General features: G+C 42.3%; 7 non-coding genes across 7 annotated transcripts; 3 read left to right on the forward strand and 4 right to left on the reverse strand.

The window, feature by feature from the left end:
* The first annotated feature begins 2,461 nt into the window (after positions 1-2,461).
* On the forward strand, positions 2,462-2,543 carry trnas-uga (transfer RNA serine (anticodon UGA)). Its single transcript has one exon. It is a non-coding gene; the product is annotated as a tRNA-Ser (tRNA).
* A 441-nt stretch (positions 2,544-2,984) lies between these two features.
* On the forward strand, positions 2,985-3,055 carry trnag-gcc (transfer RNA glycine (anticodon GCC)). Its single transcript has one exon. It is a non-coding gene; the product is annotated as a tRNA-Gly (tRNA).
* A 28,100-nt stretch (positions 3,056-31,155) lies between these two features.
* On the reverse strand, positions 31,156-31,237 carry trnas-aga (transfer RNA serine (anticodon AGA)). The gene has a single exon. It is a non-coding gene; the product is annotated as a tRNA-Ser (tRNA).
* Positions 31,238-33,321: 2,084 nt separating this feature from the next.
* Positions 33,322-33,392, reverse strand: trnag-gcc (transfer RNA glycine (anticodon GCC)). The gene has a single exon. It is a non-coding gene; the product is annotated as a tRNA-Gly (tRNA).
* A 441-nt stretch (positions 33,393-33,833) lies between these two features.
* Positions 33,834-33,915, reverse strand: trnas-uga (transfer RNA serine (anticodon UGA)). Its single transcript has one exon. It is a non-coding gene; the product is annotated as a tRNA-Ser (tRNA).
* A 15,680-nt stretch (positions 33,916-49,595) lies between these two features.
* Positions 49,596-49,677, reverse strand: trnaf-aaa (transfer RNA phenylalanine (anticodon AAA)). The gene has a single exon. It is a non-coding gene; the product is annotated as a tRNA-Phe (tRNA).
* Positions 49,678-56,966: 7,289 nt separating this feature from the next.
* trnat-ugu (transfer RNA threonine (anticodon UGU)) lies at positions 56,967-57,040 on the forward strand. Its single transcript has one exon. It is a non-coding gene; the product is annotated as a tRNA-Thr (tRNA).
* The last annotated feature ends 15,049 nt before the right edge of the window (positions 57,041-72,089 follow it).

Raw genomic sequence — 72,089 nt, forward strand, 5'->3', positions numbered from 1 at the left:
TCTAAGCCGGAACACATCATTATATCTCATTTTGTATTTCTTTTTAAAAAAAAATAAAAATCGTTTGCCCAGCCTAACAGTATTGTTGTTATTGTTTTTATCCTGTAAAGCGCTTTGAGGAGCCGCCTTAAAGGCGCCATATACAATAAAGTTCATTATTATTACTATTGTTAATTTGCTGGACAGAGAGGTGAACATTATTACGCAGAAGACAAAGATAGCGATTTACGTTGCATTGTGCATTGTGCTGCTGTAATACAGTTTTAAATAATTAAAAGTCTAAACGGTATCAGCTTTATTTATGGGTTGTAATTTAAAAAAAGTCAAAAACCGCACTCAAAATGCAATTTAGAGCTTTCTGGCAAGAGGAAACACCCAAATTAATAATGTAACATGCCACTGTTTGTTCATGAATAAGGTTATACTGCTATTTCCTTAGATATGCGATTCCATGGGTTTTTTTTTTAATCCCCGGCGGAACCGGGCATCCATAAGAATCAAGTAATAGGTTTAATAGGTTGTCCAAGGTCATTCATTATTAATACTATTAGTAATATCTTCGTTAAAGACTTTAATGGCGACAGCTCAAACATGAGAGGTTGAGCTTTATTATCTCCACCTTGCGGAAATTCCTGATACTATTATTTTACTTGCGGTACCACATGGTATTATGAGGTACTATACGAGATTTTACGGTAACTCGCGGTAGACTGCGTCAAGAGCACCACAAAATAATGCGGTATTGCCTGCTTGTTTTGAATGGCTGCATCTGTACTTGTTGATTTACTGATCGGAATAATTGAAAAGTTCGGGTTCATAGCTGATGCAGTGCGTGCTAATTAGAACGACAGCAACGCTGAGCTCTCAGCACCGTACTGAGCTCAGGTGTTTTTCTAAAGCTGTCAGGTGCAGTTTATTTACATGAAGGAAATCTCTTACTGGATACGATTACAATACAGTAAGTAGAACAGGCTACGTAGTGTGTAGCCTGATGCGTTTAAAAGCAACAGGAGCCAGGCAGGAGTCAAACCTATAACCTCCTAATCCATAGTCAAACACATTAACCATTGCGCCACTGGCTCTGGTGTTACACTGCTGGACTGTAACACAGTGAGCTCAGCACTGCTACTAGCACAATATTACCCCCGGTCCATTTTTTTCCAAAAGTGAGAAACACCTGTTTTCTACATTTTGTCTGTTTTAAAACCATATATCTTTAAACCAAACCAAGACTTTGTCCTTTGCACTGATATTCTGATTCATTTTGATTTCAAAGAAAAAAAAATTACCACCCTTTCAGTTAAGAACCCGATGTGCGGACCGATTAAGCTGCATGGACTCAATCGTTTAACTCTTCTCCATTTGCAAGGTTAAGGTTAATGAAAAAACATTGCTGACTTTGTTTGCCAGCCACGAGTGCTGATTAGCAAGATTTGTATTTCATCTTTTGCAAGTTGCATCTATTTTAAGAAAAACAAGTCGCTTAAGACAGGAAATGAATACTTGCATTTAATTAAGGCTAGCCGTAGGCGATTGTCCATAATGACCAGTTCTGCTCGAGAAGACAGAAAAAAACAGCCACTGGTGGGATTTGGACCCAGGAGCTCCTATTTACTAAACAGGCATTTTAACCAACTAAGCCACACTACCCCCTGTGCTTCCCCTTTTTATAGCCACTGCCTTGGGACATCCTTGTTGTGAAAGGCACTATATAGAAATACATTGAATTGAATTGAATTGACAGTGTAAAATGTCGTGTGTGTTGTTTGTTAAATAAGACTGTCTTTATTGATTATTATGCCTCAGATGAAGATCAGATCACATTTTAGGAGCCATTCATGTAGAAATCCAGATCATTCCAAAGGGTTCACAAACGTTTTCTCGCAAGTGTGCAACATTCACTCCACAAAGAAAACGGGTCATGAAAGCCGACAGATTTTTCAAAGATTTCAGTACTGATGTCACTCCATGTAACTTTAATAACAGTGCAATGATCGAGGAACAGAGTGGGATCGCGGTGGTTTATCAGACCGGTTGGGGCTAGTGGCACACGTCAGGATGGCTGAGTGGTCCAAGGTGCTGTGTTTAGATAGCAGTCTCCCCTGCAGATGTGGGTTCAAATCCCACTCCTGATAACGAGCTAGTTGGTCTTCCTTTTTCTGAGCTTTTTTGAAACAAATCAACACTAATCAAACACACAGGAATGTTTTCGAAAAGCATTGAGGAGTGGACAGGATGCCCCTTTGGAATAGGGCTCAGAAAATGACGAAGAAGGGAAATTACGTAAGATCCCACACTTTGGAATCTGATTGGACAAAAGGTACGTCGTCTCCCGCGTGAAAGGCGGGGATACTCACCACTATACTATTTTTAATGGAGAATGACTTTGAAAAAGGTTTCCGCCGGCGCCTCACGATCCATGTGAGATTGTAGCAAGAACGCAGCAACAGCAGCGCTTGCTGTAGTCGTGGCCGAGTGGTTAAGGCAATGGACTTGAAATCCATTGGGGTTTCCCCGCACAGGTTCGAATCCTGTTGACTACGGTGTCCTCCTCATGTTGTGATGTGCTGGCGCAAGCAAGGAAAAGTGCCTTTCTGCTTTTCCTGGTGGTTTTAAAACGCGAGATCGCTTGTACCCGCTGCCTTGGAAAGAAATGCTTCAGCGTCCGCAAATGGCATTTTGCAGCTGGAAGCAGATGGCGACTCTTTTTGCGGTCGCGTGTCTTGTGCCCCATTTCCGGCCTTTAACATTGAATCAATAAAGCTGTTAGAACCGACACCATAGGTGCTTTTCTTACAACTTTTGATCTGACTCAGTTTCGGAATGCAACTCCTGAACACTGCGAAAGACAACCTAGGCTGCCAAAAGTCTCCGAAACCAAATTTTGATAGCAGAAAATTCTCACTCGTCCAGAAGTTCCCTTGGGACCCAACATCCAGCACAGAGTGGTAAAAAAGCGTCTTTTTTGGAACCCTTTGCAGGGTGCATTGGTGGTTCAGTGGTAGAATTCTCGCCTGCCATGCGGGAGGCCCGGGTTCGATTCCCGGCCAATGCAGTGGCTTTTGCAGCGAGCGGCTCCATCACTTGCATCCCCTTTCAACTCGCAACTGAAAACCCACTGAAGCTTAGAAGCTGTGAGCCAGGTCAGTACCTGGATGAGGGTGACCTACAGGGAAAAGCAAAGCTTACAGCTGTAAATGGTGTTAATGGAGCCAGCGGTGGGGCGCTCCCCCTGAGGTCTGTGCGGGTCCCAATGCCCCAGTATAGTGACGGAGACGCTGTGTGGTAAAAAGGCGCCGTCTTTTGGATGAGATGTAAAACCGAGTCATAGCTCTCTGTGGTCATTAAAAGTGACCACCAAAACCTTTGACAAAAGCTCTTGGTAATTGATGGTCTTCAATAATGCTTCTCCTTTAGGTACATTTGAAATCAGCTGAAAAATGCTGTGAAATGGGGGGGCACTTCAGGCCAGTGTGGGTTACAAGAACCATTAAACAGCACGAGAAAGCCCGTACACTGAATCGCAGGGCTTTCTATTCAAAGAAGGACAAAAGAAACTTCCCTGAATTCCATTTTTTGCAGCACAGAGAGGACAGTGGGCACGAGGCCTGTTAGCTCAGTTAGTTAGAGCGTGGTGCTAATAACGCCAAGGTAGCGGGATCGCTCCCCGTTGGGGCCAGGCAGTCTCCTCCTCTCTTGCCAAAACCCGTCGCTTTCTTGCTGTGGTGAGATTGGTGGTAATGCAAAGACGCCACATACTGCCGACAGACGAGAGTGTTGCGGGAGAAGAGAGAAGTGATGGAAGATTGAAGAGTGTCCTAGGTGGAGCCAAGATGAAGTGTCACAATTGCATAGGGGAGGATTTCAAATGTTTAAGATGGTAAAAATAACCGGAAGTGATCCCCCAGTCCGGCGCAGTCTGACGTACTTCTGTCATATAAAGTGAAACCAGATGTCGAACTGGAGCCTCACCATTTGCATAAGTGAGGCTCCAGTTATACATCTAGTTTCACTTTAAATGACAAAACTGAAGAGACTTAAAAGAGCTGGAGAGGATTTCTTACAACTTTTGAGCCGGCACAGTTTTCGAAAACGTTTTCTTCACGCTGCACTATACAACACAGACAGCCAAGAGTCTCCAAAACAAAACGAATTGACAGATAGGAGAAAAGTCCCACTCGTTCTAAAGTTCCCAAAATCCAGCACTGAGCGTAAACAAAGTGTTCAAGTAGCGTGGGAATGCTACCCCTAATCCTAGCTGGAGTTTGAGCGTCTGGTTCAGAGTTTGCTCAAGAGTTTACCTTTCACAGATGCGCAAAGATGAATGTTGAGGGTGCACGCTTCAAGGCGCCTTACAGTGCAGGGAGTGATTAGAGACGATTCGTGACTTGTGCTCGTTCCCATATACCGTACGCCCCGGGTTGCAGTGCTAGGATGACGTCCAATACCGCTTCGGCACGTAACAGCATTATATTCAAGTGCAGGACGTGAGGGTTTTATTTTGTTCGTTTTGTTCTGCTCTGCTTTGCTTTGTTTTGCTTTCCATGGCGTTCGTAAGAGCGTCAATAAAAAGGCGATTCCTGCGTCTAACACGAATGTAAGAGCTATTTCAAGTGCGGCTTCTAAAATGCTTGTAGACATTTGTCTGTTGTTGATTGTTTTTTTGTGTCTAACAAAGTGCCATTTTCCTGTCCGAACGGGGAGACATAGCTTTCATAACTTTTAATGACCACAGAGAGCTATGACCTCGGTTTTACATCTCATCCAAAAGACGGTGCCTTTTTACCACACAGCGTCTCCGTCACTATACTGGGGCATTGAGACCCGCACAGACCTCAGGGTGAGCGCCCCACCGCTGGCTCCATTAACACCGCTTCCAGCTGTAAACTTTGCTTTTCCCTGTAGGGCACCCTCATCCGGGTACTGACCTGGCTCACAGCTTCTAAGATTCAGTGGGTTTTCAGTTGCGAGTTGAAAGGGGATGCAAGTGATGGAGCCGCTCGCTGCAAAAGCCACTGCATTGGCCGGGAATCGAACCCGGGCCTCCCGCGTGGCAGGTGAGAATTCTACCACTGAACCACCAATGCACACTGCAAAGGTTTCCAAAAAAGATGCTTTTTTACCACTCTGTGCTGGATGTTGGGTCCCAAGGGAACTTCTGGACGAGTGAGAATTTTCTGCTATCAAAATTTGGTTTCGGAGACTTTTGGCAGCCTAGGTTGTCTCTCGCAGTGTTCAGGAATTGCATTCCGAAACTGAGTCAGATCAAAAGTTGTAAGAAAAGCACCTATGGTGTCGGTTCTAACAGCTTTATTGATTCAATGTTAAAGGCCAGAAATGGGGCACAAGACACGCGACCGCAAAAAGCGTCGCCATCTGCTTCCAGTTGCAAAATGCCGTTTGCGGACGCTGAAGCATTTCTTTCCAAGGCAGCGGGTACAAGCGATCTCGCGTTTTAAAACCACCAGGAAAAGCAGAAAGGCACTTTTCCTTGCTTGCGCCGGCACACGACGACGTGAGGAGGACACCGTAGTCAACAGGATTCGAATCTGCGCAGGGAGACCCCAATGGATTTCTAGTCCATCGCCTTAACCACTCGGCCACGACTACAGCAAGTGCCACTGTTGCTGCCTTCTTGCTACAATCTCACATGGATCGCGAGGCGCCGGCGGAAACCTTTTTCAAAGTCGTTCTCCATTAAAAAAAAAAACCTTTCCAAAATACAAGCCTTGCAGACAGACACGCCTCAGAGGACTTAAGGGTGGCTTCATGTGGGAATGATAAAGTCTCCCCGTCCGGACAGGAAAATGGCACTTTGTTAGACACAAAGAAACAATCAACAACAGACAAATGTCCACAAGCATTTAAGAAGCCGCACCATATTCTTGCTACAATCTCACATGGATCGCGAGACGCCGGCGGAAATCTTTTTCAAAGTCATTCTCCGTTAAAAAAAAAAACCTTTCCAAAATACAAACCTTGCAGACAGACACGCCTCAGAGGACTTAAGGGTTGCTTCATGTGGGAATGAAAAAGTCTCCCCGTCCGGACAGGAAAATGGCACTTTGTTAGACACAAAAAAACAATCAACAACAGACAAATGTCTACAAGCATTTTAGAAGCCGCACTTGAAATAGCTCTTACATTCGTGTTAGACGCAGGAATCGCCTTTTTATTGACGCTCTTACGAACGCCATGGAAAGCAAAACAAAGCAAAGCAGAGCAGAACAAAACGAACAAAATAAAATCCTCACGTCCTGCACTTGAATATAATGCCGTTACGTGCCGAAGCGGTATTGGACGTCATCCTAGCACTGCAACCCGGGGCGTACGGTATATGGGAACGAGCACAAGTCACGAATCGTCTCTAATCACTCCCTGCACTGTAAGGCGCCTTGAAGCGTGCACCCTCAACATTCATCTTTGCGCATCTGTGAAAGGTAAACTCTTGAGCAAACTCTGAACCAGACGCTCAAACTCCAGCTAGGATTAGGGGTAGCATTCCCATGCTACTTGAACACTTTGTTTACGCTCAGTGCTGGATTTTGGGAACTTTAGGACGAGTGGGACTTTTCTCCTATCTGTCAATTCGTTTTGTTTTGGAGACTCTTGGCTGTCTGTGTTGTATAGTGCAGCGTGAAGAAAACGTTTTCGAAAACTGTGCCGGCTCAAAAGTTGTAAGAAATCCTCTCCAGCTCTTTTAAGTCTCTTCAGTTTTGTCATTTAAAGTGAAACTAGATGTATAACTGGAGCCTCACTTATGCAAATGGTGAGGCTCCAGTTCGACATCTAGTTTCACTTTATTTGACAGAAGTACGTCAGACTGCGCCGGACTGGGGGATCACTTCCGGTTATTTTTACCATCTTAAACATTTGAAATCCTCCCCTATGCAATTGTGACACTTCATCTTGGCTCCACCTAGGACACTCTTCAATCTTCCATCACTTCTCTCTTCTCCCGCAACACTCTCGTCTGTCGGCAGTATGTGGCGTCTTTGCATTACCACCAATCTCACCACAGCAAGAAAGCGACGGGTTTTGGCAAGAGAGGAGGAGACTGCCTGGCCCGAACCTGCGACCTTGGCGTTATTAGCACCACGCTCTAACCAACTGAGCTAACAAGCCTCGTGCCCCCTGTCCTCTCTGTGCTGCAAAAAAAGGAATTCAGGGAAGTTTCTTTTGCCCTTCTTTGAATAGAAAGCCCTGCGATTCAGTGTACGGGCTTTCTCGTGCTGTTTAATGGTTCTTGTAACCCAAATCCTACACTGGCCTGAAGTGCCCCCCCATTTCACAGCATTTTTCAGCTGATTTCAAATGTACCTAAAGGAGAAGCATTATTGAAGACCATCAATTACCAAGAGCTTTTGTCAAAAAGGCATACTGGGGCATTTTGACCAGCACAGACCTCAGGGTGAGCGCCCCACCACTGGCTCCATTAACACCGCTTCCAGCTGTAAGCTTTGCTTTTCCCTGTAGGTCACCCTCATCCAGGTACTGATCTGGTCACAGCTTCTAAGCTTCAGTGGGTTTTCAGTTGCAAGTTGAAAGGGGATGCAAGTGATGGAGCCGCTTGCTGCAAAAGCCACTGCATTGGCCGGGAATCGAACCCGTCTTAACATATCTTAAGCAGCTCCAACAATTACAGCTACACATCAAAGGACAGGACTTGAGACAGGACCAACCGGTCATCTCATGCTACATATCAAAGGATAGCTACACATCAAAGGACAGGACTTGAGACAGGACCAACCGGTCAACTAATGCTACATATCAAAGGGCAAGACGAATACACATGAAGCTGAAACAAAACAACTTCCTGAGATCATACTGTATATAAGAGCTGGGAAACCCTTGCAGTTTGTCTGTCCTGCGGGGCAGACCCAACGCGCGTTGATGTCCTTATTGAGCTCAATAAAACAACTGAATCCACAAAGACTGTGTCCTGCTCCTGTGATGAAGGATTTCCCACAACAATTTGGCATAGTCGGCAAGGATTCTCCAGGTCTCCGGTAATTCCCAGACGGCACACAGGGTGAGTATATTTTATACGTTACCACCCAATTAGGTTACCGTAAGGGAAGGGTTAGGGTTAGGGTAGGGGAACAAAGCTCTTTCTCCCAGATTTTCTCTAAGAAGGGACCATCTGGGACAAGGAGTGTTGCACTCTCCTTCCAACGACTGAAACCCTCCCAGTTTATTTTCTGATGTTCAGGCCATGTGGAAAGGTAGTATGAAGTCTTTTGATCCACTCCGTTTCCTTTTTCTTTCTTTCCATCTCTGTCCAGTTGGGGTTGCTCTCCAGTCCTGTGGCCTCCAGCGCTTCCAGCCCGTGCTGTAGGAAGTGTGCCACCAGGTGAGTCCTCCTTTCCCGCTGGTTCCGGATGTTGTACCTGTGTTGTGCCAGTTGGGTTCGGATGGAGTTACCTGTTTCCCCCACATAGGTCACCCCGCACGTTTTGCACTGGATGCCATAGACAGCGTTATTGGTGTTTTCTGAGAGCACCCTTTGCAACTGGAAGATTTCTTTGGTTTTGTTGTTTTGGATGGTTGTTTTTTGTTTGAAGTGTTTGGCTTTTGGTGTATTTGATCTGTTTTGTACCGGTTTTAGTTTGCTTTGGACTAAGTAATCCTGTAGGTTTTTGTTTTTTCTATATGCAGATATGATTTTGTGTTCCCTCAGTAGGTTTGTGTTTTCTAATATCATGGTGAATGTAGACTTTAGTTTTTGGTTGGTTATTACGCTGAGCTGGGAGTATGTTGTGATGAGGGGTATTATTTTGCTGTCATCAGATGTTTTTCTGTTTAGAAATGTTTGTGCCACATTTTTGAGGAAACTTCGTGTGTATCCTCTCTGGCGTTGAGCTTGGAAGAGTATGTGTTTGGCTTCCTCAAAGTCTTGTTGTTGTGTGCAGATTTTGTGGAAGCGTAGGAGTTGTGATTTTACCAGTCCTTTGAAAGTATGTTTTGGGTGGAAGCTGTCTTTGTGCAGTAAGCCGTGTGTGTCCTTGTCTTTGAAATATACCTTGATGTCCAGTTTGCCTGTGTTGTTGAAGGAGGAACCCTTGTATGTGGTGGTGTCTAGGAAGTCAATGTGGTTTTCATGCTTGGTGTATTTGAGTTTAATGGACCTGTGGTGTGTGTTGAGGGTGTTAATGAATTCTTGAAAGGCCTGTGGGCCGTGCGTCCAGGTTCCCCAGATGTCGTCAAGGTACCTGAAGTAGTGTGTAGGTTTGTGTGTACATTTTGGGAATACTGTGGCTTCCCAATGGGCCATATAGATGTCAGCATAGGCTGGAGCAAAGCGTTTCCCCATAGCGGTTCCTTTTATTTGTAAGTAGTATTGCTCTTCAAATTCAAAATCATTTTTGTTGAGGCTAATTTCCAATAGCTTCAGAATTTGTGTTTCTGGTCTGTTGCAGTCAGGGTATTTGAGAAAGCACTCCCGGACTGCTTTCAGTCCCTCCGTAGTTTCAATGTTGGTGTATAAACTATCAATGTCAATGGTGAACAGAAAGGCTCCCTGTTGTATTGTAGCATTTTTGACTTTGGCTACAAAGTCATAGGTGTCTTTGATGTAACTTGGGTGGTGTTTAGAAATGGGGTTGAGGAAATGGTCTAGATATTCTGCTATTCTGTAGGATTCACTGTTGCAGTCGGACACTATGGGCCTCCCAGGTGGAATTTCGTAGGGGAGTGGCCATGTTTCTGGGGCTTTATGAATTTTGGGGAGGAGGTAGAAAATCCTCGGTCGTGGTGATTCCTCTCCTCTTAGGTAGAATGCCTGTTTTTTTGTTAGGTGTTTTAGTTCAACCAGAGTTTGTAGGATTTGCCCTATTTCTAGTGCTGTTTGTTTGTACAGCGGTTCTTCCAAAGTAGTATAGTGTTCCTGATTATTTAATTGTCTGTGTGCTTCTGCAATGTATTGTTCTCTATCCATGATAACTATTGCACTCCCTTTGTCTGCTGGTTTTATGACTATATGTTTGTTTTCCTTTAAATGTTTTAAGGCTATGGTTTCCTCCTTTGTTATCTTGTGTGAGTCCCTGTATGGTCGGAGTTTTCATAGAATTCTGTTGTCCTCTTGAATGATTTCCTGGATTTCTGGTGGCAGTTGGTTTTCCCCTGGTTCCCAGCTGGATTTAGGCAGGAAGGGAACCCTTTCTGTGTCGGTGTCTTTATCCTCAAAGAAGGCGGTCAGTTTAAGGCGACGGTGGTATTGTCGGATTTCGCTTTTCAGTCTGGTTTTCTGACCTCTCTTTGTCCCTACTGTGGGAAAAATGATAAGCCCTTATTGAGGAAATTGATTTGTTCAGTTGTGGGGTGGAAGTTGTTGCTTAGATTTACAATATTTTTGTTGTTCTTGTCCCCCTCTTGTTCTGTAGCTTTGGGGCTTACCAGTTTAAATGTTGTGACCAGTGGTCTAGCAATTTTTGAGCTGTTGCGGTGGTCCAGTGAATTCCATCTCTTTCTGTCTTGAAAAGGGCTTCTTCCAGTTTGGGGAGGTATGGCATGTTTTGCTGTATGTGATTGTTTATTGTGTCCAGATTTTTCCTGAATTCTGGTTGCAGGTGTCATGGAAATATAACTATCAAGGAAGCCACAAGAGAGAGTTCTCACCTGAGTAAGGTCTTTATTTCAATATTGCAATATTGGGAGCCCTGCTGCCACTTCGCAAAGTGCAATCAGAGACTCAATTTGTTACAAGCAGTACAGGGTTTTTATAAGACGTTGCACTGTAAAAAAGCTCAGCGCTTTGTCCCTTCTAAAACTTCCCCTTTCCCTAAGACAAAACAGATTACATCATAGAGCGAGAGAAGAAGCACTAGATTTGTTATTCAAAGCTAATCAGTTACTTTCGGTTAATTCTAACGTCCCAGACAGCATATATTGTTTTGGAACATTGTCTTCTAAAGTAACCTAAACAGTGTACTTTGTTGACGCACTGTTTTCTAAAAGTCTGCACGTACTGTAGCACAGCAATTACATCCTTGAAATATATTATCTAAAAGCACCAATATATTTTTTGCAAAGCTCTCTACATTTTAAGAATCAATTTACTTATTAGATTTCCACTTCAATTCCCTCCTTTTTATTCTTGAAAATGATTAAAAGTTAGATTCTTCATATGGACTCCCAGGAGGCTCCCATACTTCGGATTCTTGCGTTCTTACCAGAACATACTGATGCGCAAACATATTCATTACCATATTTCAAAGCATTGGAATAATATATTTTGTACGGCAACACAAAATCAGAAAGACATGTATCACAGCTACTATAATCGGTGTTAGTAACTTAAAGAAAAACATTCCCCCTAGCCCAAACAGTGATTCTAACCAGGAGAGAAATGGGTGAGGCTGTAGAATGAGGCATTAAAGCACATACATAACAAGATGCATTCAATTTCTTTAACTTTACAGTATGATTTATAAATTTGTACCACAAATTACTCATATCCCCCTCATTATCAGTTTCATTCAGCCAGTTTGTATACAAAGAGGCTTCGCGTTTAGATTCTTCCTCTTTCTGGGTGGTGACAGGCTTCCACATAAAAAGGAAAAAGGCTGTGCACATCAGTCCCAAGCATGTGATCCCCATCTGTCCTTGTGGAGACATCACTCCTGCTCTTTGCTCAGTTCGTTTGTGACCTTTTTACAGTGGGAAGCATGAATTCAGGGCACCTGGCACGGCCCCCTCCACCTGAGCGAACACCACCTCTTTTTCCTGTCTTTCACCAGAATCCAGTCTCCTTATTCACACATTAGTTCTTACAGCACAGGTTACTCCCTGTGGGCTGGAGACCAGCATTTTTCTTAGGGTTTTTTTTTACAAGATTGGTCAACAGCTGGGTAATAACTCTGGGAAAAATCTACACATTGTTCCACTGCCTCAGCTGTGCCGATTTGCAGAACAATTCTAGCTGAAGTTGTAAAATTTCTCTTTGGTCCGTTCCTGCAAAACATCTTATTATGAACAAACAAACCATAATAATAATTAGCATCTAGGGGAATCACTCCCAAGGGTAACCCCCCTTAAAACTATATTGTTCTACCCATCAGGTTCTGCCACTAGATAAGAGAACCTTTCCCATGAAATCATTTTTTGACCTTCATGATCCCTTCAGGGTGTAGAATTAGCACAGAAGCAGCAGCTTTAGTCCACATGTTTTTCAAGCAGGATATTAACAGTATGATCATAACGAATAATACCAGACACACAAATATGTATTGAACCAGAGACCCTCTCCAGGTTCCTAGCACAGACTGTAGCCATGCACCAATGCCCCAATTATCTGTATTATAATTATGATATATATTTTTCTTCATCATAGATGTGCTTTGCTAAGTCATTCATTTGCTAATAATTGTCTAGAATACAAGTACTGTTTAGTCTTTGCTCACCTAAACAGCTGTCTATCACCCTAATAGAGAATGGCCTAAAACTGTGATTATACCGAGGAGCATACAGTTATTTCCATTCTAATACATCTGAGTTACACTCAGACTAAAAGCAGGGCTATTTACCCATGCCAATAAACCTAAATAATCACCTCTATCAAAGGGGATTACTCCCATGAGCATCTTTTATAGCAATACAATCCCAACATGAGCTCTGATTATTATTTGTGGCTGACTGATAAAGTATTGATTCCATATCCCCATTTATCAAAGTAAAACTCCTTACACTTAACAGGTACACTGTCGCCCCCCCTCAGGAAGCTCAACAAACACAGAAACAGTGACAATATAATAATTAATGTTCACTCAGTCTCTGGTGCAGTGGTTCGGTGTCGGCGCAATGCGTAGATCCAGCGATCTCATGATATCAAACAGGCTCTATTACATAGTTCTGTTTGATCCAGCCCGCATCCCATGGCGTTCCTTCAGTCTGATGTCTAGTCGATCTTTTAGACTTCTGTTCCTTCATTCCACTGTTCCAGCAGACTCAAGGTGATCTCAGTCCATCTCACCCCGAATAATGCAGCCACAGCCTGTCCCTTGATCATGATACAAGCGGTAGGGCAGTGCCCACCGAGGGCTTATCTCCATCATCAAGTGTTTGGTAGACACAGAGGCAGTGACAGCAACCCACTGGGAAAACAGATTATAAGAGCCAAGGTTTCCCTTTACAATTGTAAATTGTAAACATTTGCTTCTGCATGAAAGGTTTCTCAGGAGCAGGCCTTTTGAGCTGTAGCACCTGCACCTGAACTGTAGTTGAGTTCCTTTGATAAGCATCAAATTGAGATACCACATAAGTGGCTACTGCTTCAAACACGGTCCCCACCCAGGTTTGGGTAACCGGCACACCATTTGACTCACACCCAGGTGTCCGACAGAGTGCATTTGTCGAGCTACAAAGGGCATTAGGCTGTGAGTGCATGCAAAGCGTCCAGTGTGCTGGCAGCACCACACTCTTTTCTAACCATGTCCTTTTCTCTGCTTTAGAGGCCTCAGCCTGAATATCCTGTAGCTGTCCCCTTTTCACCAACAGAGGTTTCACAGGGGTCTCAGACTCCTGTTCTACAAGTACTGCTCACCTGACAGCTACATCTGCAAAGTTGTTCCCTCGAGTTACTGGAAACATTTCTTTATTATGTGATTTACACTTTACCACAGCTACTTCAGTCAGCAGCTGCAAAGCTTCTAACAGTTCAGAGACAAACCCAGCATTCTTAACTGGAGTCCCTGCCATGTTGGGGAAATCCCTATTCCTTCACTGCCATCCAAAATTGTGGCATACACCAAATGTATATATACAGTCTATATAAATTGCTACAATTTTCCATTTAGCATATTTACAAGTTTCAATTAAATCTTTTCATTCGGTCTGCTAGTTCTACACCAGATTATTCACAGTTTATACAGCCAGGCAGGTAGCCTGCACAACACATAAACACGGCCCCTTGGCCACCGCATCAAGGGGTCCTGAATAATAATAACCCACCAGACGATTCCTATCTCCATGCTCCTGCACCAGCACAACGGCTCACAACCCATTTCTTTCACTTACATACAGATGATCCGTCTGAGGGAATCCAGTCCAGGGCCAGTGTCTGCAAGAAAGCTTGTTTCAAAACATCAAAAACTGCTGCAGGGGTCAAGGCAATTTTGTCTTTAGACTGCACTACCCCCCTTAAACCAATATGTCACTAGACAAGCTCGTTCTGAGAAGGCATTCACCCTGGCTTTATCATGTAGTTGGTTTTATACTCCTTTTTTTCCTCTCAAGATCCAATACTTGGAGTAGCCCGGCCTTATGGATTCCCTCATTAGGTAAAACAATCACAATATCACATAACTCTATTGAGTTAGTTTACATAAATGCTATTTCATGCAGTAATTCCTTATAAAATGCTGCAGTCTGGGCCTAAAATAGGTCTGGGGTGTCCCCCACCCACATCAGTAGTTGAAACTGTACATCTTTTCCCAAGCAGACTGTGACAGCTTATATTTGCTTTAAACACAACCCTTGCACCCCTTCTCCTGTAGCCTCCTGTTACCCGTTAGAAAACGTTATATCACATCTTTATGCTGTTTTAGTCTAAAAACAGGACAGCTGTGCTCCTGTGTCCCCCAGTTACTGCACACTGTAAGATTATTTCACTTTTATTTAAATCCTGAGATAAATTTAGGAAGGCTACAGAGGGGTTTACTAGATTAAAACTGTTAGTTCACACACGGCTCTCGTTTCAGCTTCTGACATGTTCTTTAATTGTGAAATCAAGCCTCTTTCTTACAATTTCTCCAAAAAACACCTTTTTTTTTAGTAACTGCACACCAGCTTATTAGTAGTTTTGTCTTTGGGGTTTTATATCTCCGTATAACATTAAAGTCGCACAATAATTTCGACAAACTGGCGGCTCCCTTTTCTCCTCCTTGGGAGTCTTTTTACCTCCCATTTGCAGCACTCGCACTTCTGCATGCATGCTTCGCGAGTTATTAAATCAAATCTGTCTCCGCTGTCCGTAATATCAGGAAAGCATAGTTGTACATTCTTGGCAACATCAGGTTTTAACCCACTCAAGTAAATTTGTTTTATTACTGTGGAAGTATCTTCATTCACTTCCTTTTCATCGGCTAACCCCGAGTATACTATCCATAAAGCTATAAACCTTTCTGTAAAATCTGAAACATCCTCACTTCCTTCTGCTGACATGCTGTTACTTTTCTCTAATCAGTTTTCGGTGGGTAATGCTCTTTCAAAAATCTCCACACTAATTCCCACCCTTCTCCCAGATTCTCTCTCAAGGCGTTCTATTTCTTCGTTTGCTTTTTCTTTTTCTACATATACAACTTCGTTTCGTTCAGCCATTGCTTTTAGCTTTTCCATCAGGGATTTTTGCGTCTCATCTATGATATTCTGTTGAATTCTCAAATATTCCTCTAACTATTGTTTATTTTTATCCAAATGTTCATACACTTTTCTACATTCCTGTTCAGCCTAAATTCCGTCTGACAGTCAATATTTCTTTTAAGTTTCACTTTGGATGAATCAAACTTTTTTTTTTTCTTCACACCAAACCATTTTCACGTCTCCCACGCGCCCCGCGGAATCCCCCAGTCGAGACAAACTGACGAACTATCACAATTCGGGAACACGGACCAGGTTCCAAATCCTGGCTTTAAACACACAGTTGAATCAAGTTACCATTTTCGGCTCTTCTGCGAGTACAGTTCTAGTTACTACCTTCAGCCGTACTACAGTCGTGTACCAGGATGCAACACCTGGATTTTTTCGCACGGGCAGGGCGAGACGCTATTCCTTCAGCAATCCCTCTTTTTCTACCCCACCTTCACAAAACAGGCATCTAAAAACACATACACCATTAACTTATTTTTCTGTTGTACTCGCTTCAGCTTCAGGAAAACCCTGAACCCACCACAGCAACATGGAGAGGACAAGGGACTTTTTAGAAAAGAGGAGTCCTTACCTCTTTTTAGAAGCGGCCGCCTAACTTTTCCTCTCCATGTCCGTGTGGTTTAATTTAGATGGATACTTCTTCATCATTTGGGTCACGTATCCGCCAATCTGCCTCCTCCTTTTTAGAGGACGTTGTAAACCTTTAGGAACAATATGATCTAGCAACAAGGTTATGTCACTGTAATTAGGCTTAAGACAATCAAGAACAAGGCTTGCCTTTCTTCTAAATTCTTTACGATCATCAGGCAATTTAGGAAAATACTTAACTAATGCAAATAATTCACTAGGAGACCAATGTCAATGTACATATGCTGGAGTTCCTTCTGGACCTGGAAAAGTGCACATTGGCATTTCACGAACAAGTGAAAAGGCTTTGGCTCCGGACCGCTTTCTAATTTCGGTGGAGACTTTTTCTTTTTAGTACGCATGGCCATGACTTTAGCTGCAGCTTGCTGTTCTTTAGTTTCAAGACTAGTCTTTTTTGAAGCTTCCCATTATTTCTGTGATTCCTCTTTCCATTACATAAGTTTTCCAATTCAATTTCTTTCCTTTCTTCTCTTTCTCTTCTAAGTTTCCCCTTCTTCAGGAAACTTCTTTTTTCTAATTCAACTTTCCTCTGTTCATTCTGATTCACTTACAAAGATCCTTCATAGTTATGGGCCCCTAATTATCATATATAAATTATGTGCAAGTTCCCTTACACCTATTACCCTAGCTTTACAGTTCATGAACATAAAAAATGTTTCTACTCTAACCCAGGCTATAATTGTTTCTCTGAATTTGTCGTACATGTACTTTTGCTGGACTGCTCGGTCCCATTTTCGTCTTTGAATTTTAATTTCCCAATTTTACCGAACGGTGCCTTACTTAGAACCTTATCACATTAACTACTCCGCAGAGCAAAAACCACACGTCTGTGTTAAGATAAGTTCTTTATATGAGTCCCAGACTCATCAAACCCGCGTGAGAACACCCCTGTGGCTCGCTTCTCAAACTATTAATTTTAAAGGATCACTTACTGACGTCAGACAGCTGCCAATTCTCCAGACGCGTCTCTGGAAGGATAAACAGTTTATCCTCCGAGGTTCGTCCATTTTTGCTAAAATTGTCCGGGTCCGGATGGAGTTTCAGCAGCCGTTCGCGTTCAGGTTTGTGATCCCGGACGAGCCCCCAAATTGTCATGGAAATATAACTATCAAGGAAGCCACAAGAGAGAGTTCTCACCTGAGTAAGGTCTTTATTTCAATATTGCAATATTGGGAGCCCTGCTGCCACTTCGCAAAGTGCAATCAGAGACTCAATTTGTTACAAGCAGTACAGGGTTTTTATAAGACGTTGCGCTGTAAAAAAGCTCAGCGCTTTATCCCTTCTAAAACTTCCCCTTTCCCTAAGACAAAACAAATTACATCATAGAGCGAGAGAAGAAGCACTAGATTTGTTATTCAAAGCTAATCAGTTACTTTCGGTTAATTCTAACGACCCAGACAGCATATATTGATTTGCTGTCTATTAGATATATTAGATTATATATTAGATTTCCACTTCACAGGTCTCTAGAGTAATTAATCAGTGGGATGTATATTTCTGCAGATGGGAAGGATCCCTTAGCTTCCCGTAGCATCTGTTGTAGTTGTTTGATAGCTGTTTCCTTTGCTTTTTGTGCCTTGTTATTGATTCCAAAGGATAGAATGATTTTCTCCACTCCTGTGTTCTGGGGAGTGTGTTGTAGGAGGTTTGCTGCGTTGTAAAATGATGCTCCTGGGTAGCTTTCTATCTGTAAATCTGGATTTTCATAGGGGGGTATTCTTGATAAATTGGAGTCCCCTATGAAGAGCCAGCGTTTGTGGGTTTCCAGCTTCCAGTCCGTTAGCTTTCTTGTGGTCTTGTCATGCCGGTGTGGTCGGTATCTTGGTTGGGCTGGTGGTGGTGTGGGGGGGTAAAGGTCGGGGTCTGAGTCAGGGTTAGGGTTAGGATCAGGGTTGGGGTTAGGATCAGGGTTAATGTCAGGGTTAGTATTTGGGTTAGGGTTAGGATCAGGGTCGGGGTTAGGATCAGGGTTAATGTCAGGGTTAGGATTAGGGTTGGGGATAAGGTTAGGGTTAGGGTTGGTGTCGGGGTTGGTGTTAAGGTCAGTATAAGCGTTAGTGTTAGGGCTGAGGTTAGGGTCAGAGCTAGAGTCCTGGGAAAGGTGTACCCTGGTGGTGCTGTTTGGGATACATATTCCAGTTAGGGTGTTTCTCATGGTTCCCTCTGGTCTTCTCTGCTTTCATCGGATCCTTTGTGGCATGGGGATCGGAGGAAAGTCATCTATTTCTGGAGTATATGATCTGGATCTCATGGGGCCAGATTTCTGGGTTGGATGTCTGCTTTCCCAGTGTCTCTTCCTAACCCTAACACTAATCTTAACCCTGACATGAACCCTGATCCTAACCCCGATCCTGATCCTAACCCTAACCCGGACTCCAACCCCGAGCTTTACCCCCCCACACCACCACCAGCCCAACCAAGATACCGACCACACCGGCATGACAAGACCACAAGAAAGCTAACGGACTGGAAGCTGGAAACCCACAAACGCTGGCTCTTCATAGGGGACTCCAATTTATCAAGAATACCCCCCTATGAAAATCCAGATCTACAGATAGAAAGCTACCCAGGAGCATCATTTTACAATGCAGCAAACCTCCTACAATACACCCCCCGGAACACAGGAGTGGAGAAAATCATTCTATCCTTTGGAATCAATAACAAGGCACAAAAAGCAAAGGAAACAGCTATCAAACAACTACAACAGATGCGACGGGAAGCTAAGGGAACTTTCCCATCTGCAGAAATATACATCCCACTGATTAATTACTCCAGAGACCTGGAACCAGAATTCAGGAAAAATCTGAACACAATAAACAATCACATACAGCAAAACATGCCATACCTCCCCAAACTGGAAGAAGCCCTTTTCAAGACAGAAAGAGATGGAATTCACTGGACCACCGCAACAGCTCAAAAAATGCTAGACCACTGGTCACAACATTTAAACTGGTAAGCCCCAAAACCACAGAACAAGAGGGGGACAAGAACAACAAAAATCTTGTAAATCTAAGCAACAACTTCCAACCCATAACTGAACAAATCAACCTCCTCAATAAGGGCTTATCATTTGTCCCCACAGTAGGGACAAAGAGAGGTCAGAAAACCAGACTGAAAAGAAAAAATCCGACAATACCACCGTCGCCTTAAACTGACCGCCTTCTTTAAGGATAAAGACACCGACACAGAAAGGGTTCCCTTCCTGCCTAAATCCAGCTGGGAACCAGGGGAAAACCAACTGCCACCAGAAATCCAGGAAATCTTTCAAGAGGACAACAGAATTCTATGAAAACTCCGACCATACAGGGACTCACACAACATAACAAAGGAGGAAACCATAGCCTTAAAACATTTAAAGGAAAACAAACATATAGTCATAAAACCAGCAGACAAAGGGAGTGCAATAGTTATCATGGACAGAGAACAATACATTGCAGAAGCACACAGACAATTAAATAATCAGGAACACTATACTACTTTGGAAGAACCGCTGTACAAACAAACAGCACTAGAAATAGGGCAAATCCTACAAACTCTGGTTGAACTAAAACACCTAACAAAATAACAGGCATTCTACCTAAGAGGAGAGGAATCACCACGACCGAGGATTTTCTACCTCCTCCCCAAAATTCATAAAGCCCCAGAAACATGGCCACTCCCCTACGAAATTCCACCTGGGAGGCCCATAGTGTCCGACTGCAACAGTGAATCCTACAGAATAGCAGAATATCTAGACCATTTCCTCAACCCCATTTCTAAACACCACCCAAGTTACATCAAAGACACCTATGACTTTGTAGCCAAAGTCAAAACTGCTACAATACAACAGGGAGCCTTTCTGTTCACCATTGACATTGACAGTTTATACACCAACATTGAAACTACGGAGGGACTGAAAGCAGTCCGGGAGTGCTTTCTCAAATACCCTGACCGCAACAGTCCAGAAACACAAATTCTGAAGCTATTGGAAATTAGCCTCAACAAAAATGATTTTGAATTTGAAGAGCAATACTACTTACAAATAAAAGGAACTGCTATGGGGAAACTCTTTGCTCCGGCCTATGCTGACATCTATATCGCCCATTGGGAAGCCACAGTATTCCCAAAATGTACACACAAACCTACACACTACTTCAGGTACCTTGACGACATCTGGGGAACCGGGACGCACGGCCCACAGGCCTTTCAAGAATTCATTAACACCCTCAACACACACCACAGGTCCATTAAATTCAAATACACCAAGCATGAAAACCACATAGACTTCCTAGACACCACCACATACAAGGGTTCCTCCTTCAACAACACAGGCAAACTGGACATCAAGGTATATTTCAAAGACAAGGACACACACGGCTTACTGCACAAAGACAGCTTCCACCCAAAACATACTTTCAAAGGACTGGTAAAATCACAACTCCTACGCTTCCACAAAATCTGCACACAACAACAAGACTTTGAGGAAGCCAAACACGTACTCTTCCAAGCTCTACGCCAGAGAGGATACACACGAAGTTTCCTCAAAAATGTGGCACAAACATTTCTAAACAGAAAAACACCTGATGACAGCAAAATAATACCCCTCATCACAACATACTCCCAACTCAGCGTAATAACCAACCAAAAACTAAAGTCTACATTCACCACGATATTAGAAAACACAAACCTACTGAGGGAACACAAAATCATATCTGCATATAGAAAAAACAAAAACCCACAGGTTTAATTAGTCCAAAGCAAACTAAAACCGGTACAAAACAGATCAAATACACCAAAAGCCAAACACTTCAAACAAAAAACAACCATCCAAAACAACAAAACCAAAGAAATCCTCCAGTTGCAAAGGGCGCTCTCAGAAAACACCAATAACGCTGTCTATGGCATCCAGTGCAAAACGTGCGGGGTGACCTATGTGGGGGAAACAGGTAACTCCATCCGAACCCGACTGGCACAACACAGGTACAACATCCGGAACCAGCGGGAAAGGAGGACTCACCTGGTGGCACACTTCCTACAGTACGGGCTGGAAGCGCTGGAGGCCACAGGACTGGAGAGCAACCCCAACTGGACAGAGATGGAAAGAAAGAAAAAGGAAACGGAGTGGATCAAAAGACTTCATACAACCTTTCCACAAGGCCTGAACATCAGAAAATAAACTGGGAGGGTTTCAGTCATTGGAAGGAGAGTGCAACACTCCTTGTCCCAGATGGTCCCTTCTTAGAGAAAATCTGGGAGAAAGAGCTTTGTTCCCCTATCCTAACTAGCCAGATCCTACAGGGACTGGAACTCTTCACAGTCACTGTTCCAGCAGTCAGGCAACACACAAAAGAAGACCTGAAACCAATTGAAACTTGCACAGCCCACACACAAGTCCTACCAGGAAGGAAAACAAAAGACCCTAATGGCCCATTGAGAGGTTAACGGCCCATGCATAATCCCCAGCAGGAAAGCAGAAACCCATTCACCCACTGAAACTGCACCTACTAACACAGAAACAAAAGGAATACAGACAAAAATATACAAACCACCCCCCTGGGAGGAACTATACTCACCGCCCCTTCGAAAACAAGATAAAAACTGGCCAGCAGGGACACAGTGCCCCATAACAACGCCTGAAGAAGACCCAGGCAGGTCGAAACGTCGCGACACAGAGAAAAGCAAGATTGCCTTTCCATGGAGCCACAGACTCTACAGAGGTAAAATTGCCTAACAGTGGAAACCTAACGGTGCCAACGAAGCTTTAGGCATTTTACTGGTAAGTATGGATCGTTATGGTATGCATCAACCCAGAGTTGACAACGCACGCTACCGTATGGTCACTCTCCACACCGCCGCCCACACCGCCTACATACCAAACCACACCACATCAAACATATCAAACAGACAGGATACCTTCCAACTAGGAACCAGGATCATCTACAAAATGATCCAGACAGACCTACCTAAAAAACACAGCAGTTTCCGGAGGGGAGAACCAGGCACCCGCCAGCCTACGACGGAAGACAGAGGAACTCAAGCACCTCATAAGATCGGCCAACCCAACCGAACTCACATGTTTAAAGCTAGTAAGCAATGCCAAAAACTGGCTCCACACCACATTGCATATCATCGAAGAGCACTACGAGGAAACTCTCACACATCTGTCCAGACGACTGGAGGACCTGGAGCTTCCCCGCTGGGAACAAGCTTTCGCGGTTGCCTCTAACTGGGCAAAGAAAAATGATGGGAGGACAATACAGAAGGACACGTTGGACCATACACAAGCTATGGTTACTGCTACACTTAGCAACAAGGAATCCACTATCCCCATGTCTCCAAACAGATTCCAAATACTCGACACACTAACCAGGGAAGAGGTAAAAGGCTCAGAAGAGACATACGTAACCCAGGCAGAATCCCATCCAGAACCAGTGAAGAGACACTGGGAAAGCAGACATCCAACTCAGAAATCTGGCCCCATGAGAGCCAGATCATATACTCCAGAAACAGATGAATTTCCACCGATCCCCATGCCACAAAGGATCCGAAGAAAGCAGAGAAGACCAGAGGGAACCATGAGAAACACCCTAACTGGAATCTGTATCCCAAACAGCACCACCAGGGTACACCTCTCCCAGGACTCTAGCTCTGACCCTAACCTCAGCCCTAACACTAATGCTTATACTGACCTTAATCCAACCCCGACCCCAACCCTAACCCTAACCTCATCCCCAACCCTAATCTTAACCCTGACATTAACCCTGATCCTAACCCCAACCCTGATCCTAACCCTAATCATAACCCGGACATTAACCCTGATCCTAACCCCGACCCGGATCCAAACCCTAACCCTAATCATAACCCTGACATTAACCCTGATCCTAACCCCGACCCTGATCCTCACCCTAACCCTGACTCAGACCCCGACCTTTACCCCCCCACACCACCACCAGCCCAACCAAGATACCGACCACACCGGCATGACAAGACCACAAGAAAGCTAACGGACTGGAAGCTGGAAACCCACAAACGCTTGCTCTTCATAGGGGACTCCAATTTATCAAGAATACCCCCCTATGAAAATCTAGATCTACAGAAGAAAGCTACCCAGGAGCATCATTTTACAACGCAGCAAACCTCCTACAACACACCCCCCGGAACACAGGAGTGGAGAAAATCATTCTATCCTTTGGAATCAATAACAAGGCACAAAAAGCAAAGGAAACAGCTATCAAACAACTACAACAGATGCTACAGGAAGCTAAGGGATCCTTCCCATCTGCAGAAATATACATCCCACTGATTAATTACTCCAGAGACCTGGAACCAGAATTCAGGAAAAATCTGGACACAATAAACAATCACATACAGCAAAACATGCCATACCTCCCCAAACTGGAAGAAACCCTTTTCAAGACAGAAAGAGACGGAATTCACTGGACCACCGCAACAGCTCAAAAAATGCTAGACCACTGGTCACAACATTTAAACTGGTAATCCCCAAAGCCACAGAACAAGAGGGGGACAAGAACAACAAAAATATTGTAAATCTAAGCAACAACTTCCACCCCACAACTGAACAAATCAACCTCCTCAATAAGGGCTTATCATTTGTCCCCACAGTAGGGACAAAGAGAGGTCAGAAAACCAGACTGAAAAGCGAAATCCGACAATACCACCGTCGCCTTAAACTGACCGCCTTCTTTAAGGATAAAGACACCGACACAGAAAGGGTTCCCTTCCTGCCTAAATCCAGCTGGGAACCAGGGGAAAACCAACTGCCACCAGAAATCCAGGAAATCATTCAAGAGGACAACAGAATTCTACGAAAACTCCGACCATACAGGGACTCACACAACATAACAAAGGAGGAAACCATAGCCTTAAAACATTTAAAAGAAAACAAACATATAGTCATAAAACCAGCAGACAAAGGGAGTGCAATAGTTATCATGGACAGAGAACAATACTTTGCAGAAGCACACAGACAATTAAATAATCAGGAACACTATACTACTTTGGAAGAACCGCTGTACAAACAAACAGCACTAGAAATAGGGCAAATCCTACAAACTCTGGTTGAACTAAAACACCTAACAAAAAAACAGGCATTCTACCTAAGAGGAGAGGAATCACCACGACCGAGGATTTTCTACCTCCTCCCCAAAATTCATAAAGCCCCAGAAACATGGCCACTCCCCTACGAAATTCCACCTGGGAGGCCCATAGTGTCCGACTGCAACAGTGAATCCTACAGAATAGCAGAATATCTAGACCATTTCCTCAACCCCATTTCTAAACACCACCCAAGTTACATCAAAGACACCTATGACTTTGAAGCCAAAGTCAAAAATGCTACAATACAACAGGGAGCCTTTCTGTTCACCATTGACATTGACAGTTTATACACCAACATTGAAACTACGGAGGGACTGAAAGCAGTCCTGGAGTGCTTTCTCAAATACCCTGACCACAACAGACCAGAAACACAAATTCTGAAGCTATTGGAAAGTAGCCTCAACAAAAATGATTTTGAATTTGAAGAGCAATACTACTTACAAATAAAAGGAACTGCTATGGGGAAACGCTTTGCTCCGGCCTACAGATGCAGCCATTCAAAATGCGCGGGCGATACCGCATTATTTTCCGGTATGCTGTACGCAGTCTACCGCAAGTTACCGGTAAATACCGCTAGCAAAATAATAGTATCCGGAATTTCCGCAAGGTGGAGCTAATAAAGCTCAACCTCTCATGTTTGAGCTGTAGCCATCAAAGTCTTTAACGAAGATATTACTAATAGTATTAATAATAAATGACCTTGGACAAGCTGTAAACTCAAAGTATTGCCCTGGTCCACATTCTTTTTTTCATTGACCGTCTTTGTAAAAGTAACACCACAGCATTTCGCAATCACGCATTTTTTTCCAATCATGCAAAGTACAGTAATTTTTGAGAATTGATTCAGCATGCCGTACACATGCTCATAAAAGAGATTGATTTAGGAACATAAACATATTACCGTATGCAAACTGTACTGTATACCGTATGTATATGTATATTAAATGTCTTAACTGTGCCCGTTTAAGTATTGAATATTTATATGGAATTTTACCACTGAAGGGAAATCTTAGTGCCTGAGCATAAAAAGAATAGGAGCATACTGCATCGCGTGTGAAGGCCATAAACGATATTAATTTTGGAACATAAACATACAGTATATGGCTGGTCTCGGTACTTTAAAGAAAAAATACACACCAGTATTCCATTTCTCCCTAAACATTTTATATATATAATATATAATATTGAATATAATATTGAATCGCGTATATATTTTATGAAAGCAAGATTGCTCAGCTGGACAAAAGTACACAACCTACCTTTATCAGAAATATTTATGCATCAAAGCCTTTACCGAAGATATTACTAATAGTATTAATAATGAATGACTTTGGACAAGCTGTATACTCAAAGTATAATTTCTTTAGCACATTTGTACAAGCACTTGGAATCTGTCCAAGCCATACTTTGTCAGGCATTTTGTTTTACTTCAAAGGGCATAAAAACTCCCTTGCTTTTAACAGGGCGTTTCATAATTTCTAACTATGAAAATGATTTAAAATGCGACACTTATCATTCAACTAGAGCTCAAAATATCACAAGGATCCTCAAGAGCACAGCAAAGACTGTATTAAAATATACTTGTATGAGATACATGAGAATCCAGGCTTTTTTATCAATGCTTTCTTTTCCGTATACCAGATTTTATGGAACCACTTCAGAAGGGTAGCTGGGCACCTCAATTAAGTCGTTTGTTAAAAAATGAAGTGATACACCAATGCATTAGCATGTTAAAGCGACTTAATTGAGGTGCCCAGCTACCAGTTAACACTGTACCTACAATACTTGTGAAACCGGTTTAATTCGTCACAGCCAGCACTCCTGCAGAGAGGGGGTTGTACTCGTAAAGTAGAAGCAGGCGAGATTTCCAGCGAAAGACACCCCCCCTCAAAAACCCAGCAAGCAGTAAGGCTTTATGTTGAAAATTGAAGTGGATTTTGTTTATGATAAAGAGGATAAACTGGGATGGGAGGAGGGTTTGGTTTTGCATAAGGGGCGGGATTATGATAATTGTAGGAATTGCGAGAGTATATTGGTTTGATATATTTGATTTTGTATTGTGGTCGTTATCTATGTTTTTGGTTGGTATTATGTTTATATGGTTGTTTTTGTTGGTTGGTTGTTATTATGGTTATTAATAATACGATCTATAGTTGAAATCTGAGCCTAAATAAAAAGAAAAAGCAAGTGATTAGGTTTATGAGCAATCTAATTACTTATTCGTTTAAAACGCTATATAAAATAAAGTTTATTATTAATTTGCTGGACAGAGCGGTGAACATTATTATGCATAAGACAAAGATAACGATCCTGATCAGTTTAGAAATCTGTGTACGCTGTAAGGTTTTTACTTCTTAAACTTTTAAAATACACGTTTCGAATAGAAAGAAATCCTCTTCCTGGTACAGTTGCATGAAGTGAGAGGCGAAACAGCCCTACACAGCCCTGTCGCAGTACACGGATATAATCATACCGTTATTAAATTCTTTAGATACGCGATTCCATATTATATTCCCTTTTAATCAAATTCTAAAAGTATGCTTGTTGACTCCGGTATCACGTTAGTTAAAGACTTCGAAGCTTAAAATGTTTAGGGAGAAATGGAATACTGGTGTGTATTTTTTTTCTTTAAAGTACCAAGACCAGCTACTGTATATACTGTATGTTTATGTTCCAAAATTAATATAGTTTATGGCCTTCACACGCGTTACAGTATGCTCCTATTCTTTTTATGCTCAGCTACTAAGATTTCCCTTCAGTGGTAAAATTCAATATCTACAACGGGCACAGCAAAGACGTTTACTGTACAGTAAGTCTTTCTACGACAGACCAACGGACCACGAGTGCCCCTGTTGGTCAACCAATCACGTACTGCGGTGCCACACGTCATCTTGCGTCACGCTGCGCGACGCCACCTGCGGTACGTGTCTGTAACGCGCACTTTGAATGGCTGCATCTGTATGCTGACATCTATATGGCCCATTGGGAAGCCACAGTATTCCCAAAATGTACACACAAACCTACACACTACTTCAGGTACCTTGACGACATCTGGGGAACCTGGACGCACGGCCCACAGGCCTTTCAAGAATTCATTAACACCCTCAACACACACCACAGGTCCATTAAACTCAAATACACCAAGCATGAAAACCACATAGACTTCCTAGACACCACCACATACAAGGGTTCCTCCTTCAACAACACAGGCAAACTGGACATCAAGGTATATTTCAAAGACACGGACACACACGGCTTACTCCACAAAGACAGCTTCCACCCAAAACATACTTTCAAAGGACTGGTAAAATCACAGCTCCTACGCTTCCACAAAATCTGCACACAACAACAAGACTTTGAGGAAGCCAAACACATACTCTTCCAAGCTCTACGCCAGAGAGGATACACACGAAGTTTCCTCAAAAATGTGGCACAAACATTTCTAAACAGAAAAACACCTGATGACAGCAAAATAATACCCCTCATCACAACATACTCCCAACTCAGCATAATAACCAACCAAAAACTAAAGTCTACATTCACCACGATATTAGAAAACACAAACCTACTGAGGGAACACAAAATCATATCTGCATATAGAAAAAACAAAAACCTACAGGATTATTTAGTCCAAAGCAAACTAAAACCGGTACAAAACAGATCAAATACACCAAAAGCCAAACACTTCAAACAAAAAACAACCATCCAAAACAACAAAACCAAAGAAATCCTCCAGTTGCAAAGGGCGCTCTCAGAAAACACCAATAATGCTGTCTATGGCATCCAGTGCAAAACGTGCGGGGTGACCTATGTGGGGGAAACAGGTAACTCCATCCGAACCCGACTGGCACAACACAGGTACAACATCCGGAACCAGCGGGAAAGGAGGACTCACCTGGTGGCACACTTCCTACAGCACGGGCTGGAAGTGCTGGAGGCCACAGGACTGGAGAGCAACCCCAACTGGACAGAGATGGAAAGAAAGAAAAAGGAAACGGAGTGGATCAAAAGACTTCAGACTACCTTTCCACATGGCCTGAACATCAGAAAATAAACTGGGAGGGTTTCAGTCGTTGGAAGGAGAGTGCAACACTCCTTGTCCCAGATGGTCCCTTCTTAGAGAAAATCTGGGAGAAAGAGCTTTGTTCCCCTACCTTAACCCTAACCCCCTAACCCTAACCCTTCCCTTACAGTAACCTAATTGGGTGGTAACGTATAAAATATACTCACCCTGTGTGCCGTCTGGGAATTACCGGAGACCTGGAGAATCCTTGCCGACTACGCCAAATTGTTGTGGGAAATCCTTCATCACAGGAGCAGGAAACAGTCTTTGTGGATTCAGTTGTTTTATTGAGCTCAATAAGGACATCAACGCGCGTTGGGTCTGCCCCGCAGGACAGACAAACTGCAAGGGTTTCCCAGCTCTTATATACAGTATGATCTCAGGAAGTTGTTTTGTTTCAGCTTCATGTGTATTCGTCTTGCCCTTTGATATGTAGCATTAGTTGACCGGTTGGTCCTGTCTCAAGTCCTGTCCTTTGATGTGTAGCTATCCTTTGATATGTAGCATGAGATGACCGGTTGGTCCTGTCTCGTCCTGTCCTTTGATGTGTAGCTGTAATTGTTGGAGCTGCTTAAGATATGTTAAGACGGGTTCGATTCCCGGCCAATGCAGTGGCTTTTGCAGCAAGCGGCTCCATCACTTGCATCCCTTTTCAACTTGCAACTGAAAACCCACTGAAGCTTAGAAGCTGTGACCAGATCAGTACCTGGATGAGGGTGACCTACAGGGAAAAGCAAAGCTTACAGCTGGAAGCGGTGTTAATGGAGCCAGTGGTGGGGCGCTCACCCTGAGGTCTGTGCTGGTCAAAATGCCCCAGTATGCCTTTTTGACAAAAGCTCTTGGTAATTGATCGTCTTCAATAATGCTTCTCCTTTAGGTACATTTGAAATCAGCTGAAAAATGCTGTGAAATGGGGGGGCACTTCAGGCCAGTGTAGGATTTGGGTTACAAGAACCATTAAACAGCACGAGAAAGCCCGTACACTGAATCGCAGGGCTTTCTATTCAAAGAAGGACAAAAGAAACTTCCCTGAATTCCTTTTTTTGCAGCACAGAGAGGACAGCGGGCACGAGGCTTGTTAGCTCAGTTGGTTAGAGCGTGGTGCTAATAACGCCAAGGTCGCGGGTTCGGGCCAGGCAGTCTCCTCCTCTCTTGCCAAAACCCGTTGCTTTCTTGCTGTGGTGAGATTGGTGGTAATGCAAAGACGCCACATACTGCCGACAGACGAGAGTGTTGCGGGAGAAGAGAGAAGTGATGGAAGATTGAAGAGTGTCCTAGGTGGAACCAAGATGAAGTGTCACAATTGCAAAGGGGAGGATTTCAAATGTTTAAGATGGTAAAAATAACCGGAAGTGATCCCCCAGTCCGGTGCAGTCTGACGTACTTCTGTCAAATAAAGTGAAACTAGATGTCGAACTGGAGCCTCACCATTTGCATAAGTGAGGCTCCAGTTATACATCTAGTTTCACTTTAAATGACAAAACTGAAGAGACTTAAAAGAGCTGGAGAGGATTTCTTACAACTTTTGAGCCGGCACAGTTTTTGAAAACGTTTTCTTCACGCTGCACTATACAACACAGACAGCCAAGAGTCTCCAAAACAAAACGAATTGACAGATAGGAGAAAAGTCCCACTCGTCCTAAAGTTCCCAAAATCCAGCACTGAGCGTAAACAAAGTGTTCAAGTAGCATGGGAATGCTACCCCTAATCCTAGCTGGAGTTTGAGCGTCTGGTTCAGAGTTTGCTCAAGAGTTTACCTTTCACAGATGCGCAAAGATGAATGTTGAGGGTGCACGCTTCAAGGCGCCTTACAGTGCAGGGAGTGATTAGAGACGATTCGTGACGTGTGCTCGTTCCCATATACCGTACGCCCCGGGTTGCAGTGCTAGGATGACGTCCAATACCGCTTCGGCACGTAACGGCATTATATTCAAGTGCAGGACGTGAGGATTTTATTTTGTTCGTTTTGTTCTGCTCTGCTTTGCTTTGTTTTGCTTTCCATGGCGTTCGTAAGAGCGTCAATAAAAAGGCGATTCCTGCGTCTAACACGAATGTAAGAGCTATTTCAAGTGCGGCTTCTAAAATGCTTGTAGACATTTGTCTGTTGTTGATTGTTTTTTTGTGTCTAACAAAGTGCCATTTTCCTGTCCGGACGGGGAGACATAGCTCTCATAACTTTTAATGATCACAGAGAGCTATGACCTCGGTTTTACATCTCATCCAAAAGACTGTGCCTTTTTACCACACAGCGTCTCCGTCACTATACTGGGGCATTGAGACCCGCACAGACCTCAGGGTGAGCACCCCACCGCTGGCTCCATTAACACCGCTTCCAGCTATAAGCTTTGCTTTTCCCTGTAGGTCACCCTCATCCGGGTACTGACCTGGCTCACAGCTTCTAAGATTCAGTGGGTTTTCAGTTGCGAGTTGAAAGGGGATGCAAGTGATGGAGCCGCTTGCTGCAAAAGCCACTGAATTGGCCAGGAATCGAACCCGGGCCTCTCGCGTGGCAGGTGAGAATTCTACCACTAAACCACCAATGCACGCTGCGAAGGTTTTCAAAAAAGATGCTTTTTTACCACTCTGTGCTGGATGTTGGGTCCCAAGGGAACTTCTGGACGAGTGAGAATTTTCTGCTATCAAAATTTGGTTTCGGAGACTTTTGGCAGCCTAGGTTGTCTCTCGCAGTGTTCAGGAATTGCATTCCGAAACTGAGTCAGATCAAAAGTTGTAAGAAAAGCACCTATGGTGTCGGTTCTAACAGCTTTATTGATTCAATGTTAAAGGCCGGAAATGGGGCACAAGACACGCGACCGCAAAAAGCGTCGCCATCTTCTTCCAGCTGCAAAATGCCGTTTGTGGACGCTGAAGCATTTCTTTCCAAGGCAGCGGGTACAAGCGATCTCGCGTTTTAAAACCACCAGGAAAAGCAGAAAGGCACTTTTCCTTGCTTGCGCCGGCACACGACAACGTGAGGAGGACACCGTAGTCGGCAGGATTCAAACCTGCGCAGGGAGACCCCAATGGATTTCTAGTCCATCGCCTTAACCACTCGGCCACGACTACAGTAAGCAGCGCCGTTGCTGCGTTCTTGCTACAATCTCACATGGATCGCGAGGCGCCGGCGGAAACCTTTTTCAAAGTCGTTCTCCATTAAAAAAAAAAACCTTTCCAAAATACAAGCCTTGCAGACAGACACGCCCCAGAGGACTTAAGGGTGGCTTCATGTGGGAATGAAAAAGTCTCCCCGTCCGGACAGGAAAATGGCACTTTGTTAGACACAAAGAAACAATCAACAACAGACAAATGTCCACAAGCATTTAAGAAGCCGCACCATGTTCTTGTTACAATCTCACATGGATCGCGAGACGCCGGCGGAAATCTTTTTTAAAGTCCTTCTCCGTTAAAAAAAAAAAACCTTTCCAAAATACAAACCTTGCAGACAGACACGCCTCAGAGGACTTAAGGGTTGCTTCATGTGGGAATGAAAAAGTCTCCCCGTCCGGACAGGAAAATGGCACTTTGTTAGACACAAAAAAACAATCAACAACAGACAAATGTCTACAAGCATTTTAGAAGCCGCACTTGAAATAGCTCTTACATTCGTGTTAGACGCAGGAATCGCCTTTTTATTGACGCTCTTACGAACGCCATGGAAAGCAAAACAAAGCAAAGCAGAGCAGAACAAAACGAACAAAATAAAATCCTCACGTCCTGCACTTGAATATAATGCCGTTACGTGCCGAAGCGGTATTGGACGTCATCCTAGCACTGCAACCCGGGGCATACGGTATATGGGAACGAGCACACGTCACGAATCGTCTCTAATCACTCCCTGCACTGTAAGGCGCCTTGAAGCGTGCACCCTCAACATTCATCTTTGCGCATCTGTGAAAGGTAAACTCTTGAGCAAACTCTGAACCAGACGCTCAAACTCCAGCTAGGATTAGGGGTAGCATTCCCACGCTACTTGAACACTTTGTTTACGCTCAGTGCTGGATTTTGGGAACTTTAGGACGAGTGGGACTTTTCTCCTATCTGTCAATTCGTTTTGTTTTGGAGACTCTTGGCTGTCTGTGTTGTATAGTGCAGCGTGAAGAAAACGTTTTCGAAAACTGTGCCTGCTCAAAAGTTGTAAGAAATCCTCTCCAGCTCTTTTAAGTCTCTTCAGTTTTGTCATTTAAAGTGAAACTAGATGTATAACTGGAGCCTCACTTATTCAAATGGTGAGGCTCCAGTTCGACATCTGGTTTCACTTTATATGACAGAAGTACGTCAGACTGCGCCGGACTGGGGGATCACTTCCGGTTATTTTTACCATCTTAAACATTTGAAATCCTCCCCTATGCAATTGTGACACTTCATCTTGGCTCCACCTAGGACACTCTTCAATCTTCCATCACTTCTCTCTTCTCCCGCAACACTCTCGTCTGTCGGCAGTATGTGGCGTCTTTGCATTACCACCAATCTCACCATAGCAAGAAAGCAACGGGTTTTGGCAAGAGAGGAGGAGACTGCCTGGCCCCAACGGGGAGCGATCCCGCGACCTTGGCATTATTAGCACCACGCTCTAACTAACTGAGCTAACAGGCCTCGTGCCCACTGTCCTCTCTGTGCTGCAAAAAATGGAATTCAGGGAAGTTTCTTTTGTCCTTCTTTGAATAGAAAGCCCTGCGATTCAGTGTACGGGCTTTCTCGTGCTGTTTAATGGTTCTTGTAACCCAAATCCTACACTGGCCTGAAGTGCCCCCCCATTTCACAGCATTTTTCAGCTGATTTCAAATGTACCTAAAGGAGAAGCATTATTGAAGACCATCAATTACCAAGAGCTTTTGTCAAAGGTTTTGGTGGTCACTTTTAATGACCACAGAGAGCTATGACTCGGTTTTACATCTCATCCAAAAGACGGCGCCTTTTTACCACACAGCGTCTCCGTCACTATACTGGGGCTTTGGGACACGCACAGACCTCAGGGGGAGCGCCCCACCGCTGGCTCCATTAACACCATTTACAGCTGTAAACTTTGCTTTTCCCTGTAGGTCACCCTCATCCAGGTACTGACCTGGCTCACAGCTTCTAAGCTTCAGTGGGTTTTCAGTTGCGAGTTGAAAGGGGATGCAAGTGATGGAGCCGCTCGCTGCAAAAGCCACTGCATTGGCCGGGAATCGAACCCGGGCCTCCCGCATGGCGGGCGAGAATTCTACCACTGAACCACCAATGCACGCTGCAAAGGGTTCCAAAAAAGACGCTTTTTTACCACTCTGTGCTGGATGTTGGGTCCCAAGGGAACTTCTGGACGAGTGAGAATTTTCTGCTATCAAAATTTGGTTTCGGAGACTTTTGGCAGCCTAGGTTGTCTTTCGCAGTGTTCAGGAATTGCATTCCGAAACTGAGTCAGATCAAAAGTTGTAAGAAAAGCACCTATGGTGTCGGTTCTAACAGCTTTATTGATTCAATGTTAAAGGCCGGAAATGGGGCACAAGACACGCGACCGCAAAAAGCATCGCCATCTGCTTCCAGCTGCAAAATGCCGTTTGCGGACGCTAAAGCATTTCTTTCCAAGGCAGCGGGTACAAGCGATCTCGTGTTTTAAAACCTCCAGGAAAAGCAGAAAGGCACTTTTCCTTGCTTGCGCCTGCACACCACGACGTGAGGAGGACACCGTAGTCGACAGGATTCAAACCTGCGCGGGCAGACCCCAATGGATTTCAAGTCCATTGCCTTAACCACTCGGCCACGACTATAGCGAGCGCTGTTGTTGCTGCGTTCTTGCTACAATCTCACATGGATCGCGAGGCGCCGGCGGAAACCTTTTTCAAAGTCATTCTCCATTAAAAATAGTATAGTGGTGAGTATCCCCGCCTTTCACGCGGGAGACGACGTAGCTTTTGTCCAATCAGATTCCAATGTGTGGGATCTTACGGAATTTCCCTTCTCCGTCATTTTCTGAGCCCTATTCCAAAGGAGCATCCTGTCCACTCCTCGATGCTTTTCGAAAACCTGCCAGTGTGTTTGATTAGTGTTGATTTTTTTCGAAAAAGCTCAAAGAAAAGAGGACCGACCGAGCTCTTTGTTAGGAGTGGGATTTGAACCCACATCTGCAGGGGAGACTGCTACCTAAACACAGCACCTTGGACCACTCAGCCATCCTGACGTGTGCCACTAGCTCCAACCGGTCTGATAACCACCGCGATCCCACTCTGTTCCTCGATCATTGCACTGTTATTAAAGTTACATGGAGTGACATCAGTACTGAAATCTTTGAAAAATCTGTCGGCTTTCATGACCCGTTTTCTTTGTGGAGTGAATGTTGCACACTTGCGAGAAAACGTTTGTGAACCCTTTGGAATGATCTGGATTTCTACATGAATGGCTCCTAAAATGTGATCTGATCTTCATCTGAGGCATAATAATCAATAAAGACAGTCTTATTTAACAAACAACACACACGACATTTTACACTGTCAATTCAATTCAATTCAATGTATTTCTATATAGTGCCTTTCACAACAAGGATGTCCCAAGGCAGTGGCTATAAAAAGGGGAAGCACAGGGGGTAGTGTGGCTTAGTTGGTTAAAATGCCTGTTTAGTAAATAGGAGCTCCTGGGTCCAAATCCCACCAGTGGCTGTTTTTTTCTGTCTTCTCGAGCAGAACTGGTCATTATGGACAATCGCCTACGGCTAGCCTTAATTAAATGCAAGTATTCATTTCCTGTCTTAAGCGACTTGTTTTTCTTAAAATGGATGCAACTTGCAAAAGATGAAATACAAATCTTGCTAATCAGCACTCGTGGCTGGCAAACAAAGTCAGCAATGTTTTTTCATTAACCTTAACCTTGCAAATGGAGAAGAGTTAAACGATTGAGTCCATGCAGCTTAATCGGTCCGCACATCGGGTTCTTAACTGAAAGGGTGGTAATTTTTTTTTCTTTGAAATCAAAATGAATCAGAATATCAGTGCAAAGGACAAACTCTTGGTTTGGTTTAAAGATATATGGTTTTAAAACAGACAAAATGTAGAAAACAGGTGTTTCTCACTTTTGGAAAAAAATGGACCGGGGGTAATATTGTGCTAGTAGCAGTGCTGAGCTCACTGTGTTACAGTCCAGCAGTGTAACACCAGAGCCAGTGGCGCAATGGTTAATGTGTTTGACTAAGGATTAGGAGGTTGTAGGTTTGACTCCTGCCTGGCTCCTGTTGCTTTTAAACGCATCAGGCTACACACTACGTAGCCTGTTCTACTTACTGTATTGTAATCGTATCCAGTAAGAGATTTCCTTCATGTAAATAAACTGCACCTGACAGCTTTAGAAAAACACCTGAGCTCAGTACGGTGCTGAGAGCTCAGCGTTGCTGTCGTTCTAATTAGCACGCACTGCATCAGCGATGAACCCGGACTTTTCAATTATTCCGATCAGTAAATCAACAAGTACAGATGCAGCCATTCAAAACAAGCAGGCAATACCGCATTATTTTGTGGTGCTCTTGACGCAGTCTACCGCGAGTTACCGTAAAATCTCGTATAGTACCTCATAATACCACGTGGTACCGCAAGTAAAATAATAGTATCAGGAATTTCCGCAAGGTGGAGATAATAAAGCTCAACCTCTCATGTTTGAGCTGTCGCCATTAAAGTCTTTAACGAAGATATTACTAATAGTATTAATAATGAATGACCTTGGACAACCTATTAAACCTATTACTTGATTCTTATGGATGCCCGGTTCCGCCGGGGATTAAAAAAAAAACCCATGGAATCGCATATCTAAGGAAATAGCAGTATAACCTTATTCATGAACAAACAGTGGCATGTTACATTATTAATTTGGGTGTTTCCTCTTGCCAGAAAGCTCTAAATTGCATTTTGAGTGCGGTTTTTGACTTTTTTTAAATTACAACCCATAAATAAAGCTGATACCGTTTAGACTTTTAATTATTTAAAACTGTATTACAGCAGCACAATGCACAATGCAACGTAAATCGCTATCTTTGTCTTCTGCGTAATAATGTTCACCTCTCTGTCCAGCAAATTAACAATAGTAATAATAATGAACTTTATTGTATATGGCGCCTTTAAGGCGGCTCCTCAAAGCGCTTTACAGGATAAAAACAATAACAACAATACTGTTAGGCTGGGCAAACGATTTTTATTTTTTTTTAAAAAGAAATACAAAATGAGATATAATGATGTGTTCCGGCTTAGACATTAACGAAGAGCATAACGAAGGTCATAAAGGTCATAAACGATATTAATTTTGGAACATCAACATATTATGTAAACTGTATGTTGCTGTTATTGGTATTTTAAAGAAAAAATACTGTAAAATCTTGGGTTCGGCACAACGTTTCAGGCATTCATGTGAAGGACAACAGAGCTTTCACTGGCCGATTATCAAACTTTATTGATAAAACAAAAACAAAAACTATCCGACCAAGCCAGAAGAAGACAAAAAGAATAACGGAAACAGCGCGAGCCTACATTCTCACCTCAGCCGTCCACACCACACTTTTCCCTGGGTCAGAGATTAAATAAAACTTCACTCGTACCAAACAAATTACCACACACTGAACACTGAACATGTTAACCCAAATATGTCTCACAATACTTTTATGGTACATTACTTTGCTAAAATGTATTTAAAAATAAAAACGATTACAAATGCCAGCATAGAGAGAGACACACACACAGTTCTTCATTGTCAAAAAGTAATTGTTTTTTACTTTGTCAGCACCCAGACAAACACAAATGCGTTATTAATTAAATGCTTTTATTCATTCTTAATCGAACTCACAAGTTGCCATCTGCTGTTGAAGCTCTGTGAGACTAGACTCACACATGGCTAGACTTGACAATTTAACCATGAGATTATTTATGTTTATTAATCTTCCTTGTTATGCACTGAGAATGATAAGCACCCCAAACACGAGAGCGGCGTAGCGGTCGGCTCTGGCTTTCCCATCTATACCGATGCACTACAAGTACAACCCCCCTCTCTGCGGGAGTGCTGGCTGTGACGAATTAAACCGGTTTCACAGGTATTCACAGCGAAAGACATGTCCCCCCCCTCCAAAGCCCAGTAAGTACAGTTACTTTTTGACAGAGGGCAAAAAACTCTCTCTCTCTCTCGCTTGCCCTCCCCCCTGTGTATTGTCTGTTTAGGGCAAGCGAGAGAGAGAGAGAGAGAGAGAGAGAGAGAGAGCGGGTGGGCGAGATAATGTAAATCAAAACCTGTTTTTCTAGCTTTTAAAGTCATGCAATGTGTAAGCAGGAACACATCATTATATCTAACATATGAAAAATACATAATATAGCTCCCAAACAAACGCAAACGTGTTTTTAATAAAATGCTTTTATTCACTCATAATCTGACAATTTCAGGAAGACTAAGGAAGGACTAAGGAAATTGTCATCTGTTGTTGAAGCTCTGTGAGCTCGGTGACTTTGAGACCACTTGTTATCCCAAGTTGTTTGAATCGCCACAATTCAAATAGAGAAAAAAGAGCTGACTGAAAAGATTTAAGATGTGGCTGTCAATGTTGGGTTAAAGAAAACACGTTGCCCGACGTTAGTTGCATTGCTTGAAAAATAATTTTATTTCGAGAGCCTGGATAAGTAATTCAAGTGTTTTTTTAACTTCCTGAAAAACAAGTAATAATTTAACAATATGTGCAAAAGTTTAATGATATGTCGCTGTTGTGAATGTCTGTGGAGTGTATCTTATTTGCCTGTCCTGGCTGTGCTCTCTCGCTCGCCCTCCCCTTTCTCTCTCAATTCAATTCAATTCAAGGTGCTTTATTAGCATGGCAGATGGGTACAATCAGTGTTGGGTATTTACTTTGTAATCTGTGGTTCTTTTAACTGTTTTTACATCTACTGTATTGCTTTGAGATTCCACTTTTAAAGGTGATATGTAAAATAAAGTTTTTTTTATTATTGTTATAGAGAAACACGATCAGATTTTCCCTGGTTCAGAAAAAAAGATCTAAAGTATACTAGTTTGTCACTCTTCGCATTTCCTCTTTGCTAAATGGCTTTTCATACTAATCTGATCAATCTAACTGCCTGTTTTCTGTGCTTTCTCTATCCTTTAAAATAAACTATTATTCCACAATGCAGGATATTACATGGCCAGTATCACAGGCCAGTTCACAGGTTTGCATGCAAAATTTAATTTTGAAAGCCACTGAGACATCAGGTACTGCTGTTGTATTTATGAAAAAGAAACAAAACAAAAAGTATACTAATAACTGTGCCATCCTACTCCTTAGTTAATACAATTGATTATTTATAAACAGTTAACATTGTTAGCAAAATATTTTGAATTATATTTTACCCTGTTTTTTCTTTGGTTTTGTATTTAACTTATTATATGATAGTCAGATTTAATGTATATTTGAACAATGAAAATATATTTTTACAAGATGCGGGGGAAAGTGCAACAACTTATTACAGTGCTAAATTCAATATTATTGATTACTAATAGTTTATGCTAACACCTAACTTTCTTAATTAGATGTATTTAAAACAGTGAACTACTGTAAGTGTAACATAACATTCAGAAATACAATCGAAAATAGTTTTGTGGTGTTTGTATAGATGAAACATTTCTAAAATGTATAATGTAACAAAATTAATGACGATAAAAGTCTGCGGAATTCACAGACGCCAGTGGAACAAACAATTCTCCCAGATATCCAACTGTTGCCCATCACTCAAGAGAAGGAGGGGGGGGTTGTACTTGTTCCACGCTTTAAAGACACAACAAGAAGCCATACAGGCACAGCAGGAGGCTAATAAGATTCAAACGGAGACAAATCAACGAATTATAGAAGAGCAGAATTTGGTGAGAGAGGAATTGCAAAGATTAGGAGAAGAAATTAGACGGTCCTCGGTAACAGGGGGAGAACCCCGTAAGATGGAAGAAATTGGGCTTCAAAAGATGTCGGAGCTCGATGATGTAGAAGCATATTTAACCACCTTTGAGAGAACAGCTGCCAGGAATGCATGGCCCAGAGAGCAATGGGCAGGGAGAGTAGGACCTTATTTAATTGGGGAAGTCCAGAAGGCTTATTACAATTTAAAAGAAGAGGATGCGGAGAACTATGAAACTCTAAAAAAGGAGATTTTGGCGAGATTAGGGGTAACCATGGCGATAAGAGCAGTCCGGTTCCATAACTGAAAGTATCAAATGGACAAGCCCGCCAGATCTCAGATGTTTGACCTGGTTCATCTGGCGAAGAAATGGCTTCAGCCAGAAAAACTAAACTCGGGGCAAGTGGTAGAAAGAGTAGTATTTGACCACTTTGTGAGGAGTCTGCCTGTTCACTTGAAAAGAAAAGTGAGTGATGGGGATTCCCAGACCTTAGACCAGGCTGTTGATTTAGTGGAGCAACAGCATGCCACAGAAGCCTTGATTAAGGAAGAAGAGAGGAGGAAACCTGAGAGATCAGGGAATGGAACGAGGTCACTGAAGTACCGGGACCATCGAGATCCTCCTCAATTTACAACATCTTTTCAGGAAAGATCGGTTCAAAGGCCCCGACCATGGAAAGAGTCCCGTAGGTGTTTTAAGTGCCATAAAGAGGGACATTTGGCCAGTAAGTGTCCCAACTGGGGTGAACCTATGCAAGTGGACAACAGAGAGGAAGCCAAATGCAACTACCTCACGGCGAGCGTTCCGTCCTGTGAGGCGCCCCACATCGCTAAAATTAAGATAGGGGAAAAGCCTGTCGAGGCCCTGATAGACTCTGGAAGTATGGTGACCCTGGTGACCTCTTCAGCCCTACCTGAAGGAACCAAGGTCAGGCAAGTGATGGGGATACATATTACGTGCATTCATGGGGAAACTAAGATGTATCCATCTGTGAAAGTTCCATTACTACAGAAATGGGAATGTATAGTTCGACTGTAGGGGTGGTTGAACAATTGCCTTACCCTGTGGTGTTGGGTCGTGACTGTCCCCACTTTCTTCAAATTTTGAATACTGTCCAGTTGGCTAGGCATGAACCACTCCCCTGTCCAGGAGATTCAGATGATAACACAGATTCCCCTGGAGAGGCGAACCAGCCAGGAGAAGGCTCGGAACTTGGAGATGAGTTCTTAAATATGGATTTACCAGACTGGGAGCCACCCGAACATCGAGGTAGGTTCGGAACGGCCCAGCTGGAAGATGGGAATTTAAGACATGCATGGGGACATGTGAGAAAAATTGAGGGGGAGTTATGTAATAATAATAGTCCCCTGAATTACCCCTACTTTATGGTAAAAAACAATCTCCTCTATCAGGTCCAGAAGAGAGGACAAGAAGAAGTGGAGCAACTTCTCATTCCCCGAGCCTACCAGTCGAAACTCCTCAGCTTGGCCCATAGCCACCTCCTGGGAGGACACCTGGGCGTGAAGAAAATGGCTGAAAGGCTACTTTCTCGATTTTTCTGGCCCGGAATATACAAGGCCATCGAAAGATATTGTCGGGAATGCCCAACCTGTCAGAAAACTGCCCCACAACCTTATTATAAAAACCCTCTGATTCCCCTCCCAATAATAGATACTCCTTTTGAGCGGATTGGTATGGACTTAGTGGGACCCCTGATTAAAACTACAAAGGGACATCAGTATATACTGGTGATACCCCGAAGCCATTCCTCTGAGGGCAGCTACGGCCAAAAACATAGCTAGAGAGCTAGTGCACGTTCTCTCTAGAGTGGGAATCCTTAAGGAGATCTTAACAGATCAAGGGACTCCTTTTATGTCAAAGGTCATGCAAGACCTAAGTAAGCTTTTGGGTATTCATCAAATCAGAACCTCTGTTTATCACCCACAAACAGACGGACAAGTGGAGCGCTTCAATAAAACCCTGAAGAGCATGCTGAGGAAGGCCATGCAAAAGGATGGCAAAAATTGGGATCAATTGCTCCCTTATCTTATGTTTGCTATCCGAGAAGTACCGCAAGCCTCAATTGGGTTCTCTCCTTTTGAGTTATTATACGCTCGGAGACCACGGGGATTATTAGACCTGGTCAAAGAGTCCTGGGAGCATCAGCCTTCACCATTACAGACTGTCATTGAACATGTGGAACAAATGAGGGAAAGAATAAACATTGTTGTTCCCATTGTGAGGGAAAATCTGGAGAAGGCCCAGGCGCAGCAACAGCAAATTTATGATAGGGGAGCTATAGTGCGAGAATTTCAGCCAGGGGAGAAAGTATTGCTATTGGTCCCGACCCCGGAATGTAAATTCCTGGCCTCCTGGCAGGGGCCTTATGAGGTGGTGGAAAAAATGGGTCCAGTCACTTATAAAGTTAAGCAACCTGAAAAACGACGACAGCATCAAATCTACCATGTGAATTTACTAAAGAGATGGCATGGTGCAGAAGTTTTGCTCACCCACTTCTCCCCTGATCCTTTGGAAGAAGAAACGGGTGCCGTCGCCGTGGGGGACCTGGCTCCGGTGCAGAAGCAAGAATTACAAGAGTTCCTGAGTTGGGATGTTTTTTCCCAAAGTCCTGGCTGAACCCACCTCATTCAACATAAGATTATCACGGAACCAGGAAAAAGGGTAAGGTTGGCCCCCTATCGAGTACCTGAAGCAAAAAGGAAACTATTTAAGGAAGAAGTAGAAAAAATGTTAAGAATGGGGATAATAGAAGAATCCCATAGCGAGTGGGCTAGTCCCATAGTACTGATACCCAAGCCAGACGGAACTATTAGGTTCTGTAATAACTTCAAAAGATTAAATGAGATTTCGTTGTTTGACGCATACCCTATGCCTCGTATAGATGAGCTAATCGAGCGATTAGGTAACGCCCGATATATCAGTACGCTAGACCTTACGAAGGGATATTGGCAAGTACCCCTAGCCGAAGAAGCTAAAGCCAAAACCGCGTTTGCCACCCCGGAGGGGCTATACCAGTATCGGGTCCTTCCGTTTGGTTTAAACGGCGCTCCTGCTACGTTTCAGCGATTAATGGACCGCATACTCAGACCTCATCGAGATTTTGCGGCTGCCTACCTAGATGACGTCGTAATTCATAGCACGACTTGGGAACAACACCTACTACACTTGGGAGCAGTAACCGGAGCTTTGCGGAAAGCAGGATTAACTGCTAATCCAAAAAAATGTTGTCTAGGGACCCAGGAAGCCAATTATCTCGGTTATACGATTGGGAGGGGAATGATGACAAAATATATATGCCCCGGAAACAGTGAACTGGCGCGGAAGCCAGTAGGTGAATGCGTGTTGGAGAAGATAGGGGAGTTTGGTTGGAGTGAATAAAGATTTAAGGACAACGGATTTCGGAATAAATAAAGGATAACGGTATACGGCTTGTGATTTGGACTCGACGCGGATTTGTTGGATTTTACGAACTTTTGGAACACGGACTGAACAAGGACAGAGAAAACGGATTGCGGACTGGTTTGGAAAACAGACGAACGAAAGAAAAGGAAGAAACCTCGCGAAAATAAAAGAAGAGTTTGTGGTGTGAGTACTTTCGTACTTATTACATTTATCTATTCCCCCGGAGACGCCACAAAACATAAACATAATCTCATGGTTAAATAGTCAAGTCTAGCCATGTGTGAGTCTAGTCTCACAGAGCTTCAACAGCAGATGGCAACTTGTGAGTTCGATTAAGAATGAATAAAAGCATTTAATTAATAACGCATTTGTGTTTGTCTGGGTGCTGACAAAGTAAAAAACAATTACTTTTTGACAATGAAGAACTGTGTGTGTGTCTCTCTCTATGCTGGCATTTGTAATCGTTTTTATTTTTAAATACATTTTAGCAAAGTAATGTACCATAAAAGTATTGTGAGACATATTTGGGTTAACATGTTCAGTGTTCAGTGTGTGGTAATTTGTTTGGTGCGAGTGAGGTTTTATTTAATCTCTGACCTAGGGAAAAGTTTTATTTTTTCAAAGAAATGTTTGTTAAAAAAAAAGTCATGGCTGCGGCTGGATTTGAACACACAACGTGCGATGAAGTCAGGAACCTAACCCACAGCGTCACTGGCAAGGTCGCATGAGGAGTTTTGAAAAAGCCCTACAGAAACAGTATCAACAGACATTGTACAGCGTGTACTATTCTTGTGTTGTGGTACATGAATATAATTATATCGTTATTAATTTCTTTAGATACGCGATTCCATATTACAGATGCAGCCATTCAAAATGCACGGTACAAACCCGCAGTACAGTAAACTACCCACAAGCCACCGCAGGGCACCGCGGTAAGTAATTGACTGGCTAAAATGACTGACAGGGGCACTCGTGGTGCATTTGGTTGGTAGTGAAAAGATTTAATAATTTAATCTCTTTACTGTGCACATTTTAATCCGCTTAGTATTGAATATTGATATGGAATTTTACCACTAAAGGGAAATTTTAGTAGCTGAGCATAAAAAGAAGAGGAGCATAACGCATCTGAAGGTCATAAACGATATTAATTTAGGAACATAAACATTACTATATGTACGTAAACTGTACTGTGTATGGCTGGTCTTGGTAGTTTAAAGAAAAAATACACACCAGTCTTCCATTTCTCCATAAACATTTTAAGCATGAAAGTGTTATGAAATGGTACCCAAATATGCTATTGATGTATAGAATGAATTTTAATTTAAAATTATTTAAAAATTATTTAACACGAAAATTAAGCTGTTTACATCTTCCGCCTGAGAACAGTCACCCGTTGCTAATCAACGCAGAAACACAGCCACTAACTAGCAAAGAGAGGACATTAGCTAGCCAATATGATAAAGAAATAAATGATTATTTTGTTTATTTCTTTTGCACTTTTATTTGAACATTTCCATCGATTGTACAAGCACTTGAAAACTGTCCAATCCCTAGTTCATCAGGCATTTTCTTTTACGCTGCGGGCATTCTCCCGGTCTGGTGCCGGTCTGTGTCTTCTAGGATATAATGCCAGCGATTTTTTGTTAAATTTGGGTTTCCAATAACGCCGCAGCAAACTCTTGTTTTTATGTCCACTATAACAGACAATCTCCTTTGCTTTTAACCGAGCGTTTAATAATTTCCTAAAATGAAAATGATTTACTTTATTTCCCTCACCGGATCAATAAAATTATCTATCATCTATCTACTTAAACTTTGGGACAGAATTCTGGGTTCTCCCTATACCAGAGATTATGGTAGGGCTTCAGAATGGTGATTGGCTGACACCATCTGACACCCCTCTGATTGGAGAAAAAAGACGTGCTGGTTTGCTATACATACTGTACCAGGAAGAGGATTTCTTTCTATTCGAATCGTGTATTTTAAAAGTTTAATTAAGAAGTAAAAACCTTACAGCGTACACAGATTTCTAAACTGATCAGGAGGAAGAAAAATCACCCGTGTTTCGTCCATAAAAAGTGGTTATTAACTATCGAAACCTGTTTTATTTATTTTAATTTTATTTAGATTAAGAGTTCCCGTCACCCCTATTCCCATTTAAATCACAAACCCGTGTTTAATTAAATGTCTTTTAACGTAAATCGTTATCTTTGTCTTATGCATAATTATGTTCACCACTCTGTCCAGCAAATTAATAATAAACTTTATTTTATATAGCGTTTTAAACGAATAAGTATTTAGATCGCTCATAAACCTAATCACTTATTCTACATAAACACAGCGTAATTGCTCTCTGAAAATGCCTTTTCTTTTTATTTAGGCTCAGATTTCAACTATAGATCGTATTATTAATAACGATAATAACGACCAACCAACAAAAACAACCATATAAACATAATACCAACCAAAAACATAGATAACAACCACAATACAAAATCAAATATATCAAACCATTAAACTCTCTCAAATTCCTCCAATTATCATAACCCCGCCCCTTATGCAAAACCAAACCCTCCTCCCATCCCAGTTTATCCTCTTTATCATAAACAAAATCCACCTTAATTTTCAACATAAAGCATTACACAAAATCAATACCTCAACACTCCATACTCAACAACGATAATTCACAAACAGCCAGAACATGTAACTCCACATTCCCAAATAGACCTCATTTCCCCGCCCCTTATGCAAAACCAATATCCCTCCCCTGTTCTCTCTCTCCGCTGGCGTTTGTAATCGTTTTTATTTTTAAATAAATTTTAGCAAAGTCATGTATTTTAAAAATCTTAAGATTTCTATATTTATGTCTTTATTTAGTGGTTTCATTAGTGACAAAGGCTAAACTTTCTTGGAAAAATGTCTTTTATGTAAACCATGTTTGCTATTAATTCATTTAGGGCTAGAATATGTTCATTGTCTTTCAATGAAAGAAATGTTCCTTTCGCCGTAGTTGGGAGACATTAGAAGCTTGCCATGCCCGGACTGTTACACCAACGTATTAGCATGTTAAAGCGATTTCATTGAGGAGCCTAGCTTTCTTAACTAGTAAGTACTGTACTTACTGGGTTTTTGAGGGGGGGAGGTGTCTTTCGCTGGAAATCTCGCCCCCTTCTACTTTGAAAATACCTGTGAAACCGGTTTAATTCGTCACAGCCAGCACTCCCGCAGAGAGGGGGGTTGTACTTGCAGTGTATCGGTATACAGTAGATGGGAAAGCCAGAGCCGACCGCTACGCCGCCCACGTGTTATGCTCTTCGTTAATGTCTAAGCCGGAACACATCATTATATCTCATTTTGTATTTCTTAAAAAAAAATCGTTTGCCCAGCCTAACAGTATTGTTGTTATTGTTTTTAACCTGTAAAGCGCTTTGAGGAGCCACCTTTAAAGGCGCCATATACAATAAAGTTCATTATTATTACTATTGTTAATTTGCTGGACAGAGAGGTGAACATTATTACACAGAAGACAAAGATAGCGATTTACATTGCATTGTGCATTGTGCTGCTGTAATACAGTTTTAAATAATTAAAAGTCTAAACAGTATCAGCTTTATTTATGGGTTTTAAATAAAGGCGATTTAAACGCAATTTAAATCAATATAAATGTTTATATTGTAACGCATAGGTGACTATTCATTGTTATTAAAATGACTTAAATTCGATCATGTTGTGATATTTAGAAATATACATTTGTTTGGTGCGAGTGAAGTTTTATTTAATTTCTTATGGAAGCCAGTTTCCGCCAGGGAGTAAAAAAAAAAACACACTGTGGTATTCTCTCCGATGCAGTACAGTTAAAAACATATCTCTGATGCTGTTCCTAAATGAATATCGTTTATGACCATCAGACGCTTTATGCTCCTTTTCTTTTTTCCAGTGGATTGAACAGGGAGAGGCATTTCATGATGTACTTTTCACTGATGAATAAACAGTGGCTCTGGAACAGTTTTCAACCATGTCTTTTTATAAAAAGGGAAGATATGTGAACAAGCAAAACCCAAAACAAACATGTATGCCATACGGCGTACGCGTTACTGAAGCTAAAAGTTTAGCCTTTGTCACTAATGTAACCACTAAATAAAGACATATAGAAATCCCTACGTTACAGACTGTATATGGCTGGTATTGGTAGTTTAAAGAAAAAATACACACCAGTATTCCACTTTCTCCCTAAACATTTTAAGCATCAGAGTCTTACATGTGGTTATTTCGGAAACGTTTGTACGTGCTCCTTCTGACCATGTTACTGTTTACTGTTACTGACCATATTAAGTTTAAGTGCCTGTGGGCACTTTTCCTGTCCGTGGGGGGGTGGACCGTCTTTCATTAGAAGGTTAGTCTGTTCTACTCTGAGAATGTAGAGGGGGTGGAAAGTGCCCGCGGTCATTTAATTAGTATTAAAATTCGCACTGATTCCCTACGGACATAGGAATATTCGTGCGTGGTCAAAAAAATGGCATAAAAACGACAAAGTGAAGGCTGTGAAAACATTCACAATGTACTTTATACACAAAGCAAGTGTTCTCACAACTCTTGGAGGTTTCGTGAAAATGCTACAGGCGTGCCAAAATCGTTTTTTTAAATTCAAGGTGACTTTACCGCGGTTTTCATTTTCAGATTGTGAATCAAAAAAGGCATTTAATTAAACTAGTGATTGCGATTGTAATCAATTACTGTATTGATTGAAACACACATTCTGTACAGATACAGTACAGTCACATTCTCCTGTAGTCCAGTGGTGTAAAACGAATTAGCAGGTGATTGAGATAACAATGCACCTCCCACTGAGTGGAATGTTCTCATTTGTTCTCAAGTGTAAAAAGAGGTGATAATTCTTAATAATTCCGTGTCACATTAACTAACCTCTTCAGTTTATTCCGCCAGACAGTACATGAATATAATTATATCATTATTAATTTGTTTAGATACGCAATTCCATATTATATTCAATGTTAATCAAATTCTAAAAGTATGCATTTGTTAGATAACAAGCGAATTCACAGAAAAGGTTAAAAGACTATCACTTTTCACAAAGTATATAATCCTAATATGGTCAGAAGGAGCACGTAAAAACGTTTCCCAAATAACAACATGTAAGACTTTGATGCTTAAAATGTTTAGGGAGAAATGGAATACTGGTGTGTATTTTTTCTTTAAACTACCAAGACCAGCAATATACAGTGCAGTTTACATACAGTAATATGTTTATGTTCCTAAATTAATATCGTTTATGAGCATGTGAAAGGCATGGTGAATCGGAGATTCTCAAGGATTACTTTGTATGATTGGAAACGAATGCGTGATCGGATCAACTAAATGCTGTGGTGTTACTTTTTGTCAATGAAAAAATAAACTCTTTTCGTTTACAAAGATGGTTACAAAGAATGTGGACCAGGGTAATATTTTGAGCTTACAGCTTGTCCAAGGTCATTCATTATTAATACTATTAGTAATATCTTCGGTAAAGACTTTGATGCATAAAATATTCCTGCATAATTAAAATATTTACGATAAAGGTGGTAGGTTGTGTACTTTTGTCCAAAAGAACAATCTTGCTTTTATAAAATATACCACCTTTTTAATGTTTATGATTAACATGCTGTAATACACTGTTTAAATTTAAAAATCTAAAGAGTATACAACTTAAATTCTTAATTGAATAAAGATTGTCCCTCAGCAGTGATTCGAAACTGACGTTTTCTGGTGACAGCTCAAATGCTGTACAGGAGAGGTTAACCTTTATTAGCTCCACCTGGCGGTTTTACAAGGTGATTCCGGATACTATTAACATAATCTAATTTGCATACGGTATGATGCGGTTTACTGTGACACGCCCACCGTGTTATACCGCAGCATACCACACTTGTTTTGAATGGCTGCATCTGTACTGTATGTTTATGTTCCAAAATTAATATCGTTCATGGCCTTCACACGCGTTACAGTATGCTCCTATTCTTTTTATGCTCAGCTACTAAGATTTCCCTTCAGTGGTAAAATTCCATATAAATATTCAATACTAAAACGGGCACAGTAAAGACATTTAAATCTTTCTACGACCGACCAACGCACCACAGGTGCCCCTGTCGGTCAACCAATCACGTACCGCGGTATATTGCGTCATCGCGCGTCACGATCCACGAGGCCGTAGCCAATTACCTCCGGTACGTGTCAGTGCCGCGCACTTTGAATGGCTGCATCTGTATATGGCTGGTCTCGGTACTTTAAAGAAAAAATACATACCAGTATTCCATTTCTCCCTAAACATTTTAAGCATCGAAGACTTTAACTAACGTGATACCGGAGGCAACAAGCATACTTTTAGAATTTAATTAAAAGGGAATATACTGTAGTCCACATGAAAGGTAGAAATATTCTCTTGTCTGTCTCTTGTTTGTATGTAACTGAATGTCCCTGCCAATGTACCGTTAGTTTTAATTTAAGAACGGCATTTGTGTTAAAATATGCCAGATAAGTTTATGTAACTGCTCATGCGACAGTCAGTTGTAATTAGTCAAAAAATAAACTCGAAGAACAGCTGCGGGTTTGAATCTGAACATGTATCGGATTGCAGCGCCTTTTACTTCCATTGACAAATGATAGAGATTCGAAGAGAGATCCTTCAGACCAGCAAGCAAACCCATGGCTATTTCGGTTTTCTATCTAGGCAACGTTGGTGTCTGCAATAGCATAAATGAAAGCGTTATGCAATTTCTGCGGCTACATTTGTTGCACTTCATGCGCAGTGAGAGTGTTTCTCACACCAAATAAAAAGTCAACAATTAGCGATCAGGCCTTCTCCTCAGTTAATACACTGAAACCCTTTGATGTTAACAGTTCTTTACAGGCGTGCTTTACAAGAACCTATCGTTTCGGTTGTTTCAGCTTTATTAGGTTTTCAAAGGCATAAGTAGAACACCGGTCGTGCGAACACAAAACGTGTTGTTATCTGAAGAATTGATTTCCATGGCAGAGGGTCCAAGCGATTTAGCGTTTTTATAGTACCAGAAAAAGGGGAAGCGGCACTTTGCCTTTGCCGCGCAGGCATACGGTGAAGTACGGCAGACGCCGTAGTCGGCAGGATTCAAAACTGCGCGGGAAGTCCCCAACAGATTTTTAGTCTATCGCCTTAGCCACTCGGCTACGACTACAGCAAGCTCTGCTGCCGCTGCATTCCTCCTACAATCTAACATGGAGTGCGAGGTGGCTGCGGAAACCTTTTCAAAGTCGCTCTCCGTTCAAAAAAAATCTTTGACAAAAAATACATGCCGGCAGACAGATACGCCTCAGAGGGTTTAAGGGCAGCTTCACGTTCGAATGATCAAGTCTCCCCGTCCGGATGTCAAAATGCAACTTTGGCAGACAGAAAAAACATCAACAAATGAGAAATGTGGACAAGGATTTTACAAGCTGCACCACACTGCACTTTGAAAAGCATTTACATTAGTGTTAGACGCGGGAATTGCCTTTGATTTACGTGCTTACGAAAGACCTCAGCTCCTGCAGTTGAATATAATGCCGTTACGTGTCGAAGCAGTATTTTATGTCATCCTACCACTGCAACACGGGGCATATATGGAAATGAGCACACGCTACGAATCGTCTCAATCACTACCTAGAGATGTAAGGCGCATTGAAGGGTGCACCCCCATCATTAATCGTTGCGCGTTTATGAAAGGAAAGCTCTTGAGCAGTCTTTGAAACAGTTCGGATGAAACACTTGATTGCTTCCATGTGCATCTGGAATTGATTTCTTATTTTCATTTCACGCCGCCCAAAGCATTTCTAAAACAGGAGATTCGCAATTGGGAATGCGTCCTGCTGTACAAATAAAACTGGTCTACGGGTCTGAAACCTGCTCCACGGAAAACACTTTTGTTGCGCTTTTGATTGTACTGTATAACGTCTAGAGGAATCACAAACTATTTGAGAGGCCATCATTCCAGGGGGAACTGACAAAGTCTATCTCTAAACACCTAGCGCAGTCTCTCGAGAGACTGTCAAAAATTGCTTTCTCCGTTTGCGTTGCAAGTAAGTGAAAGAGCGGTCTTAACCCAGAGCCACTTGGGAGCAGTGGCACGTAAATACTGTTCAATTCAATTCAATTCAAGGTGCTTTATTAGCATGACCGATGGGTACAATCAGTGTTGCCAAAGCAAATAAAATAATAAAATTAACATAGAACAAAACATAAAATAAAATCTACAGACATATAACAGACATTTACAACAGAGACATGTCATAAAATATTGTAACGCTTACGGCCGACAGGTACTGTGTAAGAGCCGGCGTACCAGAGCAGGTGACGTCACCGCCCTTCCCTGTGATAGCAGGACCACAGCTACTGGGCTGTGGAGAGATCTCTCTTTAGCTCACGGGGCTAGGTCGCTGCAGAGCGACGCGGAAGTCCCGGGTTCGAGCCTTCTCCCTCAGTGCCTTCACTGCCAGGTCAAAACTCCCAGATGAGCTGATGGTGAGACCGAGATATGTGTAGCTGGATGTATGCTCCAATGTGTTGCTGTTAAATGTGAATTTGTACCTGTTTCCCTGAGGTCTGGCTTTCTTCTGGAAAACCATAACTCTGGTCTTGTCCAGATTGACTGTCAGTGCCCAGGTCTGACAGTACTGCTCTAGCAGTGCCTGGTTCTGCTGCAGCCCCTGTTCTGTGGGCGACAGCAGGACCAGGTCATCTGCATAGAGCAGGAACATGGTTTCTGTGTCGTGTAGTGTGAGACCAGGAACTGCAGACTTTTCCAACATTCCTGCTAATTCGTTGATATAGATATTGAACAGTGTTGGGCTCAGGCTGCAGCCCTGTCTCACCCCACGGCATTGGGTGAAGAATTTGGTCCTTTTGTTTCCAATTTTCACTGCACATTTGCTCTCTGAATACATTGATTTAATTATGTCGTACACATTGCCTCCTATGCCACTTTGGAGTAGTTTATAAAACAATCTTTTATGCCAAATCGAGTCAAATGCTTTTTTGAAATCGACAAAGCAGGCAAAAAATTTTCCTTTGTGTTTTTGGTGGACGTGTTTGTCTATCAGTGTGTGTAGGGTGTAAATGTGATCAGATGTGCGGTGATCTGGTAAGAAGCCAATCTGAGTCTTGCTCAGGACATTGTGTTCGGTAAGGAAGGCCACTATTCGTGTATTTAGGATACTGCAGAATACCTTCCCCAGGTTACTGTTCACACAGATGCCCCGATAGTTGTTGGGATAGAGTATCTCCACTCTTATAGATGGGCGTGACCAGTCCTTGGTTCCAGGCCTCGGGGAAACATCCGGCTGTCATGATAAGATTGAGGAGTTTGAGCAGGGCTTGTTGCAACTTTGGGCTGCTGTGTCTCAGCATCTCATTTATGACTCCATCTTGGCCCCAGGCTTTGCGTGGTCTGAGGGCCTGGAGTTTGTCCAGTAGCTCCTGCTCAGTGATAGGGGAGTCTAAGGGGTTTTGGTTGTCTTTGATAGCCAATTCAAAAATTTCGAGTTTTTCATAAATGGTGTTTTGGTCTGATTGATTTGTATTTGGGAGCCTTTGATAGTGATTTTCAAAGTATGTTTGCCAGATTGTTCCATTTTGGATGGCCAATTCTTCTGGTTTTGATTTGTTTAAATTGTTCCACTTCTCCCAGAAACAGTTCTGATTTAGTGACTTCTCAATTTCTGCAAGTTGTTTGTTTATGTATGTGTTTCTTTTCTTTTTCAGCATGTGTTTGTAAAGTTTTACCGTATCACAGTAGCTGAGGTGTAGTTTTGTGTTGTGTGGTTGTCTGTGTTTTTGATTTGAGAGTTTTCGTAGTGCATTTCTGATGTTTTTGCACTCCCTATCAAACCACTTTTCTTTTGCTTTTGTTTTTTGGTAGTTTTTTGATTTAGTTGTTTTTAGTTTAGATTTTGATGCCAGTTTGTGAAATAGGTGATTTAGTTTTTGTGTGGCCAAGTTTATGCCTAATTTGTTGGTTTGATACGGAGTGTTTAGGAATGTGAATTTCTTCATCGCCCAGTACAGTTTGGTATCTGTCTAGGCTGTTTGTGTCCCATCTGTACGCCTGGTTGAGGTCGTACAGCTGGCTGGGCTGTGTCAGTGTGTCTCTGTGCTGGTGTGCTCTCTTCATGTAGAGTGTGATCTGGCTATGGTCGGAGAGAGGAGTTTGTGGCCTGATAGTGAAGGCACTGATACAGGAGGGGTCCAGGTCGGTGATGGCGTAGTCCACCACACTGCTGCCCAGAGCTGAGCTGAAGGTGAACCTGCCTAGAGAGTCCCCTCTAGTGCTGCCTTTGACGATGTACAGGCACAGCCCTTGACAGCTGGAGCAGCTCGCGCCCGGTGCTGTTGACCGTGGAGTCATGGCTGCACCTGTGTGAGGTGACTGGTGTGTGGTACAGAGGGGATTGTCCGAATACATGAGTGTTTCCCTGTGTGTTAGTAAAGTCTGCCAGTGTGCCTGTTCGTGCATTGAGGTCACCACAGAGCAGCACGTTTCCCTGGCCCTGGAAATGACCGATCTCCGCGTGGAGACTGGGGAGAATTCCCTCACTGTAGTAAGGGGATTCTGAGGGTGGGATGTAGACAGCACACAGAAAAACCTCATTTTCTGTACATATGGTATTTCTTTTGATTTTAAGCCAAACTTGTGACTCTTCTCTCTTAACTAATTGTATGGAGTGACTGAGCTCCACTCTGTACCACACAATGATCCCCCCAGAGTCTCTGCCCCAGGTGATTTTTTTTGACAAAGGGCACCATGATCTCCTTGTAGCCGGGGGGAAAGTGGGTAGCCAAGTCTCCCCGACACCATGTCTCCTGTAGGATCATGATGTCTGTCTCCTTTACATTCTTGATAAAGTCAGGATCAGTGTTCTTCAGCCCAAATGCTGACGAGCCCAGACCCTAAATGTTCCATATACTTATCGTTAGAGATCTCATTGTAATCGTTTGAATTATCTTTGCAGTTTGTTTTTGCTTTCTGGAACTGTAACAAATTTGTGTCGGACATTTACATCATCAACAAAAACAGTATTGTTTGTCGCTGTGGGTGGTGGTAGTTTAGCTCATAAGCCGGGTGCAGATGAGGTTCAGGAGCTGCCAGATTTCTCCCAGCTCCAAACCGCTCGGGACTGCTGGTCTGGCCAGGGCTGCGGCGTAGCTGTGCAGGAGGGGCTCGGTCCAGCTCTGCTGTTGTGCTGGGTGGGGGTTTGTGGATTGGCCTGGTTCAGCTGCTGGTCTGGCTGAGGGGCGTGGGGTGAGGCGCTGGTTCTGGTCCCGTTCGGTCGTTGGTCTGGGTTGGAAGGCTGTAGGATGGGGCTGGTTCTGTTCTTTGTGGGTTGAGCTGGTCTGGGGTGGGGGTGTGGGTTTTGGGGTGTTCCTCTGGTAGTCCTGCTGTTTCTCTCTGGGGTGTTGTTTGGGTGTCTGCCCAGTGTAGTGTCTTTCAGAGTTTTTGTGAAGAGTCCGATGGTCTGTTTTTTGAGGTGTTTATGGTCATGTAGATGCTGTGATCCAAGGGTGGGGTGATGGGCCAGGTAGACGTTTGGGAGCAGGGCACAGCACTGTGAGATCTCAGCTTTGATTCTCTGGATGGTGTGGTGCTGCTCGTCCTGTCTTGACAGCAGGGTGGAGATGACAATTGGGCGCGAGGGAACTCCTGTATGGCCCTCTCTGCCACTCTCCTAATGGACTGGGCCACCTGCTCCCTCCAGGTCCTCAGATCGTTGGTGCCGGTGTGGATGATGATGTGCCGTGGGGCTCCCAGGACAGACCTGGACAGCAGCTGCAGGGCCTTCTCCGTCGTCGGACACCAGAGCTTTGCTGTTTGTAGTCCTGGGAAGAGCCTGTGCTCATCGATGTACTTCCCGTTGGAGTCAATGAGAAGGGCTACTTCCGTGCATCTGCCTCTGGTGTCTGGTGTGCTGCCAGGCGGGGGGCTGCATGGGGGGTGCAGTGTGTGAGGTGGAGGTGTTGGGTGGGGCCGTCTCTGGGGCTGGGTGTGTGTGTGGGTCACCCTGAGTGTTTGGCAAGGTGGATGTGCTTTTGGGCAGTGATGTTGTGAGTGGATCTGGGATGCCGGGGGGTGCAGTGGGTATGGTGTTTGCTACGGTGGGGGTACTGGGTAAGTGGGAGTTGGTGGTGGGGGTTGTAGGAATGTCAGGTTGTGTGGGGGTCGGTGTGTCTTTGCGGGTTGGGGGTGGGTGTTGTGTGTTGTGTGTTCTGGGCCTCAGGGCTGTTCTGTTGCAGTCGGGGCTGCAGTGGGAAGTAGTGAGTTTCCTCAGCTGTTCTTTGAGGGTCTTGCTTGTCCTCTCCGCGAGCTGCACCTCCTCTCTCAGCTCTGCTACTTCCGACTGCAGCTTACTGTTGTCCTGAAGCAACTCTTCCATCTGTGCCCTGAGCTGTTTGTTGGAGGTTTTGCATTCGTTCCTGTGTTTGTTAACCTCGTCTCTTAGCTGTTGTGCTGTCTGCCCCTCTGTGAGTCTCCCCAGCATCAGTTCCTTGGACTCAGTGAAGTCCAGCTCCAGAGCAGAGAGTTTCTCTCTCAGGAGGCGCGCTGTGCTGTGGTCATAGGGGGGTTGGTGTGGGCCGTGTGTGTCTGGGTGGTGTGATTCAGTGTTGCCTAGGGCTACACTCTCGCTGATCTGTTCTGTAGCTGTGGCTGTGTTCATGGGCTCAGAGTCAGGTGGAGCTGAACTCTCCGGTGTGGTAGGCATCAGGCTACTGGGTCTCTCTCCTGTTTCTGGGGGAGGTTTCTCCAGGTCAGCCTGTGATTTCAGGTCGGTGAACTTTTCCTCAAATAGCTCCAGAGCAGCCTCACTGCCCTTTATCATCACTGTACCATTGTGGTAAGTGTTGACGGTCAGGACAGTGTCTTCTAGCTCGCTGTCACCCCCTATGGAGATTTGCCTGCCTTTGCTGATGCCCCTTCTCGTGGTGTTTGTATATGTCTTGCACACAGCTGTGTGCCAGGCATTTGGGTGCTCAGTAAAGAAGAGCACGTTTTAATGTGTTTTTCTCCTGCCTGGCAGTAGTCAGCGATAAGGGTCTCTGGATTTTCCTTCATCCATGTGTCTTTGTACTGTTTCCTGGTCTTAACGGTTTTCACGTCCTCAGGGTATTGGAGTACTGTGCTGAGAGGGCAGGGCTGGTCCAGTGGGGCTGTCTTCTGCTCTGTACTCATCTTGCTTCTTTTAAATACAATCGGCTCAGGTGAGAAGAGCAAAAAGACAGCCTGGCTAGGGCGTTTTGAATACAATCAGCCCCACTGTTGCTTGGGAACAGGTTCTTCAACTTTGGCCTTTTGAGTTTAATGGGCCCAAGTGGTATTTGGTTTAGTTTAAACTTTAAGGTAACTTTTTCTAAAGACTTTTTTTTTACTTTTATTTAGTAAATCAGTTCAATTTTAGAGGCCTCTTCAAATAAGGAGAAGAAAGATCAGGGCTTACCAGTTGTTTTTCGTGCTTATGGCTGAGTTCTTGGCTTCTCTTGATGCTGCTTGTATTTTCCCTTTCCTTCTTGTTTCCTTTGGTGTACTTTTTATTTCTTTCTTGTCTTCTTATTCTATTTCCTTGTTTTAATTGTTCCTTTTTTTCTGTTTGTTCCTCTTCATTTCTTGAAGATTTTTCTCTTTGAAGTTTTTCCTCAGGTCCTTTATCTTCAGGTGTAGCTGTGTCTTATAGTTGGTCTTCAGATTTTCAGATGTTTGCTTTGTTGTTTTTTTTTCAATGATAAATTATTTCTTTACTTCTTTGGTTTTCTTTAGTTTGTGTTAGATGTTGCCTTATTCCTAGACTATTTGTTCAGTTACAGAAAACTCATCTTCTGAGCTTCCTCTCTCTCTCTCTCAGTAAAAACTGTTACTGTCACTGCTCGATACCGATGTTAGCCTACTATACCATCTTCAGCCACAGCTAGAAAATGTACTGCTCTAGTATCGGAGCAAAAGAAAGCAAGGCCAACTTTGAATGGGCACATGTGTCAGATGCTGAATGTGACAAGGATGGGATTCAAACCCATGCATGCAAAGCCCAATGGATTAGCAGTCCATTGCCTTAACCACTTGGCCACCTCATCGAGAAAACTGGGCTATCCGTACATGTGTTGGCGTGCTCCAGATGATCTTTTTTTTTCCCTTGTACTCGAAGGGTCATTTTTCTGTTCCACATGCGCTTTCAACATTTTCTTTGGGAGATGTCAAGCCACCAAGCCACTGCTGTGCTTCAGTGGCCGGTGTGGAGTTCAGTGGCCCTGTTGTACACGGAAAGCACATTGAGCTCCTTGGACATGAAAAGTTCCAGAAAAAAGCCATTTGTCATCCTTTCTCTTGGTGTCGATGTTGCTTTTGTATGTAAAGGTGGCAACTTGCTCAACGAGCAGGCGGAGCGCGCACCGAATGCAGATGTCTCAGAGCGGTGTGTCCAAGTGGTTGTAAAAGGACAGCACTCCAGGGGTGCTGTGGCTTAGTTGGTTAAAGCGCCTGCTTTGTAAACAGGAGATCCTGGGTCTGAATCCCAGCGGTGCCTTTTTGTTTTTCTGTCTTCTCGTACAGAACTGGTCATTATGGATAACCTCCTACGGCTAGACTTAATTAAATGCAAGTATTAATTTCCTGTCTTGAACGACTTTTTTTTAAATGGATGCAACTTGCAAAAGATGAAATACAAACCTTGCTACTCTGCGCTCGTGGCTGGCAAAAAAAAAGTCAGCAATGTTTTCTCATTAACCTTAACCCTGCGAATGGAGAATAGTTAAATGACCAAGTCTATGCAGCTTAATTGGTTCGCACATCGGGCTCTTAGGGTGGTGAATCACGCTCACCCCAGTCCTTAATCTTTTAAAGAGGATAAAAAATTGAACCTAGCCGCCACATCTCATACATTCTGTTCAGTGATATAAAGGTAACATCTATCCTTGCTCCAGAGAAAATCACACGTTGAGGGCATTTTTTTTTTCACTTTACCATGAGTCAGGCTCGGCTGCACAGAGGCGAGAGCAGAGCAATGAGGTCACGGGGACAGGGTAGTCACACGTTGGCGGTTTAAACACGCGGAAGATCACTGAGGGATCTATATGGACCCTCCGTGCGCCATCAGTCCGCACTCTGGACTCTGAATCCTGCCATCCGAGTTTAGATCTTGGCTGAACCTGAGCTGCAGTTCCTTCTTAAAACGTAATCTGGTGAGCGTTTTATAGAATCGTTCTTGTATGGATTCAGCACTAGCAATACATCAGGAACGAACCGGTCTTCTTCCTGTCTAAAGAGTGTGACCTGCTTGGACCCGCAGTCGCTTTTCTCATGTGCACAAACTCTCACTAGTAAGCCAGAATTAACTAGCCGGTCTTCAGAGAGCCTACTACCAGAGCGTCGCAGCAGGAATCTCTCCCACTTCCCTCATGCCAAACCAGCACTGCCTGACACTAGGCCAGAGAATGCTGATTGGACACAGCAACAAGCCTGCCACTGTTTCTTTGTGTCCGCGGGAGATCTGAATCCACACAGATTGGATGAGTATTCAACATTCTGAGTTACAGCTCGAGAATTCAATTGTTACCTCAACCCCAGTTGATATCAGTTTAATTCCTATGAGTGATGTACTTGCTTTTGAGTATCTAGTGTAGAAGCTGAAATCAAAGCTCATTAACGAAATGGTATAAATGAATGGTATACTGAATGTATGTCCCTCTTGGTTTGTAACTCTTCGTGATCGAATATATACCTTTTGTATTCTGCTAACCCTCGCTATAAGATCTGTTATGCTTATATACACATTTTATGCCTTAATAAATGTATTGTCGTGTAATAGTATCCGTGTGTGTGTGTGTTATCCCGCAAGGTTGTTTTTCTAATAGCCATCAAAGAATCATTTTGTGACTTACTGCTACAATTAATAATTGTCCCTGTAATGCACAAAACCCCTACATTTATTGGTGCCTCACGAGAGGATGCCTACAAACTCAAACTCAGTGACTGACTACAGAAAGTGATAAATAGCACTAAAGTATCTGCCAACGTGCACTAGAACAGTCCAGAATGCTGGTTCTGCTGGCGATCCTCTCCTGGGTCCCTGCTCCGGACGTCCCTTCCCCCACCTCTCTGGGCAGACCAGACACCCGCAGTGCAGCTCTTCACCACTACCGTATTTTTTTATTTATTTTACCTTATACGGCATCCAAAGTTTCATCTAAATGCTCAGAATACCCCATTTCTGGTACCAAAATTAGTACACACCGTACTACAATGAATTTAAATGGGGATTTTTTAATTCTGGATCTGCATGAAATCATAAAAATGAGGGGTTGTATTATTTTCTGTTACAGAACTTAGATTGGATGCAGTATAACCTTTAACTCAAAAGCTTCACATAGATATACCTGGAGATATACACACACCAGGATGCACAAAGAGCTACTATAGCTCTTTGTTATTATATATACTATAATAACAAAGACATAGCAAAAAATATGGTAGTGGCAATTTCCTCTTTGATCTCGCCTAATCCAAGATGCACAGAACATCAGTCTTATTTTAACATGCTCTTTGCATTCACATCATGCAAAGCCACAGACCACGCTCAACTGTACGATGTCCACTCCCACAATTACTGGCATGCTGATGTCACTCATACGTGCATGTCTTAAAGAGACAGCTACCAATTTCAGTGTCAGATTTCAAATATCCCCTCCATAACCACCTGGTTACACAGTCATTGCTCAGAATCCCCAGTAAGATTCTCCCCAATTCAGTTTTGCAGTGCTTTAGCTCTTTCAAAAGGTTGGGCTTTGCTAGTTGCATTCCTAGGTTCATCACAGCATTTGAAAATATTCACCAATGTGTTGGCTGGGAATCAAACCTGGGTCAACTGCTTGGAAGGCAGCTTTGCTCACCACTATACCACCAATGTACACACCCAGAAGCCATGCAGCACACCATCAGAGAATGCTCACGATATCGGAAGCTGTCTCTGGGACGTGCTGATTCCACATATTGTGAATAAATCATGATATTGTTAGTAACTGTAGCTAGACATTCAAATGAGTTTCATGGCCAGATGGACTGTTTCCTCGAGTGGTATAGTATTGCAGTGAGACAGCACGATGCCTGCAAGACTATGTCACGCTAAACGCCACAGATTGTGATTGTCCATTCGTTTCAGTCGTCCTGCAGCTACAGGAAGAGAGACACAAACATGCTGCAATGCTTTCAGGACATTAGGATTTGTTTGTGCAACATCCGAGAAGAGTACTTGTGGCTTCAATTTGAACTGTACGTGCCTGCCCCCTTTCATCTGTAGTGCATGAATTCCTCCCGGCATGCACCAGGGTAAAGTTCGATAACGATTTTGGCATGCCAGTAGCGTTTTCACGAAACGTCCTAGGGTTACGAGAACACTTGCTTTGTGTATAAAGTACATTGTGACTGTTTTCACAGCCTTCACTTTGTCGTTTTTATGACATTTTTTTGACAACTCACTAATATTCTCTTGTCCATATCAACACAATGGAAACACAGAACGCCTTCAAACCAGATGCATTTTAAAGAAGACCCCCTTATTTCAGTATATTACCTGTAGTGCTATATTCAAAAAATCATTAAAAAATAAAGAAAAGTTTCACAACCCAAAACAAAGCTGGGAAAGGTCAGAGGACCGGCCTAGTATGTGAAACACTTAACTGCAGCAAAGTGGGTGTTGTGCTTAAAAAGAAATTGAGTCATGAAGAAGACCCCACTATCCCAGTGTATTTCATGTCTCATGGTGCCAATATAAAACAAAAAGTTTTCACAAGCCAAAGCAAGGCTTGGAAAGGTCAGAGGACCTGCTTAGTGTGTAAAACACTTACTTGCAGCATTGTGGGTGCTGTGGTTTGAATGCTATTGTCTTCTGAACAGCATTCCCCTATCCCAGTGCATAGTGCCACATTAAATAAAAGCACGAGAAAAAGAGATTCAGAACGCAAAGCTGTGTCAGCCTTCTGTGTAAAAAATCGGTTGGTACATCATGGGAGCTGTTTTTAATATGCTGCTGAGTAAAGAATATTTTTAATTTTCCTGCTGTCAGCAGTATTGTGTATATAGTTGACCCTTACCTGAATGAAAACAGGATACAAAGAAAGGGTTTCAGAAATCAAACAAAGCTTTGGTCCCATGCTTACAGTCTGGGGAATTGGAGACTGCACTGTTCTGCTTCCTATGGTGATATAGAGGTTTTTCGCACAAAACCGTATTGAGCAGTCTTTCTCACATTGTGAACATGTGTATAGAGTGGTCCACCAGGTTCCAGTTAGTGCGTAATTATGCATCATTGAAAAATCGGAGGTTTAAAAAAAGATAATTGGCTCACTGATAGTTTGATGTAGAGAGTGTGAAAATTTTCATAAGTCATGGTCTTTAAAATGCATTTGGTTTGAAGGCGTTCTGAGTTTCCATTGCGAAGATATGGAGAAAAGAATATTCGTGCGTGGTCAAAAAAATGGCTTAAAAATGACATACAGATGGAGCCATTCAAAGTGCGCGGCACAGACACGTACCGCGGGTAATTGGCTACGTCCTTGCAAATTGTGACACACGATGACGCGCAATACTGTGGTACGTGATTGGTAGACCGACAGGGGCACTCGTGGTGCATTGGTCAGTCGTAGAAAGAACAGTTATTTATGGGGGTGGGTGGGTCTTTCACAGAGGCTCAGGACAAATCCCCCGCCTGAAAGTCTACTGTGTGCATTCAGACAGTCACAGGTCAAGAGCCAGGCAGGAGGACAATGGACAGAAGAGCCAACGAACTAAAAATAAAAGAACGAATATGAAAAAGCCACCATCTTTTTCTTTTTGACATTTTCCAACTTTCATGCAAGCCAGGACAAAGTTGCTCGTAGCTACTTGTGGGTTCAAATACTCTATCGAGTGCTTTGATGAGTTTTTGCAATTTGATTGTCGTCCTGTCAGCCTGTTTCTGTTTTTTTTTCAATCTAGTGATGGAAAGCATGAGGGAAATGATGGAGCAATCAATAACCGCTCCGGAAAAATGGCCGAAAGAAATGGCCCGTCACTAAGGACATTTGTGAAGCAGAGGAGTGACATCACCACAAAGGCGACATATTCTGCTGATCGTTTTGGTGAATAATGATTGAGGCGCGTTAAGAGAAAGGTAGCTGCGTCAGCATGCGTAGGCTGCAAAGGATCAAGCAAAGGTTTACTCCATGCTGAGAAGAGAAGAAAAGAAGCACAACGTTTCGGCTGTGGAGCCTTCTGCGCCATCTTCTTTAGCGGTGATGATGTTTACATTGGAAAAACTGAGACACACGTCCCCGGGTGGGCTTGAACCAACAACTGTTCGATTAACAGCCAAACGCGCTAACCGATTGCACCACAGAAACTGAGGGCCTTTTACACTCACTACATTTGCAGGTTTATGGTCAAGGAAAACAATCACTTGCGCTTCTTGCAGCCGGCAATATTTTCCACTGACAACCAAGAAATGGATTTCATCTTTCACAAGCTGTATGGATTTCTTCAAAAACAAGTTCTTCCAGAAAGGAAATGAATTCTTGCATTAAACTGAACCAAGCTGTACATGTTTGTCTGAAATGATACATTCAGCACAACAAGACACAGAGAGAGGCACCACTGGTATTCAGACCCAGGGTCACCTGCTTACCAGGCAGGCACTTTAAGCCACTAGGGAACAGCGCCAGCGGAGCACCGCGCTTTTACAGACACTTGGACACATCTGCGTTCGGTGTGCACTTATCCTGCTCTCTGAGCCCCTTGCCTCCGTCCCATTTAATAGCAGAACTGACGCCAAGAGAAATGATGAGAAATGGCATTTTATCTGGCACTTTTCATGTCCAAGGAGCTCAATGCCCTTGACACCTCCCCAAGTCGACAGAGCTGTGCATTCTTTGGCGACACCGTTTTTTCTTTTGTTTTATTTCTATACTTATTGATAGAAAAAAAATGATATGTCATGTACTGTAAGGGAAATGTCTCTTTTCATGGGGAAAGCTAGCACCAGCAAATGTTGTGTTTAGAAGAAGTAATTGAACATGACACGTGACCTAATTTACCAGAACAAAAGCTCACCCAGCAAGCCCTGCTTTACTTCTACAGGAGAGAAGTAGAGTCTGCAAGATGAAACCCTCATGTCCCGCACTTGCATATGACGCTGTTACGTGCTGAAGCGGTATTGTACTACATCCTAGTACTGCAACCCGGGGCGTACAGTATATGGGATCAAGCACACGCCACGAATCGTCTCTAATCACTTCCTACAACTGTAAGGCACCTTGAAGTGTTACCCCTGTTGTAACAGAAAGAATAAGGTTCTTGTTCCCGAGATGAAGTAAAACAGATGAGTTTATTGCATGCAAGGAACAATAAAGCCGAAGTCTTGTTTCTCGCAAGAAACAACAAAACCGAAGTATTGTTGGATGTGCCGGTACAAACTTTTAGGTTATATAGTCCTTGCTTGCTGCTTCAGACGTCATTCGATATTATGGTAAGGGGGGGGGTCATGGTATTTGGCCAGTTAAGAGGCCCTGGCCAAATGGTCAGTTTAAGATTATGCCCCCAGGGGGTTCCTTGCTCGCATCTGGAATCCTTATCAGTTAACCCCCTTTCCTGCCATAAACCCCTGTTGCTTAGAAGTCTAATTTTCAGGCAGAACTGACTTAAGTTATTAACCCTTTTAACATCTTGTCTCTTACTTCATTCCCCCCTTATAAAATATGGCATACGTCAGGACTGCCTATTTTTACACATACAATATCAGGGCAGATCTTTCCTTTTTAGATGTACAGGCATGCATTACCATGACATTGTGCGTTCCACGGTTACAACAAGATGTTATTGATCTTTTTGTACAAGTGATAGTTACAATTATACACATAAAACAATCCTAATCCTACAAATACATAAAGTCCTACCCCAGGACCCAAACGCAGACCTCAGCCGTGTGGAGATCTATCGTCAGGATCTTGGAACAGCAATATTGACCCAACTCCGATTATAATTTTTTGGCTGAATAGATATGCCAACACCTGGAATGTATTGATACCATATCCCCAGTAATGCTCCTCAGGCCTAACAAGCACACTGTTGGTCTTAGGAAGCATCAGACACAGAAACGGTAACAACATCCTTCTTTCTGTTCACTCAGTCTCTGGTGCCGTGGGTCGGTGAAAGTGCGATGCGCGGATCCAGCGATCTCATCCTGTCACTCAGATGGCACAGTCAGTAGTTGGTGGCACTTGATACAGATGCAGCCATTCAAAATGCGTGCGTTATTTTGCGGCATACCCCGGTGGGCGTGGCGCGGCATCTCGCAGTGTCACGCAGTGTGACGTGTTAATCGCGCGTCATTTGACGCTCTGCCGGAAACTATCCGGCGTCACCTTGTAAAACCGCCAGGGGGAGCTTAACCTCTCATGTACAGCATTTGAGCCTTTAATTTTGAACAGTGTATTACAGCATGTTAATCTTCAGTCATTAAAATGTTGGTATATTTTATGAAAGCAAGATTGCTCAGTTGGACAAAAGTACACAACCTACCTTTATCAGAAATATTTATGCATCAAAGCCTTTACCGGAGATATTACTAATAGTATTAATAATGGATGACTTTGGACAAGCTGTATACTCAAAGTATAATTTCTTTAGCACATTTGTACAAGCACTTGGAATCTGTCCAAGCCATACTTTGTCAGGCATTTTGTTTTACTTCAACGGGCATAAAAACTTCCTTGCTTTTAACAGGGCGTTTCATAATTTCTAACTACGAAAATGATTTAAAATGCGACACCTATCATTCAACTAGAGCTTAAAATATCACAAGGAAAAATACACACCGGTATTCCATTTCTCCCTAAACATTGTAAGCTTCGAAGTCTTTAACTAACGTGATACCGGAGTCAACAAGCATACTTTTAGAATTTGATTAAAAGGGAATATAATATGGAATCGCGTATCTCAAGAATTTAATAACGGTATGATTATATCCATGTACTGCGGCAGGGCTGTGTAGGGCTGTTTCGCCTGCCTGCTCATGCGAGCTAACTGTAGCCGACTGGTCTAGGTGCGTGCCTGCCAACGGGCAGCGTGTGTGCTCGAATCCAGCTGGTGCTGAACCTTCCAGTTTTATTTATTTATTTTTTAATCGCGTAACATATTACCGTATGCAAACTGTACTGTATACAGTATGTATATGTATATTTAATGTCTTAATTGTGCCCGTTTAATTGAATTTTAAAAAATTATTTAACACGAACATTAAGCTGTTTACATCTTCCGCCTGAGAACAGTCACCCGTTGCTACCCAACGCAGAATGGTGATTGGCTGACACCATCTGACACCCCTCTGATTGGAGAAAAAAGACGTGCTAGTTTGCTATACATACTGTAACAGGAAGAGGATTTCTTTCTATTCAAAACGTGTACTTTAAAAGTTTAAGAAGTAAAAACCTTACAGCGTACACAGATTTCTAAACTGATCAGGATCGTTATCTTTGTCTTATGCATAACAATATTCACCGCTCTGTGCAGCAAATTAATAATAAACTTTATTTTATATAGCGTTTTAAACGAATAAGTAATTAGATTGCTCATAAACCTAATCACTTGCTTTTTCTTTTTATTTAGGCTCAGATTTCAACTATAGATCGTATTATTAATAACCATAATAACAACCAACCAACAAAAACAACCATATAAACATAATACCAACCAAAAACATAGATAACAACCACAATACAAAATCAAATATATCAAACCATTTTACTCTCGCAAAGTCCTCCAATTATCATAATCCCGCCCCTTATGCAAAACCAAACCTTCCTCCCATCCCAGTTTATCCTGTTTATCATAAACAAAATCCACCTCAATTTTCAACATAAAGCATTACACAAAATCAATACCTCAACACTCCATACTCAACAACGATAATTCACAAACAGCCAGAACATGTAACTACACATTCCCAAACAGACCTAATTTCCATAGCCCCGCCCCTTATGCAAAACCAACATCCCTCCCCTGTTCTCTCTCTCCCCTGGCGGTTGTAATTGTTTTTATTTTCAAATAAATTTTAGCAAAGTCATGCATTTTAAAAATCTTAAGATTTTTATATTTATGTCTTTATTTAGTGGTTTCATTAGTGACAAAGGCTAAACTTTCTTGGAAAAATGTCTTTTATGTAAACCATGTTTGCTATTTATTCATTCAGGGCTAAAATATGTTCATTGTATTCTAATGAAAGAAGGGTTCCTTTCGCCGTAGTCGGGAGCCTAGCCTTTAACTAGTAAGTACTGTACTTACTGGGTTTTTGAGGGGGGGGGGAGAAAAATCGTTTTCCCAGCCTAACAGTATTGTTTTTAACCTGTAAATTTGCTAGACAGAGAGGTGAACATTATTACACAGAAGACAAAGATAGCGATTTACGTTGCATTGTGTATCGTGCTGCTTTAATACAGTTTTAAATAATTGGAAGTCTAAACAGTATCAGCTTTATTTATGGGTTTTAAATAAAGGTGATTTAAACGCGATTTAAATCAATATAAATGTTTATATTGTAACGCATAGGTGACTATTCATTGTTATTAAAATGACTTAAATTCGATCATGTTGTGATATTTAGAAATATACATTTGTTTGGTGCGAGTGAAGTTTTATTTAATCTCTGAGCCATACTGATTCTTCTGGAAGCCAGTTTCTGCCAGGGAGTAAAAAAAAACACACTATGGTATTCTCTCCAATGCAGTGCAGTTAAAAACATACCTCTGATGCTGCTCCTAAATGAATATCGTTTATGACCATCAGAAGCTTTATGCTCCTTTTCTTTTTTCCAGTGGATTGAACAGGGAGAGGCATTTCATGATGTACTTTTCACTGATGAAACAACAGTGGCTCTGGAACAGTTTTCAACCATGTCGTTTTATAAAAAGGGGAGATATGTACACGTTACTGAAGCTAAACGTTTAGCCTTTGTCACTAATGTAAACACTAAATAAAGACGTATAGAAATCCCTACGTTACAGACTGTATATGGCTGGTATTGGTAGTTTAAAGAAAAAATACACACCAGTATTCCACTTTCTCCCTAAACATTTTAAGCATCAGAGTCTTACATGTGGTTATTTATTGCATAATTTAATTTTGAAAGCCACTGAGACATCAGGTACTACTGTTGTATGGTACAAGTGTGGTACTTTTAGGGGTACCACGGTACAGAACACTAGTTATTTAAATATGATTGATAGATAAATAGGCCCACTTTATTCATCCTGAAGAAGATAGAAGACATCCTGATGTCTTAACACAGATACTACAGTGCTTAAGTACTACTCACGTATATGTTTCTAGGTTTATATTATGCATTTCATACGGTCAAATTACTTTTGAGCAACTAATAAGAAGCGCGAAACGGTATGCGTTTTAGTTTCGTTTCGTGCTGGGACCCGTGGATTGATTAGAGATATCAAGTACATACAAGTCATTTTTTAAATGTTGTAGTTCGTCTTGAAAAAATGTTACGAGTACATCATCTATCAACAATTACACAGGTTCTGTTTCCATATTGCGGATTTTGGTTACGTAATATTATGTTCTAGATTTCACGTTGTGAATATATGATTTGGGCAAACAGAGCCGCAAAGAAGTACATTATGGGTGGTTGTTTTTTTTTTGCAGTTTTATCTAGAACAAGCGATGCTTAAACCTTTGTCTGATTCTTGTGAAACTATCCACACGACAGTTACAGTACCTAGGAGTTGACTTCAGTGATGTCACTGATGGGATGTTTCTAAAAATCCATCCTCTGTAAAACGTCTTCTCTAGTTGTCCTGCATATGTATTCGCTAATGAAGCTGTGTGTTCTGAGCCTGGATCTCTACATTTGTGTATGAACCAGCTTAGAGGGCTAAAGACAGCTTGTGTTTAAATTGAGTGTAAGGCAATTTATGCTTCTAAAGTCATGGTCAGCATTTTTGTACTGTGCTGTAAACTTGTTCTGTGCCAAGTCACATTATTTTATAGCGTTTTTATAGCGTTATCAAATCCGGTGGCGCGGTGTTAGTTTCCTGACTCCCATGTCACATGGTCTGTGATTGGAACCTGTAATACCGGTTTAATTCGTCACAGCCAGCACTCCGGTTGTAAAGTAGAAGCAGGCGAGATTTCCAGCGAAAAACACCTCCCCCTTCTTCAGGTGTGAGGGTCTTCTGCTCAGAATGAAACGCTAAAATGTAATGTAGGCTCTGAATGGGTTCAATTGTGATTTGGGCTTGATTAAGGTCGCTGCCTTTCATCTAAAACCCTACTTGAATCCTTCTAAACTAAAAATCAGTGTTAGTGAGTTCTAAATAAAGAGGTATCCAGGTAACAGTGAAACGGGCGGACAGTCTGGGGAGATCGCCCGTTTTCCATGTAAATAGTTCCCTGGTTCCGCACCCCTTGGTGTTTCTCTCGCTCTCTCTCGGGTCACCTGATCATTAGCTCGAAAGATTTGAGTGCTTTGTGTATATTCTAATGGTAGTGGGGGCAGGGTGTGTGGGAACAGGTTTGGTTGAAATTGCATTGGAGATCTATGTTCTTCACACCTGAAACATTTTCTCTGAAAGCATTTTCTTCGCTGTTTAACCGATCTTGTTACAGCATGTTACAGTTTACTATTATTAACCATATTAATTTTAAGTGCTTAATGTAAAATCTTGTAAAAATATATTTTCATTGTTCAAATATACATTAAGTCTGACTATCATATAATAGGTTAAATACAAAACTAAAGAAAAAATAGGGTTAAATATAATTCAAAATATTTTGCTAACAATGTTAACTGTTTATGAATAATAAAATGTATTAGCTAAGGCGTAGGATGGCACAGTTGTTAGTATGTTTTTTGTTTTGTTTCTTTTTCATAAATACAACAGTAGTACCTGATGTCTCAGTGGCTTTCAAAATTAAATTATGCATGCAAACCTGTGAACTAGAAAGATAACTAAGATATCCATCCATTTATAATGGTGGCAAAGTGGTTAGCATTGCTATCTTGCAGCACTGGGGTCCTAGATTCAATTCCTGCCATCCTGTGTGTGTGGGGTTTACATGTTCTCTCTGGGTTACATGGTTTTTCTCCATATGTGTGATATGACTCCCTCTCGCACTCCAAAACATACTGGTAAGTTAATTAGTTTATGGGAAACCTGGCCCTGGTCTGTGTGTGTTTGTGTCTGTCTGTCCTGTGATGGACTGGCGCTATGTCCAGGGTGTATTCTGCCTTGTGTCCGTTGCTTACTGGGATAGGCTCCAAATCCTCTGTACTGGATAAAGAGATTAGAAATGGAAGTAAAGGCACTGTGTGGATGGAACTATACACAGTGTTAGAAACCCACTATGAAATGGCAGCATCTCACTGAGAATAAAATATTTTTTACTGCTGGCTTAAGGAAACAGCCTTTCCACCTCTCTTGCACATCAGTATCCATACCTAGTTATTTAAACAAATTGCCTCTAATTATAAACATCTTAATATGCTGGCTCTGTGGATCCGCATCAGCTATGTTTGCCCATTCCTTCAATTCATGTGCATCCAACACACAGTTCAATGCCAGCAACTACACATAATCTAAAATACAATCCTTATTTCAGTATCTATGTAAACATATAGTCTGTTAACTTCATCATCTTCATCAAAAGTATGCCTAACCCCATTAGGAAGTGTTCTTGTTATAAGTGTATTCCTCAGCTTTCCCCAAACTATCTTCTTCTTGCCAACATCTCTAGTCTTTTATCCTGCAATAACTCAGCCAACACTTAAATCTCCAAAAGCTGCTTGTGTTAATTTCTTTAAATCACAAATATCATGTGTAAATACTGGCCATGTAATACTCTGCATTGTGGAATAATAGTTTATTTTAAAGGGAACTAGAGAAACTAAGAACTAGAGAAATCAAGAAAGGCTTTTTTTCTAGAATTAATAAATGCACATCCTGTTCACTGGGGAAATTAAATCCACACTGAGCAATCTTCAATATGTTCAGAATATGACAGCAAGAATCCTATCAGGGATGCATTACACCTGTTTTCAAGTCCTTGCACTGGTTACCTATCAGATTTCGAGTCAACTTCAAAATCCTTATCCTCCTTATATACTGTCCTACAACTGGTATTATTGTTCTCCGAATTATTGTACTTGACATGACTTCATTCAGCCTTTCCTGAACGTCTATGACAGGCAGAGTGAGTGCTGTTTCTGGTGCGATCTTTTACAGCTGACATTTCACTGTTTTAAACGAACAAGAAATTAGATTGCTCATAAATCACTTATTCTATATAAACACAGCGTAATTGCCCTCCGAAAATCTTCTTTTTCTTGTTCGTTTTAGAGACCTTGATCGAAACTGATTTTAGATGTCAGAAAGAATTTATTTTCTCTGTATTTCCTACATTGCTTTGTCAAGATTTTAACTTTATATCTAACTTTATATCTAGGCTCAGATTTCAACTATAAATCGTACAGTAATTAATAGCAGTAAATACTGATGTTTATACATAAAAAAGTCATGCCTTGGAGTATAGACCCCCAAAGGAATGCCATAGACTCAAACTGCAAAATAAACACATACAGAAAGAAAGTATTTGTATTGTAATTGCAAATCCTGGTACTGTATGAGTGATTGGTATGACTTTCCTCATTACAAATCTCTTATTAGAATTTAAATTTCTCTGTAACTCCAGGTCAGAACAGAGAAAATGTAACTGCCTTAAGGAGTTTACGATTATGAAAAATAGAAGGATAAGCATGATACGCATGTCTTCTGTCATTTTCTAAGTCATGTTACTGAGCACCAAATCTTATTGAGAATATGAATCCATTTAAGGTTTATACCATTAAAGTAACAGTTTATTCCATGCTGAAAATGTTTGTACCAGACTTTTTTGAGGCCTGTTTAATTGTGTCTGAAGTCTGATGTTGTAAATTTTATTGTTAAAAAGATCCATGAAAATGTCACTACTAAAGTTAGCTGGTACTGTTGGTACTGTAAGTGGCAAGTAGAGCTCATATTTTAGATTTTGTGTAGTTGCTAGCGTTGAACTGTGTGTTGGATGCACATGAATGAAGCGACGGACACAAGGCAGAATACACCCTGGACATAGCGCCAGTCCATCACAGGACAGACACAAACACACACACACCAGGGCCACTTTAAATCTAACCTCAGAACCTTTCTTTTCAGAAGACTTAGTGTCTGTATCTGCTTCATTTTCTAATTTTGGTAGCACCTCTACCTGCTTGTCTTTCTTATATGCATTTACTTTGTAATCTGTGGTCCTTTTATCTGTTTTTACATCTACTGTATTGCTTTGAGATGCCACCTTTAATGGTGATATATCAAATAAAGTTTTTTATTATTGTTATAGGGAAACATGATCAGATTGTCCCTGGTTCAGAAAAAAAAGATCTAAAGTATACTAGTTTGTCACTCTTCTAATTCCCTTTGCTAAATGACTTTTCATACTAATCTGATCAATCTAACTGCCAGTTTTCTGTGCTTTCTCTATCCTGCTAGATTTGCAATTATTCTGAAAATTTTCATCTTGAAATAACTAATTTCTAAATACCTTTTTCACTGTTAACATCTTGCAGCAACTCTGCGACAAAATATACACTCTGACAGTTCATCCTGCTACCAACATTAAATAAAACAAATCTTAAGATTTCTATATTTATGTCTTTATTTAGTGGTTTCATTAGTGACAAAGGCTAAACTTTCTTGGAAAAATGTCTTTTATGTGTTGCGGAAAAAACTGACTTGCTTTAACAAAATATGTTTACAAATCCTTTCACTTGGCATTTTCGTAGTTAGAAATTATGGAGCGCTCTATTAAAAGCAAGGGAGTTTTTATGTCCGTTGCAGTTCTTTTGCAACATGAATATAATTATATCGTTATTAATTTCTTGAGATACGCGATTCCATATTATATTCCCTTTTAATCAAATTCTAAAAGTATGCTTGTTGACTCCGGTATCGCGGTAGTTAAAGACTTCGATGCTTAAAATGTTTAGGGAGAAATGGAATACTGGTGTGTATGTTTTCTTTAAAGTACCGATACCAGCCATATACTGTATGTTTAAGTTCCAAAATTAATATCGTTTATGGACTTCACACGCGTTGCAGTATGCTCCTATTCTTTTTATGCTCAGGCACAAAGTAAAAGGGGATGCTTCATATTGCTTGACTAATTTTAAAAACTAAGTTAGAAATGCAGACGCTCCCTCGGTGCGCTGCTCTGGTGCGCCGGCTCTTACACAGTGCCTGTCTGCCGTAAGCGTTACAATATACATACCCAACACTGCTTGTACCCATCTGTCATGCAAATAAAACACCTTGAATTGAATTGAATTGAGGGGAGAGGGGGGGAATACTAAAGCCAATACTGGCTCAATACCCTCGATGGGCTTTGACGTGCTAATGCGTTGGTTTAAGAGTCCGGGTGTGGCAGGCTTCCAATGTCAACTCGACTCGATTGGAAGACAATGAACATATTTTGTGATATTTAGAAATATAAATTTGTTTGGTGCGAGT

The sequence above is a fragment of the Atractosteus spatula genome, assembly GCF_055471065.1.
Source record: "Atractosteus spatula isolate fAtrSpa1 chromosome 26 unlocalized genomic scaffold, fAtrSpa1.hap1 SUPER_26_unloc_1, whole genome shotgun sequence".
NCBI lineage: Eukaryota > Metazoa > Chordata > Actinopteri > Semionotiformes > Lepisosteidae > Atractosteus > Atractosteus spatula.